Below are 72,089 nucleotides of genomic sequence, written 5' to 3'. Positions count from 1 at the left end.
GATTGATTTAGGGACCAAAAAACAGGCTTGAAGTGTCCCACTTGTCAGGAACATTTTTATAAAATTACATTCATAAAAGTGTTATCATGTTTAATATATTGCAAGTAGTGTTTCATTTTGTGTAGTTTTGTTTTAAGTTTTCACCGATTGTATTTGTTCTGTCATGTGTACAGCGCTTTGTAACTTTTGAAAAAGCGCTTAATAAGAAGTAATTATTATAAAGTGAGTGAGGGCCTGCTGGACATGACATAACAATTCAGTGGCTTATGAATTGTTGTAATTTCTTTGTGGATGCCATGATCGACATTGTGTTATTTTTTAAAGTATGTTTTATTCTACTCTGCAGCTCTGTCTGAGAAAATTAGTTTGACAATCGTTTGGGGGCTTAAAAGCTTTAGTTGAATATATTAAAATAATATATTTCAAATTTTAAAAAAGTAAAAAATGAGTAGTTGATCATAGTTTCTTGTCTTCCAAACAGGGCATGTGAAGGAGAAAAACGAGTCTGATCTTGAGGTAATTAGGAATGTGTACCAATGACACTTTTACTTTAATACTCAGCATTCAAATTGATAAACTTATATGACGACAATACAGCAATTCTAATACACAAATTTTGTGAATTGATACGTTTGTAGAAAGAACATCCTACCATTCAATCTAATTTCATTCAATTTAATATGGTTCGAATTTTATCATGCTGCGATGGCAGCATCAGGTCAAAAACATATCAAATGGAATAAAAATGTTTTTAAAGAAATATTAGTCTTCATGAATAATATTCATACAGGTAAAATGTTAAACAATGTTGGGGAAATGTGCACCAATTCTATTGCTCCATACTCTTTCTTGAACAACCACCTTTTACACAACTGTCCTATTTACTTCAGCCTGGATGATGTACCTTGAAGTTTTAGCAGTCACTCTACACCACCATTGTGACTATTTTTAACTCACTTGAAGAACAATATCCCAGGCAAAGTCTTTCAGAAATAAGGTAAATATTGGGCTTTCTTTCATTCTACTTTTTTTGTAAAGGTAACTGAGCAAACTAGTTCACCCCCTGATCGAGTTTGTAAGGACATACAAACAAAGTGGGACTGGTCTACTCCTGACAGAAGAGGGAGCAATTGTCAACAAATACCAAAATCAGGATTGAAGACATCTGAAGTGAAAGAAATAAATAAAAGGGGCTCTATAATTTCAAATGACAATTTCTTCCTTCGTGAGTGCTACAAATTGCTCATGACTTCTGGAATTTCAAGTAAGCTTCTTCATTATTATTTCTCATAGTAAATATAAATAAAGATTCTGGGTAAACAGCTTTTGTGCTTCATAGCTAGAAATGTTTAACAGATTATTATCATATCTTAAAGAATAAAGATATTTCTTGATTGTTAATTCAAGTATTTGTTTTGTTTATTTGCTTGTATTCATCCTGATTATATCACCATCAGTAATAGTTCATCAAAACTGAATTCCAATTTAAATACTTTTCAGGTTTTATTCTGTCAACCCAGATAAAAATGAGGGGACTTTTTCCACAATGAAGAATGAACTGTGGCAGAGTTCAGAAATATGAACAGCGCCATCTCTTGGCAACATATATTAGAACTAACTTTCAGCCAATGAGATCAAACAGTCCTCCCTTCATTCTTTTTTTCCCCCTCTCATTCCTCCCTCTCTTCCTCTCTACCCCCTGCCCCTTCTCTGTTCCTGTCTGATCATAAACATATAATGTTCTTACTCTCTTGTCTCTTGCTTTTTGAATAAGTGTTCCTAGTACAAAAGCTTGCACATACTACAATCGGTCATTTTGATCATCATCTTCTGTTAAAGTCAGGGTCAAAATTTCATTGTAAACATCATAATATAATTTTTTTTTAAAGAAGAGCAAATATATCTGCAGTACACTTATAAAAACTTGCATAGTTGAAAACTTTACATAAAGATATAATTACTTTTGAAGAAATAAATGCACATTTGATGAGAAAAAAATTGTATAATTGATTATTCCCCTCCAATTCCTGAAATTTGACCCTGAACCAATAAAATATCACAGTGAACTACCGCATTAGACTGTCCTATAATATTATTTCCTCACTATTTTGGTATCCAAACAAATACTGGAAGGCAGTTTAACTGCGCACTGAACGGGTTGACCAAATTGTCCAGAGCCTTACCATCAGGTCACTTCATCTAATTAATACACAAGGGATGAATAAAAAATCAGAGGAGATCTCTGGACTTCATCAAACATTCTGGTCACTTTACCCCCAAAGAGAGAAGACGATCTGGGCCCTGTCTTACAAAGAGTTATGATTGTTCCAATCAACCACATCTATGGAAAGCCAGCAACTCTAACTTCTAAAATGCATGTTTGTTTATAATATTTTCTAGATTATGTATGCATTCATTGTTTTCTTAAAAATTCAGTTTCCACTTCTTTGTGTACAAAGGACATTGGGCAAATTCCCTTCAGGAAAAAATATGACATTGCCGGATTTCCATATAGTTGAGTTTGATCTGGGGAGCGTTTCGTGAAGGACTTGTCGGACGTTTTATCCGACAAATCTTGTTTTATCCGACAGTTACCATGGTAACAGTACCTCTCAGCCAATCAAGGAAAGTTGTCAGATCTGACAACTCGTCAGACAAAAATGTTGATGAAACGGTCCCCATCAGATCAAAGTCTTTGTAAGACAGCGTCCAGGAATGCAGGAGGTTGATAGTACATGTAAGTCTCCAGTTTTCTATAGTCTTAAAGGGGAGTTCATCAGGTAATGAAAAGCTTGTCAATAAAAATACCAGACAATAAAATGAATAATATTGATGAATGTTTGAGGAAAATCCATCACAGTTTAAGAAAGTTATTGGGATCTCTATTTTCTGATCTGTAATGTCAAATACGAGCAGCTGCACCATATTTGTAATATAAAAGGGATGCATGAATTTAAATTTATAAATGGTTCATGATGAATCAAGTTTTGTTTCCTTCAGGAGCGGGTGTGAAATGATTTGTCTGTTGATATACTGAAGGTACAATAACAAAACAATAACAATTTTTTTGTGAGAAAATGACATTTCATTGATTTCCTCAATTCACGATACATGAAGAGCTGATGTCACAAATCTAAAAATTGAATTCCACTAAATTTTTAGTCTTTGATGGGTTTGCCTCAAACCTTCACCAATATTTTTTCTGCTATATTTACAATCAACTTTTGTAAGGGTGAACTTCCCCTTTAAATGCAAAAGTCTGTGTTCTTAGGTTTCAAGTCCAAAACATTATCCTCAAGCTATTGTAAAAAGCGAAAATCCAAGAAAAACACAGAATCTCATAAAATACAAACACAGTTTTCACAGATTGTGCAGGATAAAAATCTCTGAAAAAGTTTATGCCACAAGATTGGAATTCCGTCTCTTCTACCAATAATCTGAACACAGAGCTCGTGTGAGCAGACTCTAGTCTGCAAGCACAGACCCCGATTTAAGCTTTGAACAATGGGTGGGTCTTCATGCAAAGACTAGCACTTACAAAACTTGCTGTTTCAATTCAATTCTGAGGGAGAAGGCCTTCAATATTAAACAAGGCATTATAGGCTGCACATTCAGACCCTTAACTCGAGTGAAAGGTTTGCACTGCATACTCTAGGAAGCTTTTCATTCCTTGTCTAAACTATACAAACAAAACCCTTCAAAAACCACTTCAGAAGGAGTCCATGTTATCTTTCTCATCTCGCTGTTACAACAACCAAATTCCATTAGAGGTTTAGTATAGAAACTAAAATACATGAAGACAATACTGATGCTCATTGAAAAAACTAAATTGCAGGGCTGTATAATCGAACATGTCAATTATTTCTTTACATATATTGGTGGATTCTAAAATAAATCCTATATTAACACTATAGGGTGTGCATAGATGTGTAATTTTCTAAACCTGTACATGTAGATCTACATGCAAGCCATACATGTTTTATGATACAAACTATAAACAGGGCTCCACACTAACCCTGTGTTTCTACTGGTCCGACCTGATCGTGTTAGACCAGTAGATACCAAGTTTTTCCACTTTTTACTGGTCTGAACCTGTAATTTACTGGTCATAAAAGGTAAAGAAAAACACAAAAAAGACTCCTTGTTTTGCTGTTTTTTATTGCTTATTGTTACCCCCCAAAAAAAAATGAACAGTACACACACACACACAACATAATCCATTAGTGCAGTGTGCTGCACTCGACCCAGGTGAGGTAAATGGGTACCGGCAGGAAGTAATTCCTCAAAAAGCTGTGTGCACCGCATAGGTAGCCTTGCTTAGCTGGGTAATAATAGCAGGGCCCGCTGGGAGAACAGTTTTCGGAACTGAAGTGGCTACCCTGGGTAAATATACCTATATTATTATTATATTATTATTAGAGCCATTTCTCAATTTCAATGAGCCATTTTTGAGACACCAGAGCCATTTATATATTACACAAAAGAGAGAAAATATCATTTGTATCGGTTTGATATATATTTTACTGGTCATGTCGGACCAGTAAATCTGGCTATTTCTGAAAACAGTTAATGGCCCGACAGCAATTTCTACTGGTCTGGGACCGTCGGACCAGTTGGTGCCAGAGTCGCGTGCTGCTATAAATAGTAATGTACACAATATGACTCGATGTACACTAGTTCTGCAATCTCGGTTAACAGAATAGAATCAATGTCATCTGGTAGCCAAAATGGCACATGACAAACATGACCTAATTTTTTATTTTGTCACAATCCTTTCCTTACAGTTAGCCTGGCGTGCACTTCACGATCTCTTGCAATTTGATTTTTGAAGAAATTCAATAAACGGTATTATGTCAAGTCCACCCCAGAAAAATGATGATTTGAATAAATAGAGAAAAATCAAACTAGCATGATGATGAAAATGTCATCATAACCGGATGTGAAATAAGAAAGTTATGACATTTTAATGTTTTGCTTATTTTTCACAAAACAGTTATATGCACAACTCAGTGACAGGCAAATTAGACAGTCGATGATGTCCCCCACTCACTTTTTCTTTTGTTTTCTATTGTTTGAATTATACAATATTTCATTTTTTTACAGATTTGACGACGGCTAACTTGACTGAACCAAATAGTATTAACATAATGCTAATTCCACATGTTCAGGGAGCAATTTATCTTTGTTCCACTTGACAATGAGGAGAAAATTAGAATATTTCATATAGTAAAATACAAAAGAAATAGTGAGTGGATGACGTCATCAGTCTCCTCATTTGTTTTGTGAAATTAAGCAAAACTTAAAAATGTCATAACTTTCTTATTTTACATCCGATTTTGATTAAATTTTCAGTGTTATGCTCCATGGAGTTTTCTCTTTTTATTCAAACTAACTTTTGTTGGGGGTAGACTTGTACTTTAATTCAAGCCCCTTGTAGAAATAACATAAATTAAATTCCAATTGTAATATCACCATCGCTGTGATTTGAAGCCAATTTGGACTTTACTCAGACTACAACCCTTGCAGTAAAGTAGAATTATATTTTTAGTATCCCAAGCAAAATGCCAAGCTTCGAATATGATCATTTTACTTCTTTGAACTTTCCTATTTTATGCAAAATGCAATTTGTTCAAATATCTATCATAGTCGCATTTTAAATGTGCAGCATGCTTTAGTCAAGGTTCATTGCAGCTTTGTCCCTCTTTTTTCTCACTTTCCCCCTTTCTTTATTTCTGGTATATTATCATATCCCCACTGTTTCCTTCTTATTTTTTATATTGTAAATATGTTAGTATACAAAGCCCATTAAAAGCTGTTTCTTATATTAGATGTAGTCTATGACTCTTCTTCATTTCATGTTAATCTGATCGTTCCCAGTTTTCACTTTAGTTTGTAGAAAATCATATAAACACTCAATATAAAATATTAAAAAACATACACCTCTAAACTTCAGAGCAGAGCCCTATATACTCCTTTTGAAAATCACCTGAATAATCATTTTGGCATATTTTGGTATGAAACTAATAAAAATCACTGAGATAAGTCACACAATAAAGAAAAGAAAATCGGCAAAACTCTGGCGACAAGTACATTTAAGGGGAGAAACGAGACCCTTGGTCTTGAAAAGATAAGGCAAGTTATACAAACAGCTTGAGGACATGTCATCTATAAAGTGCTAATTTATATCACAAAGTTTTTGACAAGTCAGTTAAGTAAGGCATGTGTTGTTTGATCAAAATAAAACCTCCTTAATCAAATGGAATTACAAGTACTCTTGAGAATTTTGAGTTTTGGGGATTTGAAAAGAATGAGGAATTTATTTCACCCCTGTAGTTGGGATATCAAAGATGAGTTAGATATATGCTAAGAATCAAATTCATCAAAGAAAAGAATCATTTGAACTTTGAATAATAAACAAATGAGTTGAATTTAGTAAAAGAAAAGAATTGAATGTCGTAAAACAAACTAAAATAAATTTAAAAAGTAGAAAAGAAAAAATATTATATCAAAAGAGGACACAATATAAGGAGAATATAATTTTAGCAAAATCTAAGCAACCTTTAACAGGAAAGAATGGACATTCCACTCCTTGTCAATCTTCAATATCGTTCTTGACAAAGGTGATCATTTGAAATGACACTGTCTTTGAGTTTCAGTACAGGGGCATATGCCCTTCTCCCTTCAGGTTAACAAAAATGCATTCAAGTGAAACTTACCTCATGGTATTGCACTGCTGAGCCAAGGAGAGATGAATGGGATCCTTGGAGTCTGAAGAGAGATCCGCATTGCCCTCTGGCCTTCTCTTTGCTTCTATCTTCTGGAATGACCGGTAGTTCATTGACCACGCCAACCCATGACGATCTTTCACCTTTGGCCAACTTCAGCATGGAGGTACTGAGGGGGTTAGGTCTACCGGCCCAGGAATGCCGCAGGAGATCCTTCCGTTTGGTTCCACTCCGTCTACCACTCTGTAGTCTCTTTGGTGTCCCAAGTCCTTCGGTAGGTCTAAAGCTCCTCTGGTGGTGGTGGTGGCTCTGATGATGGTGCAGAGAAGTAAGGGAAGTGTTTCTGAGAAATTGGGAATGGATCACACTTTCTAGACTAGGTGATGAGAAAGACCAATCAGTTGAGACTGGACCAGACCCGTTGATGAATGGTGTTGACATTGACAATGTTTCAGGTGTCTTTGGTACTAAGTGGTCAAGCAACAAGGTACTGGGTCTTTGAGGTGTCCTGTGCTCTTTGGCTGCATCTATTCTAATGGCTGGAATTGCATCTTTGGAATTGGAGTGATTGGAGTTCCCTGAGCGTGCATCCATTTCCTCTTGCAATGCCTGATACGGCAAAAGGATTGCTCTTGAGGCATGGTCTTCACCATCAGTTTCGGTGTCTTCTTCTGATCCGGAAACCGCGCCCATCAGGTCTTCCAGATCGGCAAGGTTGGTTGACTGCCTTCTCTTGCCCTTCGCTGAGACCTCGTATGAACTGTGGCCTTTCCTGAGGACTACTTTCTGACCACTGGAATGGGAACGGAATGTGAAACGTTGAGAACGGACAGGAAATGGAGATTCCTCCCACCAAGCCGCTAGTCTTGCAGACTCTAATTTATCTACTTGAGTTGAGGGATATGAGAGGTTAGGAGTTGACTTAGAAACATGTTTAAGCTCTTTCTTGGCCCTGAACCATCCTCCGTTATCGCTCAAAGTCCATTGACTGCTTGCTTTACGTCTTGGAGATTCAGGTTTTATTGCATTAATACTGGTTCTGGAAGCACCTACAACAGTTTGATTTATTGCTTGATCACTGACTGAACGAGGTCCATATGGTGACAGATCATTCTCATCTTGGCCCCAAGATTTACGAACATTGTCTTTGAGGTTGGAACTTTGCCTTTTGAGCACCTTGTCTGACCACCAGTCGAGTGCCGTTGGAAGACTTCTCCTTCTTGAAGACTTCTCATCAAACGAAACTCTGTTGAGATTAGGGTTCTTTCTTGGTCTTCGAACAACTCTTGTGACAGCTTCTTCAATGCTTGGCTCTGATTGTCCAGTATCCCTGGTGACAAGACCTTGAGAACTTCCAAACTCACCACTTGGTTTCGCATCCTGGACCACTTCCGTATTGGTGGCAACATCCTTCATAGCCTGACCACAGTTCTGGCACTGTCCATTCTGCGGAAACTGTTGGATCTTGATAAACGGACTGGCTTGGAGGCACTCCTCACTGTCGCACCATATTCTTCGGGTCACTGGTGGAGGATCCGGTGTCCCCTCTGGTGCTTTCCTCCTGCTTCTCCGGGTTGACGCTCTAAGAAAGTCTTGGAGAAGACTCTGCGGCCACTTGGACCTACCATTACCACCAGGGGACAGGTTAGGTAAGCTAGTTCGACTGGAAGGATAAGACTTGAGCCCGGACCCGCCTTCAGGACTATCCATCAGATGTTCCAGCAGCACCAGAGAGGGCGTGCTTGCAGCTGTTTCCATGTTTCCACTTGACCCTGATAAAAAAAGGAAATAAAAACAAAGTTTTATCATTTTTCATATGAAACGAAAAAAAATCTAACTTCTTGCTTTCTGGGAAAGGGAAATAAAAAAACCTGATATTTATATGCTGACAATCTATTTCTCTATCTTGCTATATATTTTATTATCATTTGTTTTGTAAATACCATGTATGAATGTTTTTGTGAAAGAAAGAAATAAATGAACTATGAACATCATCATCTAAAAAGCATGTTTGTTCAACATATTTTTATACACATGTCCATTCACAAATTCCTAATTCTCTTGAAAATTCAGTGTGCTTATCTTTGTTTAAAAAGGACATTGTGCAAATTTCCTGAGGAAAACATTATGACATTGATGGATTTCCATAAACCGGTACTTGAGGTTGATCAGATCAATCGTAGCTCTTTGTATGACCGAGGCCCAGGTATTCTCTTTTTTTCGAGTGCATTTGAAAGCAGCTGTTATTAAATTAGCTAATCATTATGATCATCATCCATGTTCTCGATGATATATCAGAAGTATAATTTTTCATAGACCACCTTTAACAGGGTAATATATATGACTGATCCTTAGTTTCACAAGGCCATACATTTTAGGTTAAAGACAGTAGTTGCAGTAAACAAATGAGAGTCTTTAAAATCAAGGTTAATTGTCAAAATATTATCATAGATCTAGATCTGGTACATTAATGTAAACTTATCTTTGTGAAATCATAAAATCTTAGCTCGAAACCGATAATTCTGATGATCACTAACACAGAAAGGCATATGTGGGACAGTGTATCAATATTGCTCGGAAAAATATCAGACATTTGATGGAATTCAGCGCTTATTTTGCTCATTTCTCAGCACTTAAGCATTTCCTTCCAGAGCCATTTGGCACATTTTTTCATTTATATAAACAAACACTTGGGTGGTAATTTTATTGGATTCTGTTCGAACTCATTTTGAGGTTGGTACCACAATTGGTATTTATCTTTAACGGGGAGATATATAGGACTGATCCATAGTTTCACAAGGCCATATGGTTACTCGTCAAACCTTGGAGACGAGATGATATATCGTATTTAGAGTTTCAGTCTGTCAAGTCCGTGTATAACATGTCTATATCATCATTGCATACAGGAGCATGTTCACACTGTATTCTGTCTTCTTCCAGCCCCATAAGTGCCCCTGTAAATAAACCAGTGTCCACGTCTGAAGTCAACTGAATTCAACCATCCTATGATTCACAATGTCAACACTAAACAGGGTAGCCCAACATCTTTTATAAAACATGAGAAAAGTATAAAAGGTCTAAAAGGTTAAAGATTTCAACCATGCAATTAAAAGTTTTGTACAAATTAGTTACATATGAATATATACATATGAACAGAGTATACAGGGCGGTAAGGGGTGACCTCCCCAGTACCTTCCCCCCCCCCCCCCCCAATGATTTTTTTTCAAGTAGTGGGGGGAGAAGAGGGAAAAAGGTGGATGGAATTAGAAGAACGATGTAAAAAAAAAAAAGTTGTGGGTAGTGTAACATATAGGGCTATATTACCAGTCATTTCACTGAGACAACGATAGGCATCATCCTTTATCTTGCCCCCTCCCCAAATCAAATATCAGGTGCTGCACATGATTAGTCTGCAAGCACAGACTCATATTTGACACTTTAACCAATTATTCCAGGTCTAGAGTGAAGACTAGACACCAAAGGCTCTGTCAATGTCAACGAGTCGGCCACGGTACATGATAGTGGATCTAGTCTCACTACTTCAGACTCTGCATTGTGCACTATGCAAATTGTGAAAACCAAGGGTCTGTGCCTGCAGACTAGCACATAATGGTACTGAATAAAATATGATTAGTGAGAACAGAGCCAATCACACAGGTCATGAAAGTCAACTTTGAGAACAACACAGCCACTCCAGCTAGGGCTTAGTTTCATCTCATGGGGTTCAAACATTGGGAAACATTCTCAAGAACACCCTTTCACTTGTAGCAGTTTTATTCCATGAATAATCTGATAATACGCATTTCTTTCTTACAACATATTAAGATGCTAACATTCTAATTATATATGATGCTGCAAAGAAAATAGGATATCATGAAATCTTCAGGCCTCTTTTACATTTGAAATATTTGCTTTCCAGTTTTCATTTCAACATTATAACTTCTCCTAAACTTCCTTTCTCCCTGCATCCCCCCCCCCCACAACAGTTGCAGCCTTTTTCCATGATCATCCGCTCCCCTTTTTCATCACCTGCTTAATATCCTTCCACCCCCCTGCAATTAGTCTGCAGGCACAGACCCTGATTGTAATATTTGATCAACAAGTGGGTCTATACACAAGACTAGCACAAATACAACTTGCTATTGAACAAGAGAGACCTTCTGTACACACATCATTGGCAGGGACCATAGTCTGCAAATTCAGAGTACTTTACTCAAGCAAAAGGTTTGCACAGAAGACTACCATGCAATCCCCTCTTCCATCCCCTTCCCCTCCATCTTTTTTTTTGTCTCCTTCTGAAGTTCTTCTCTTCACCTTTCTTTTTTCCTCTGCCCTCCCTCCTTCAATATCGAAACCCCCTCTCCTGTTTAGAGTCTCTTCCATTTTCATCCATCCGCATCCCATGCATCCAATCTTCCTCCCCCTTCTCCTTCTCTTCCCCATCTCCTTTCCCCATTCCATTCTCCCATCTCTCTGTATCTATCTATATATCCATCCATCCTCCAATCTATCTTTCCACCTTTCTTTCTTTCTATTTAACCATCTCTCTCTATCTCTCTCTCTCTCTCTCACACACACAAACACCCACCCTCCCACACACACTCCCTCCCATCTGCAATAATGTTGTTGACATGGTAACAGCAGGGATGACCCTGTGTCCTGCCAGGTCATCAGCTCTCAGCTATCCAGAGCTCTGGCTAGGGTATCATAAGGATTTATCCTCAGGCATTGTTTTCCCACTCTAATCCTACATCCTGTGTCCTCCAAGGTGTTACCATGGCAACCCCAGTGTTACCTTCATTAGAGGTCATCCACCTGAAGAGATGGTGAGATGAAGCCATACCATACCAGGGAGCGTGTCATGAAGTAATATGCACTGATTAATTCCTAAATCGCCGAACAGATGCAAGAATTTCAGTAGCTTATAACATCATTCAATAACTTTTTGTCTCATGAAATTCTCCCCTAAACAGAGATGACGAGATTGAGCGATACCAGGGCTGGGAAGTTTTTTAAGAAGTACCATAGTCACTGACTGATTTATAAAGAGCAAATCAGATGCAAGGATTTCAGTAGCTTATAACATCATTCAATGACATTTTGTCTCATGAAATTCTCCCTTAAAGAGATGACGAGATGGAACGATACCAGAGTTGGGAAGTTTTTTTATGAAGTACCATAGTCACTGATAGATTTATAAAGAGCCAATCAGATGCAAGGATTTCAGTAGCTTACAACATCATTCAATGACTTTTTGTCTCATGAAATTCTCCCTCAAAGAGATGAAATGGAGCAATACCAGGGCTGGGAATTTTGGGAATTTGGCTGGTATGCAAATGAGTAGACTATGACGTCATCCACTCACTATTTCTTTTGTATTTTATTATATGAAATATGAAATATTATAATTTTCTCCTCATTGTCAAGTGCTACAACGATTAATTCCTCAATGCACAATGCGCCTAATACATTCAAAACATCACTATGCTTTTCTGTGGACTATTACTAGCCTTTTGTTGAATCATATTATATTTCATAAACAATGAAATGTCAAAGGAAGTCCACAGTAACATACTTTTCTAGTTTTATTACCTTCCTTTAGTAAACAATTACAAGTTTAGCTTTTATCGGTCTAAATGGATCTCTTTACATATAAAGAAACATTTTACATTTTACATTGATGCACAAACATGAACTGTTCATTAAAAGTTTATTTCATGGTAAAAGATGGTATTTGAGTGACTTTTTTAGGGATTCAACTGTATGATTCTTAATTCTTAACACATTTTATTACACATACTGGTACGTTTCTTTACATACATGTATGTATCACATAAGTTTTCTCCAGTCTGAATGGGGTTAGGAGATGGATCAAGAAGAGGAGACACAGATAAAAACAGAGACAGGTGGAAGCATTCCAAGAGATGATCCCTCGAGGATAAACTGCAAGGTACATCTCCATTAGCAAAAATCAGACAATGAACTTGAGTTAAGGTGCATTAGGGCTAGTCTGCTGTGCAAACCCTTCACTCGAGTTAAGGGTCTGAATGTGCAGCCTACTCATGCCTTGTGAAACAGCAAGTTTTGTATGTGCTAGTCTTTGTGTGGAGACACACTTGCTGATCAAAGTTTCAATCAAGGTCTGTGCCTGCAGACTACAAAAGGGCTACAGTTTTCAAGGAGGAATGAGCGTTTCAGTATACTGAATTCAAAACCCTATTTTATGTAATGGCAGAAACTGAAAGAAAAATATATGAATTTTTCTTCCATTCTGAAGAGGTTTTCTTTTTATTTTCTGATTCCCTCAATCAAATTTCTTTATAGGTGAGAATAACAAATAAAATCATATTACAATTGCAGTATAATTTCTCAGGAATGTTCCTGCTTTTACCTTCTTTTTATGCCTGCCTACCAGGCTATCTCTTATACCTCTGTCACATTTGCACTACGGCTGCCATACGCCGAGTCGAAAACAGCCGTTTTATCATTTTTGTACCAGCTACATATAAATGGTTTGAATAAATATGAATAAAACAGCTATTTTTGACTGGCCGTACGGCCGCCGTAGGGGAAACGTGACTGATGTATGAGTTAAACTTTATTTTATTCACTTTTTTTTCATTGCTAAATCATTTTTTTTTTTTGGGGGGGAATGAACAAAGACAAACCTACATATTGCAGTCTCTTCAGAAGCCTAACCCCATTTTCACACATACATGTATAACATTAATGTACATTAATATTATAGCATATGAAACAATGATCATTCAGAGCCAACAGCCTATTTTGCAATACAGAAATCATATTATATTATAGGCACACTTATTATATGGCATATAAAACAATGACCATTCAGCGTCAACAGCCTATTTTGCAACAATCATATTACAGGCATACATGTATTTAGACACAACGGATAGGCCTACATCGAAATAATGTATCGATAATCGATGTAAGAGCATTCACACACAAAAAGACTTCCTATATACGCATACATCCTGTATCCATAAAACGTACAAAAATCCTCTCGTCTGAATGAACGATAAGACCGATATAAACAGGGCTTGTAAGTCTCAATGCATATAATGATTCCCAAGTGTGATGTATCACCAGGACAAAGGACAGAAACATATTCATATTTATGACTCTTCGTGAAAACGTCTGAACTCCATACAGCGATGTAGGTTTACAAAGTAAAAGGCAGCCCCAATGGGACTCGCAATGCTTTCTTGTGGAAGGGTGTCTATCTCGTATGAACTAAAAAGTATTTTTTCAAGTGAAGAGGGCCTTATTCATGGATGAACGAATAAAAGCTTTACTTCGATGCGTTCTACATGTACTGTACAATGAATATCCTCCATTTCCAGAATCAAATATGTTTTAAATTACAATCAGCATTTTTTTTTTTGGTTAACTTTTGTTTTTCTCAGCCACATAACCCCCAAGAAAATCTTGGTTATAAATTTCATGTTTTCAAGATGTAGGCCTAGACCTATATCAAGAATCAGTGCATGAAAAGTTAATGTTTCACTGATAATGGTTCTTATACTGCTGAAATCACTTGAAATAATATCAATATTCCAATATTTAAACTGGGACAAAGTCTATGTAAGCTTTACAGATTCTTAATACTTTTTCTTATCCCAGTCATTGGATCCTAGCTTGCCAGCACACAATGTATCCACATTTTCCACTCCCTGGTAAAGCAATCCAACAAGTTTCAAAATTCAATTGCTAGGCAGAGTACTTCACAGTTCGCAGGCTTTCGCATCCTACTTAAAACCAATTTAGCACCTGGGTGGAGAGTGGCAAAGTGTGGATTATTGCCTTGCCAAAGGACGCTAGGCCATGGTGGGATTCGCACACACGACCCTCTGATTACAAGCAAGAGTCAGCTCTCATTGCTTCCAAATACCAAAATGGAAACTTGAATGCACACCTTTCTCACTATACTTTCTAAAACTATACAGTTTGGAAGATCGCTTTGCTAGCGTTCCCATTTGACCACTAGAAAGTGATTTTCAAAACCACTTCACGTAAAGCGGTCTTGTTGCTCCGGTGTGACATGTTTCGCGCAAAATTTGAAACCGCAGCGTAAACATTCTACACACAGTCTGTAGAGTAGTGCGCACAAAATGTGCAAAGATCGCTTCTTGAACAACGGTCGTGTCCTCACACTAAAACCAGTTTAATGAGGCAAAGTGATCTTGAATACTACATCACGAGGTGGTTTTCAAAACCCGTTTGGGAGATCGCTTCGAGTGCTCTCTAAAATAGTTTCCAGTATACTAGTTTTAGTACGGTAATGAGAACGGGTCTTTGAGAACATCAATAAAAGGTACATCACATTGCACTCTATTGGAAGAACACGATCAATCCAATGAGTATCTAATGCTTTTAATGGTAGATACATGATACAGAATGGCTTTTTCACTCAACGCTGATCAAATAGGAAGTCAATATCACAATCTTCAAAGTCCAACGTTCCCCTTCAACATGAAAGTGAAGTTCTGATAAACGGACCAATATCAAAAAGCTGTCACCCAAAAGATATGTGACCTGATTGTTTCACCTGAGGGTTTGGCTTTGGGAATTGTGGGGGGGTTTTTATTTGTCATCACATTATAATCAATATTGAGTATTTGAAGATTAATTTATCAGCAATGTGATTTTGTCAATTTTTGTCTTTTCTACATGTATAATACAAAACAAAAATAAAGGGTACTCCTAGCTGATTATGCAAAACTTTGTTATTCCTTGACCATTTGATGAAATTTTCAGTGTTTTGCTTGTGTGACTTTTTACCTTTATCAATACAAATCATATTATATTCAGCCTGAAGTAACCCTTTAAGCTCCCAAAGAATTATTAAACTTTCCCTTATGTACTGGTTCATGTACATGTATACCATACAATTTACATGGCTTGTAATTTCTCACATTTCATTCGTTCAAGTAAACCCAAATGCTCAAGATTCCATTTTTCATATCCTATCCATTTTTCTGCTTACACACCTCCTATGTACCAATGAAGGTTGGTTTTAATGAGGTTGGGTACCTCATCTCTTCCTGGCTACTGTGAGCATCAGATGGCACTCTGGACACTTTACACCATCATGTGTCACATATAACACTGATTCCTATACTGAGGGGGGGGCATGGGTGGACCTGGAGGCTTTAGAGGGCTGGGGTGGGAGTTTAGAGAGGGACTGGGAGCAGGGGCTATAAGGAAGGGAAAAGGGAGGGGCTGGGGCTGAGAGAGGGACTGAGTTGGGGGTTGGGGGCAGGGGGTGGTCGCGAAGAGAGGGGCTGATTGCGAAGAGAGGGACTGGGTTGGGGGCTAAGAGAGGGGCTGTTTACTGAGAGGGGGACTAGTTGGGTGCTGGGGGCTAAAAGTAGGGGTTAGTTGTGAAGAGAGGGGCTGTTGGTGGTGAGAGGGAGTGGGGTGAGGGCAGGGTAGGGGCTGAGAGAGGGACTGGGGTGGGAGCTGGGGGTTAATGCTAATAGAGAGGCTGGTGGCTGACAGAGGGACTGGGGTGGGGGCGCGGTGGGGGCAGGGTGGGGGCTGATCGCAAAGAGAGGGACTGGGTTGGGGACTGAGACAGGAGCTGCAGGAGGAGCTGGGCATGGATGCTGAGAGTGGCTCAGGGTATAAACTTTATAGTCTGGTCTGTTAGCGAAATTATGTGGACACGGTGGACAAAAGCATGATTTTTTCTCCAGACCTTTGTTTATGTATAAGAATTAAGAATGGGGTATGCTCCAAAAAATCTGGCCGCAGGAACAGTGAAAAAATGGGTGAAAATGTCCAAATTTATGAGTCTAGATTTGTCTGATATATAGACTAGCGCTAGTGCAAAACTCAATAGCAGTGCATTATTTTGCATTGGATTAGTTCTTGAATTCAGACCCTTTTTGAACAACTCTTCTGTCTGTCCTCGCATCTCAATGCACCAAATATTTGAATGCAGATGCTTACCAAGCCGAAGGGTGACGGTGGAGGGGGTTGAATGTTGGTGTGGATGTACATGCACACCAACCCCATGTCATGGGGTAAAGATGTGCAAGATACATTTTTCGCATGTGTTGGAAATTGTGTTGCCATGGTAACAGTGTATTATGGCAAAATAAGGTAAAAATCTTGGAGATTGAAAATACTTCCTCTGTTTTTAACCGATTCTCATGAAATTTGGCGCACACATTGGTCTTGAGGTGAAGATGTCTAAGACACATTTTTGTGTGTCTTTCAGAAATCTTGTTGCCATGGTAACAACATATTATATGGTGAAAATTGGGATAAAAACTTACAATTCAAACTGCTTCATCAGTTTTCAATCAATTGTCATGAAATTTGGCACACACATTGGTATTGAAGTAAAGATGTACAAGGCACTTTTTGTGTGTGTTTCAGAAATTTTGTTGCCATGGTAACAACATATTATATGGCAAAATTTAGGTTTTGAACCAATTTTCGTGAAATTTGGCCCACACATTGGCCTTGGGGTATAGATGAGCAAGAACCTTTTTTTTTTTGCATTTGTCAGACTAGTGCATTGCCAGGGTAGCCACATATGATAGCCAGAAATGCAGGAAAACTCATTGTGGATCAAACTACTTCGATCATCCCCTGTTTTTAGTCAGTGCTCATAAAAGTTGGAAGAAATATTCATCTTGGGGTAAAGATTTATTTTAAATTCTAAATGTTTTCTGTGCATTAAAATGTTCACGCCAGAGTGTGGGGGTATTAATCACCTACATTAATATTTCTAGGTTTTGGAGGGAGGGGCGGGATTGGTCCTTAAAATCTGACATCAAAATAAAGAAGGTAAAAGGCGGTGGCCATTAGAAACATAAAAATGATAAACACTCTTAAAAAACGCATCCCCTCAAGGCATAGGCTGGAAGTACACTGGGTGAATGTGAAACCTTCCGCTGAGGCAGAACACTGGCAAGCAAAACGAAATGTGCACCCCTTCTACTTTCAACAGCTGATTTTCCAAACCTTAGTTCTACCTCCCCAAGATGTTCACCCCTCCCCATACCACTTGTAGTTCTACCTCCCCATGCTCAAACCAGTCTACACCTTTGCCCCTCAGGGGTCTTTGCACTTTTAGAGCTAAACATTACTCTTATTTTTTGTGCGGGGGGGGGGGGGGTCTTTAGAAAATGACCTCATAAAAGTTAAAGGATTATGACTAGGAACTTAATCCCCCCGAAAAAATAGGGGGCTGATTATATTTTTAGCAGAAAATGCCCCCCCCCCTAAAAGTTAAGAAGAGTCCTTTGCACTTCAGACCATTTATTTGAAGTTCAATGCATTCTGATTTAATTAAAAATTGTTTACAGTACCCAATTAACCATTGTTTATTTATATTCTCCTACTCAGTTATTTATTCATATTCCATTCCTACTCTTTTTTTAACTTTCAAATCGCTCTTGATTTTGAGCTTCACCATACCATCTCCTTTTGTTTCCTCTCTCTCTCCAAGTATATTTTTTCTGACATATTTTAAAGTGTACCTTTAATCATGCAACTAATTATAGAAATATAAGTATATACAAAAATCTCTGCACTTGTTTTAGAAATTCACTTGCAAATCCATGACTCAATAACATACCATATCAAAAATATACCTTATGTGCACAATAGATTTTAGCCTTATATTTTCTTTCACTTCATTTTTCCAGTATATTTCTGTCACAGCCCCTGCTTTATCCATCCTACATCTCCCATTGTCAAAAATGAATATGTTTCAGTAGCAAAATTGTTGGATGCAAACTCTGACTGTCATAAAAAAGTGCAAATAATTTTCCATTGGAGTAAAGACAAACTTATAAGGGATATGACTACAATATAATTATATGTAGATAAACTTTTATTTCTCTACATATATAATTATATTCTAGTCATATCCCTTTCAGATGGTGGTAACCGCAGGAATAGGAAAACTCAGTGATAAGACTAAAATTTTCACAGAGGATTTTCGGAAAATAACTACATCCATTTTTGTCAAGCAACAGTTATTCCATTCTGAATGCTGCAACCTTGTTAATATGAATTTGAATTTGATGTACCTTTACCAAAATATAATATCATGACAGTCATTTCTTCAAAACTAGACATTGAATATTGCTAATAGTATCGACAGAGTGTAGCCAAAAATGATTATGAAGGAAAACAAATGTCATGGTATTATATTTAGGTGTAGGTGTAAGCATTCAGAATGGAATAATTGTTGTTAGATAATAATGAATCAAAATAGCAAAGAAAAATGTACTGAGAAAGGGAGGCAAAGAGGAGGGGGGGGGAACAAAACAAGAAGGCATGGTAAAGCTCAAGAGTGCAAAAGGTGATGAAAGACAGTCAGAGTAGGAACTGAAATGAACAAAGACTGAGTAGAAGAAGCTAAATAACCCATTGATTAATTGGACACCGGAAACATTTTTTTTTTCAAAGTAGAATGTTTTAGGCTTTAAATTGATATGCTGAAGTGTAAAGGATTTTTCACCCCCTTTTTTTTTGGGGGGGGGGGTAAGTTCCTAGTCGTAATAATTTCCTTTTACTCTTTTATGTGGCAATTTTCTAAAGCCGCCCCCCAAAAAAATGGAAGGGGTGTTTTTTTAAGAGTGTTTAAGTTCCTAATAGTCATGGACTTTAACCTTCTATATTTTTATGTTGTCAGTTTTTAAGGACCTTCTCCGCTCCCCCCCCCCCCCTCCCCCAATTGAAGGTGATTAATACGCTTCGCTATTATATGACGTTATAAAGGGGAATCCAACCCAAATAAACATTTTTTTTTTAGAGGAAAATTAAAAATCAGACAAGTTTTTATGTCAAAGTCTGAACAATATCGGACAAACCATAAGAATATATAAAAGTTGTAAACATTGGTAATCACTATACCCATGAAGACTTCAAATTGACCGCATATGTGATGTCATAGTGATGTAAGGCAAGGACCACTCTTCCATGTACTGGAATAATTAATTGGCTAAAATTTCTTTTTTCAAAAGTTTTACTTCAAATTATATCTTTCTTTCATGAGGACATAAAACATTATACTACCGGGTTTATATTACAGCCCCAATGGAATAGGAATTTAGGAGAAAACAAAAAATCCTAATAATTAAGTACAAGTACGTCTTATGGGAAAGTTTTCCTTGCGGCTTCATCCCTTGTCATAATTTATACTTACCCAGTTGCCAATTTGAATTCTACATACTAATAGCCTTAGGGATCTTAATTTTAAAGCAGCCATAACTTTATTTTGCTTGTCCGATTTCTTTCAAACTTTCACCATTCTTATTTTTCTCCTTTTCCATGCACATAACATTATGACCAAGGCTGAATTCCCTTTTAACACTAAATATGAATCTTTACCCAAAATGAATATTTGTGTCAACTTTTATCAGCACAGGCTGAAAACTGAGAAGTAGATTGATCCACAATGAGTTATCCCCATTTTTCTGGCTATATGTGGTTACCAAGGCAATGTACTCTCTGACAAATGCAAAAAAGATTCTTGCACATCTTTACCTCAAGGCCAATGTGTGAGCCATAATTATTTCATAAGAATTGGTTCAAAACTGAAAACTGATGAAGTAGTTCAAATTGCAAGGTTTTTACCTAAATTTTGTCATATAATATGTTGTTTCCATGGCAACACAATTTCTGAAACACACACAAAAAGTGCCTTGTACATCTTTACTTCAATACCAATGTGTGTGCCAAATTTCATGACAATTGATTGAAAACTGATGAAGCAGTTTGAATTGTAAGTTTTTTCCCAATTTTCACCATATGATATGTTGTTACCATGGCAACAAGATTTCTGAAAGACACACAAATATGTGTCTTAGATATCTTCACCTCAAGACCAATGTGTGTGCCAAATTTCATGAGAATCGGATGAAAACAGAGGAAGTAGTTCTAACAGCAAGATTTTTACCTTATTTTTGCAATGATACACTGTTACCATGGCAACACAATTTCCAACACATGCAAAAAATATGTATCGCACATCTTTACCCCGAGACCAAAATATGTACATACACACCAACATTCAACCCCCTCCACCGTCACCCTTCGGCTTGGTAAGCATCTGCATTCAAATATTTGGTGCATTGAGATGTGAGGACAAACAGAAGATCTGTTCAAAAAGGGTCTGAATTCAAGAACTAATCCAATGCAAAATAATGCACTGCTATTGAGTTTTGCACTAGCGCTAGTCTATATATCAGACAAATCTAGACTCATAAATTTGGACATTTTCACCCATTTTTTTCACTGTTCCTGCAGCCAGATTTTTTGGAGCATACCCCATTCTTAATTCTTATACATAAACAAAGGTCTGGAGAAAAAATCATGCTTTTGTCCACCGTGTCCACAAGTAGGGCATTTTTGACGCTAACAGACCGGACTATTAGGTCTTTGGGAAGGGTGGGGGCTGCGGGCTGAAATAGGGGCTGGGGTCAGGCCTGGCTGGGGTGTGGATTGTAGATTGGGATTGATGTTCATATCAAAATGCCTTTCGAATGAAAAAAGACTATTAAATAGCGAAAGGCTGGGTGAATGCAAGCTCAAAGAGCCTGCCTTGAACTTCTTATTCAAACCATTGATTCTAACTCCTGATTACTACCTGAGAGGTACCGGCCAATCAGCAAGCATCAATAAACCCAGTACCACAAGGAAACATACCTGGTCCCATGGCATGATCAGCAGTGCAGGCTAGATTGGCGCATTGGCACGCTCATGAATAATTCATACCTTCACTTCTCCAACACGACCCTAAAGGGCACGCGACTGAAGTCACACGACTGAAGTCACTCGACCGCGCTTTCCACCTACAATGTAGATATCGCCAATTCGCTTCATCAACCGCTTGTCTCATCTCAGCCACTTCTTGAAGAGGAATATAGCCAAGTTGGAAAGTCAACAATGACACAACATTGGCAACGTTGGAAACTAGTTATACAGGTACTGGCAAAAACATGTACATATATCCTACATATACGGAACAGCTGAGCAATCATATAGTATTTTGCATTGTTTACACGAAACCATCCTCAGAGTCCCACTATATTTTGCATGAACCATACTAGGCCTACATGACTGTATTTTCAGCTGTAGAAGTAAAATGATTCTCACTTCATTCCAAATAACTTAGAGCTTTCAAGATCGCTTTGCCTCATTAAACTGGTTTACTTTTAGAGTATAAACAAGGCAAAAGCGAATTTGTGTCTCTCCCACTGATGAATATAACCAGAAATATCGTGATTTGCAAGGGCACACAACAGAATTGTATCGAAACTTCTTTGTGAAATGACTGGGATGGAATAACACTTGTCATAAGAGCCGTGCACGTAAACTTTAATGTTGACCTGAAAATTACCTTTGACCTTACCATGTGACCTCCGACTGCAGCATAACATGCAGGTTAAGTAAGTACATCTACCATCCAAGTTTTGTTGAAAAGTGACTTACGGTTGCGGAGTTACATGTAGGTGTCATAAGAGAGTCTTGCATGTAAACTTTAACATTGAATTGAAAATGACCTTTGACCTAACCATGTGACCTCCGACTGCAGCATAACATGCAGGTCTCCCAAGTCGATCCACCATCCAAGTTTGGTTGAAAAGTGACTTACGGTTGCGGAGTTAGGTGTCAGAAGAGAGTCTTGCATGTAAACTTTAACGTTGACCTGAAAATGACCTTTGACCTTAACATGTGACCTCCGACTGCAGCATAATATGCAGGTCCCCCAAGTCCATCTACCATCTAAGTTTGGTTGAAAAGTGACTTACGGTTGCGGAGTTAGGTGTCATAAGAGAGTCTTGCATGTAAACTTTAACGTTGACCTGAAAATGACCTTTGACCTTACCATGTGACCTCCGACTGCAGCATAATATACAGGTCCCATAAGTCCATTTACCATCCAAGTTTGGTTGAAAAGCGACTTACGGATGCGGAGTTAGGTGTCATAAGAGTCTTGCATGTAAACTTTAACGTTGACCTGATGACCTTTGACCTTAACATGTGACCTCCGACTGCAGCATTACATGCAGGTCCCCCAAGTCCATCTACCATCCAAGTTTCGTTGAAAAGTGACTTACAGTTGCGGAGTTAGGTGTCATAAGAGAGTCTTGCATGTAAACTTTAACGTTGACCTGAAAATGACCTTTGACCTTACCATGTGACCTCCGACTGCAGCAGTACATGCAGGTCCCCAAAGTCCATCTACCATCCAAGTTTGGTTGAAAAGCGACTTACGGTTGTCGAGTTATGTGTCATTAGGTTTGTGACGGACGGACGATGGATGGACGCCGGACGGACGGACGACATTTGGATCCTTAAGTCTCACCTTCACCTCTGGTGGGCGAGACAAAAAGTGAGGACACAACTGTTCTTCAAGAGGCGATCCTCCCACATTTTGAGCGCACTACCCGGCAACGTGTGTAGAATGTCTAGCGGTTTCAAATTTGGCACGAAACAAGTCACCCCACTGAATACGTTCCTGTACAGCAACAAGATCGCATTACGTGAAGTGGTTTTGAAAACCACTTTTGGCTGATCAGGGGCCCGTAACACAAAGCTTAGCAATGATCGTAGAACATTTTTCTATGATTGATTACATTGGCTACAATGTACAATCAAACGTAAAAATCAAGCATACAATTAATTGCTAACCTTTGGGTTACGGGACCCAGATAAGATTGTTAGCAAAGTGATCTTCCAAACTGGTTTCTTGAACCGGTTTCCAGTAAACTTCATAACTAGTTTTCGAAAGTATGAGAATGGGGTCCTATTCTATCTTAGCAAGGTATCATCGATAACGGTGCTCACACACAGCATTTTGAGGAATGACTTTCTGCCAGTGCCCATTTACCTCACCTGGGTTGAGAGCAGCATTGTGCATTGTATATCAATTTCTTGCTGAAGGAAACTATAGTGTTAAGATGTAAACCCACTGTACGCATGAATATGCATCATAATTCCACCACTTGTTGGCCTGTATACACAAGTAGGCTGATACCAGATCACTCAAGGAATGAGAATGAACTAATATAGCACAGCGGGTTGGCTGCTGGGTAGCAACCATAAGGCCATGACAAGAGGGTCATTCACATTATGATTAAAAACAAAGAAGGTCATGCACACAACTGTAGAACAGAACAAGGTTAAAGGTCAAGTCAACCACAGAAAAAAACGCTGATTTGAATCAGTAGGAAAATCAAACCAGCGTAATGCCCAAAATTTCATCAAAATCTGATGTAAATTTAAGAAAGTTATGTTATTTTAAAGTTTTGTTTATTTTTCACAAAAGAGTTACATGCACAACTCAGTGATATTATGAGAGTCGATTATGTCCATCACTCACTATTTCTTTTGGGTTTTTTTAATTATGAAATAATTCACTTTTTACATATTTGACAATAAGAACACTCTTGAACCACAAAATGTTAAACCAGTGGATATTCCACATGTTCAGGAGGAAAAAAGTTTATTTCACATGACAATCAGGAAAAATGAAAATATTTCATATTTCAAACAAGAAAAAATAAAAGAAAGAGTGAGTGATGTCATTGAAGAAAAGAAAATCTATTATGTGAATGGGGCAGTTAACCTAATGTTTAGAATGCACAGTGGGATGCACGAGTCAAAGAACTCAAATGGCATCTAAGTTTAAAGGCATTATAATCCCTGTGGAGCCGTGATATGTGCAAACGCCGGGATATGTGCAAACAACGGTATATGTGCAAAATTTCGCCGGGATTTGTACAAACAACGGAATTTGTGCAAACGCCACGCCGGGAAATGTGCAAATCTGTCAAAATTTATCAACGGCATCTGTGCAAACGTGACGACGGGATATGTGCAAATGAACAATTTTCACGGGAAAAGTGCAAACCTCCGGGATATGTGCAAATCACTGCATTTATCCATATAAAGGCTATTTCTCATGAAATGTTTCAGTCATAAAATTACTGTTGAAAATGAGAAACATGTCTGCATAAGGGAGAAGCTACAATGACATCGGCAATGAAACGCTTTTCAGAGAGGTGGCGGGGAGGGGGGGGGCACCAACCTTAAATTGAAGACCCACTATCTTTTGGAATAACATGGATGTAGAGTGTAGTCTTTTAATGCTCCAGACCCGGTCATTTAATCATTTGAAGATCCTTCTGAACTAAGATCCTGTACTAAAGCATACATAAGGAGCATAGCCATTCAAAAATAATTTAAAAAAAATGCAACACCTCACCATCTACCAAATTAAGACCTTGTAGAAATGAATATAGAATGTAATCTTTACCCTAGACCTTGTTGTATCAATTAAAAAAAAAATCAAATTTAATACCTCACCGTCTAATTCCTATCGAATAAGTTGTTGTTGTTGTTGTTTTAGCTTATACGGCGCGTGTCATTCAGTAGTGAATATTTGCGCCAAAAAAAACCCACATCCACCGAGCCGGATTCGAACCAGCGACATAAGGTTAATCATCAATCATCTACAGTCCTCCGCTCTACCAACTGAGCTATCGGTGGTTACTAGTACTGGGTTTAAAGTGTAGTTTTTGCTCCAGACCGGGTGATTAAACAAATTCAAAACTATTTAAGCCCCGCCATCTTCCACTACTAAGACTCTGTTATAAAGAACGTGTATATAACGTATTCTCAATTCTCCAGACCCGTTTATTTAAACAAATTTTCAAGACCCCACAGTCTCATTCCTGTGAAAAAGATGGATATAAAGCGTTGTCTTTTCTCCAGACCCTTGATTAAAAAACCTTCAAAATTAAGACCCAAGACTAAGACTCCGTTATAAAGCAAGGGTACATATCGTAGTCTTTACTCCAGACCCGTTAAAAAAAATTATGTTATAATCTTCAAAAATAAGACCCTGTAAGAAAGCATGGATATAAGAGCACAGTCTTTACCCCAGACGCTGTTATTAAAAAAATTAGCAGATCTTCAATTTGACGACCCCACCGTCTCATATCTGTGGGCAAAAATGGATATAGAGTATAGTCTTTACTCCAAACCTGGTGATTAAAAAAAACTTAAATAGTAAGACCCCATCATCTTCCAAACTAATAGTCTATAAGTATACATGTAACAAAGCACGGGTACCTATAGCATAGCCTTTACTCCATATCCATTTATTAAAAAAACTACACTGTACACTGTATAATTACGCTGTATACCCATGTGCTACATTACAGGTTCTTAGTATTGAAGATGACGGGATTGAAGTTTCGAAGATTCTTGATTTTTTTTTCAAATGACTGGGTCTGGAGAAAATAATAACTCTATATCCATATGCTTGATGACATAGCAATGGTTTAGAAGATGGTGAGGTTTAAATTGTAAAGTTTATTTCTCTTTTTAACCACCGGGTTTTGAGTAAAGACTAGGCTTAGCTAGTCTAGGTATAGCGTTATTCCTGTTGTTTGGAAGAATATATGGCCAAGATTGAGTATTAAAAAGTAGACTAATAACCTTCATCTTGTAGGGTAAAGTCGCATTGGGTCTGGAAAAGGAGACTACCAGCATGGGTCGGCAGAGCAAAATTGATAGGGGAGGGGAGGGCACAGCGAAAAAGGGCACTTCCTCTTTTGAAACAAAAAACTTTTTAAAAACAAAATAGCATAATGTACCCTAGTAGGGTAATAAGCAAATTGATTGAGTGGGGCAAAAATGGCGTGTGGGGCAAAAATTCTTTAAAGCTGCGAGCGAGCGAGCAAAATTTTGAAACTTTTAATGAAAAAAAAAAAAATTGATATATATTTTGACATAGAGAACACTATCATATTTCACCACTTTTCTTTCCTTTTCTTCTTTTCTTTTTATTGGTATTGAAAACTTTTGGGGTCCATGGAACGAGGTACATTTCTTAAGGGGGCAAGTGCCCCCCCCCCTCTCCCTCTGCTCAGATGCCCCTGCATAAAAGAAAGGACGCTAATTGCAAATACATATACCTTATATTAGCAAATTGGACATTTGAACAAACCAGAAGAGAAGGGGCATTTATCAGAATATTCATATGGGGCACTTGATCAAAGATGAAAATGTACACACTACAGAAGAATTTCACTCTGAAAAGGGGCAACTTAACCCTATCTAGGTCGGGGTATTTTTGGAATTCATATGGCCGGGGGAGGGGGGCCTCCCAGGCCCCCCCCCCCCTTGAGATCTCGGCCGTCGACCGCGCGATCGCACCGAAAATTGGCACGCATGTTGTCTGGGATATAATCTACAAAATTGTATAGTAATTTATTTCATGCAAATCGTTATTACGTAATTATGCTTATTTATGCGTAATTAGTATGCAAAATCATACTTTTTCCTCTAACTCCGTAAATAAAGCTCCAAATGTTCTAATATTTGGCATTGAAACCCTTTGTGATGTTCTTAGCAAGTGTACATGAAAAAATTGTGATATCAGATCAATTTCTTATGTATGATATTGTTTTTTTGCAATTTCTTGTATGTATTTCTTTGTTTTTTGGACCTTTTGTTTTTTCATTGTTTTTTTCAATGAAATTCGTTGGGGACTCTTCTAAGATCATAAACAGCATAAAATACATACATTTAGGCGTGCAAAACTAAAAATAATCATACATTTATGATTTTTGGTTGAAAACACAATTTACATTGACTTTGTACACGAAATCACGTTTTTGAGCAATTTTTGGTCTGACATGCACTTACGTAACATTGCATAACTTCGGAACCGCGTACCCGGGTGACGCAATATTGGTCTCAAAAGGTGCGGAAGACTTGAAAGTAAAAAGTCCGCGAGCAGCGCGGTCAAAAAAAATTGCGCGACGAAAATATCGCGCGACTCGTTGAGGGGGGAGGGGGGCCTCCGACGCCCCCCCCCCCCGGTCTAGATAGGGTTAAAGGGGCGAGAGGAACATTTTAAAAGGATTTTTATTATTTAAATATGCACTTTTAGAAGGGATAAGAACGCGAAATAAGGAAAACGGGCAATGACAGGGCATGAAAAGAGCGGTTTTAAGGAATGGAAACTTATCTGATACGAGAATGGGCACTTATATTTATAAAAAGGTAAAGGGGCACACTTTAACACATAAAACAGGTTCTTCTAAGATGAAAGGGGCAAAGTTCTTGGGTTAAAAGGGAAAACTGTTTAGTGCTTCAAAAATTGGGGGCACTGTGAACCCCCTGCCCCCCCCCCCCCCGGATCGCAGCCCCTGCATTCATATCATATGGAACATTCGTTGTAAAATCGAGGTGTATGAATTGCAACCTAAAAATATTTTATTTAGAGAGTAAAGTGCATTGCATTTGTGGGTATATAGTTCAAAATTAATGCCTCTTGTTGGTAAAGTGCGCTAGTATGACATGATTGTGTGGGAAATATTTGTATATACGTTAGTGGGTACAGTGTTTTTACACATGTGGCTGATATTACACAAGCTGGCGTCACTTTGGGTGTGTTAAAAGAGATTGGAAACAATGTCTTGTTTGAATGTTCATAGATTCATAAAAAATTAATATCAAATGGCATAGTAATCAAGACATTTTGGGTTTATAATTAAATTTTAAAGAAATTCGACAACTTCTGATGAAATCTGGAAATGAAATCAACAGATCAAGTTCAATGTGTGTATCAGTGGAAATCATGCTTGCCTCTCCCACCCGCTTTAATAATTGCCCCATGCAGTGTTCGAAACAGTACTAAATCTCCCTTTAAGGTGACACGACATATACTCCCGCGAAAATTGCGACAATTAATATCTCAGAAGGCATAGGATTAGTGTTAGGATTGTGATAGAGTTTTTGGTTCAGAATATTGTCATGATTACGATTAGGGTGTATTTAGTTTTGGAGGTTAGCTTTTATGTTTCGCTTAATGTTTAGAATTTCCATCGTCGCCAGAGCAAATGTCCATTAAGCCTGGTACCCCCCCCCCCACTGCCTCTCTGAAAAGCGTTTCATTGCCGATGAAACTAGCTGTAGCTTCTTCCTTATGCAGGCATGTTTCTCATTTTAACAGTAATGTTATGAAACATTTCATGAGAAATATCCTTAATATGGATAAAAACAGTAATTTGCACATATCCCGGAGGTTTGCACTTTTCCCGTGAAAATTGTTCATTTGCACATATCACGTCGTCACGTTTGAACAGATGCCGTTGATATATTTTGACAGATTTGCACATTTCCCGGCGTGGCGTTTGCACAAATTCCGTTGTTTGCACAAATCCCGGCGAAATGTTGCACATATACCGTTGTTTGCACATATCCCGGCGTTTGCACATATCACGGCTCCACAATCCCCCAAAATATTCCTTGAGAAATTGCCAATTCAGTTTCACTTTCCATTTGTTTTTTATAATTCTCTCCAAGCAAATATCCCCTCTTATATTACAGAGTAGAACAAGATGAATAATTATATAGGATTTTGGGTCACATAGCCAACACTATATAAAAACTTAAGTTGAATAAACACTTGAAATACCGGTATATATTATTCAGATGTAGGAGTTCAGACTTTAGAGGCAGTTTTTCAACATAAGGGCCAATGAATTAATATCTTAGACTGCGGGGAAGTTCATCATTGGCAATTAAAGATCATGTGATTGTGCGTCATTTCACCCAAGCCCTTGGTATATCTTATAAAGGTTGTGCTTGATACTGTCTTGTGTGTTTGTGTACTCTGTCATAGCGATGCCAGAAAACAGCAAACTCTGTGTGGAATCACAATTAAATGTAGCTTGAGTAATAACACTCAGTCACTCATCTGACCTGCAAAAAGTTTCAAATTCAATCTACAGTATAGGCATACTCAGTTTAGCTATCAATTTCATAATCAGGCTTCAGGAATTATGTGTTTATAGTCATGTTAAAAAGCCCTTGGTGGAGACATCATTCTCTGCCTCGATGGAATGACAACACACATGATTTCCAAAGTAACTAGGACACCGTTCTCACTACCTTCCTAAAACTAGTTTACTGGAAACTAGTTTAACGTGTAGTGAGAACTGTCGAAGCGGTCTTGGAAGCTATCTTCCAAACCGGTTCAGAAAACCACCTTACGATGTAGTTTTCAAGATCGCTTTGCCTCGTTAAACTGGTTTTAGCGTAAAGGAGGACACAACCGTTCTTCGGGAAGCGATCTTCGTACGTTTTGAGCGTGCTACACCAAATTAGGCCTACAGGTGTAGAATGCCTACGCTGCAGTTTCGAATTTCGCGCGAAACGTGTCACCCCACTGAGAGCGTTTCCATAGTGAAGTGATTTTGAAAACCACTTTCGAGTGATCAAGTGGGAACGCTAGCAAAGCAATCTTCCAAACTGATTTCCTGAATCGGTTTCAAGGAAACTAGTTTTAGAAAGCGTAATGAGAACGGCCTTCTAAAAGCAAAAGTTCATTAACCTCTATCACAAAATGAATCCTAATAGATTCTGTAAGAAGATTTGTGTGCTTAGATTATTTTGTCAGCTAATCTTGGCAGAGAATACAGGGAGGACAATACATGTACATCCAGGCGTTAAATAAAGTTCACAAAAGGCCTTGATGTTCATCATGGCCATAAACTTTGAAGACTCTTTTTGACAGATTAGTCATGAATGAACTGTTAAAAAACTGGAGATCATGCTTCAAATCATAATATTTCTGAGGTGAAGCCAATCCCCATTTCAGGCATTACAATTGCCCATAAACCACGATAGTGCTTTTTAAATCAATGCGAGGAGCATGATTATTGAATTAAAGTCCTGTCTTGTATATAATTTACCAATGGGTCGAATGATAGCCAAATAATCTAAAATAAACAATAGGCTTTCCCAATTGTAAATTGGCATAGCCTAGAAGTCTTTCCACCCGAGCCCCGCTGCATAAAAAAGTTAATGTTTATGGTAACTTTGCCATCCAATTGAACTTGCATGGAATCCTTGATTCTGATAGGCTGTTGATCATCGTTACCATGGTACAGTAGTTACCATTGGATGGCAAAGTAACCATAATGGTAACTTTTATGCAACGGGGCCCTGATACATGAAGTGCGGTTCCTTTATACAGCTAAATATTGCAGATTGGCCTATACCAGGCAAGTTTCCACAACATCTTTTGAAAAAAAAATTAATTAGGTATTGAGTACCTCTGATTCAAATGGAAAAAAGAAAGGTCATTTGAGAAGTTTCCCACCAAGTGCTAATTAAGAAATGGCTTTTAGGTCAACATTTGAAATGTGAAAATTTGTTTTAAAAAAAAAACAAAAACCTGGCACCATAAAATTTGTATGATAGATTGTGATAGGACTCCCCAGTTTATTAATGTGACATTACTGTGTATTGTGCAATCGATTGTAGAAATACATTTTAACATCAATCACTTGGCTTGATGTCAATTGGCCCTGGTGGCTGAATGATTACTTTCAGGAGAAAAAAATCTTCACGGAGTCATCACAGAGAGAAATTTAGACATTCTCGCAACTTTAAATTCAATTCACGCTTCCCGCTGGCTTCTTCACATACTTCCACAGAATACCCCAAACACTACAAACAAGATGTCATTCTGAATGGTGTATTTGTTGAAAATTTGCTCAAATAAGCCAATTTCCGCAAACATGCAGGAATGCTGTTCCCCGGTATGCCAAATAAACTCTTTTGTAGACCAAGACCAAACATTTGTGACATGTTCTTCTGATTTTATTTCATAATGCACATGATCAGGAATGAAAGTCACAAATAGATAACAATTTGAAGGATGACAACAGCTATTCTTTCACTCGAATATCAAAGGCCAAGTTCACCCCCAAAACAGAGTCAGTCTGAGTGTTCAAAAAATCAAGCATATTACTTAACTTTTAACAAGTTCTGAAATTTTCAAAGTTTTGCTAGTTTTTCAAAACAGTGATACACACAGGCAGAATTTGGTGGATTCACAATAAGGCGCGCCATCTATCGGCTGGAGCGGACAGGCCGAAATTCGCAATGCATCATAGGGGGGGAAAAAGGTCAACATCTGTTACGCGTGCTATTACATGTACCAAAGTGAATGCATGCATGCGATTATTCAGCGCTGGCCAACACAGCTGCCTGCGCGCGATGTCGACTCCAAAGTTCGAAATTTGGCCTGTTCGCTGCAACCGATAGATGGCGCACCATTATTGTGAATCCACTGAATTCTACAAGTAAAGCCGTAGCCCATAGGCAGAGGCTGCAGCTTTTTGTCTTTGCCAATTTAGAGTCTGATGCTGTTACACAAAACATCAGCAATACTTCTGATACAAAATATGAATCGTGGCTGCATTGCCTATTCACTATACTGTCTTGTGTTAATACTCGTTTTCTTTTTTCTACCAGTATTCGGTAGTGTGGGGCTATTTTTGTTTTTCGTTTATGAAAAACTGCTCCTGGACACTCAGCAATAAAAATTAAAACAAATAATGCAACCAACCAAAGGGTGTATTCTTCCCAATCTCCCTCAAGTATTTCCTTTGTTGACCCAGTTCCAGTAAATAATGGGTTGATGTTAGAAAATAACATAATATGGCATATTTAATAATGATGAAATTAATTTATTTATTTGAATTCAAATAAAATATAAATTTTATTTATTTCATTCTCTAAGTATTATTTATACAGGTAGCTCCGTCAGCAGTTAAATACTGTTGTACTTGGGAGCCCTGTATAAAGATAGGGTTACACCAAAACCGAATTCTCCCGAATAAATTTGGACCGATTCTGCCCGAATACGGCCTGATCCGGATGGTTTCGGTGGATTTGAATGTTCCCAAATCGCTCCCGAATTTTATCACAATGGCGGAGGGAGAACAGAATACTCCCGAAACCACCCAAATACCTGTATTCCGGTGAATTCACAGCTGATTCGGTTCCGGTGTAACCCTAGCTTTACATAAAACAAAACAAAATAAAAGCATACAATACAAATGGAAAATACTAATCCTAAATTAACTCCCAAAATATGATCAATACTTACCAACCATTCCTGGCCACTCTTATGCGCAACTCTCTCTTTTATCCCAGACAATTTCAATCGTCATCTATTACAACAGAAAAAAAAACAATATTTTTAAAGATAAATCTGAGTAGATATGATACTCTGATTTCCAAATCCTGAAGCAAACTTATCACAAGTATATCCTGGCTGAAGATACATGTATGTCTTGCTTCTTGACTTCAGCATACAAATAATGATCTTCAATAAAATCCAAAATCCATTCGCAGGAGTATTCCAATCATATTCCTATCAGTGCACAGTGGATAGCAATAAATAACACATGGGCGTTTATAGAGGCAGGGCATTGGCAGGTAGATCAAAGCATGTAATAGCAATTAATATATCACCTCTTTAGGTCATGATGTACTTGTATCCAATACAAACATTTCATATGAGATTGCATGGACTTTGAGCATGATCTAAATGGGAGTTTGTTTGATAAGGAATGCTCTTACCCCTTTCCCCCATATGTTAGGCCTACATGTATGTACTCAATAGATTACAAGCCATGTGTACAGGTGTGTTGTTGAGTAGTCTTGGGAATTATAATTTCCAGACCTTAAAATACGAATCAGTGATTTGAATCAGCGATTTTTTTCTTCAAATTTCTATATTTTTTTCAATATATACACTTTTTTTCACCTTCTATTCCTCTTGTAATTTTAATAGCGTTACATGAATTAAATCTGACAGAGCATAATGAATGGAAGATGCATTTACAAGTCCATTCGTGCTTAAAGGTAAATGCTAGTTTTGGTAACGATATAAAAATGAGTTCATACAGAATCCAATTAAATGACCACCAAAGTGTCTGTTTGTATAACTAAAACGCATGTGCCAAAGGATTCTGGAAGAAATTGTGTAATTGCTGAGAAATCAGCAAATAAGCACAGGATTCGGGTAGAGCGTCGGGCCCGACGCTCAAAGCAATAATTATACACTGTCCCACGTGCGCTTATCTGTGTTGGGGAAGTTCAGTCTGAACATTTTTCAGCGTAGATTTCAAGATTTCACAAAGTTCAGTTTATGTAACTGTACCAGATCTAGATCCTCGATGATATACTGACAATTAAGCCTGGTTTTACAGACTTTCTCATGAAATCAGGGTTTACTGCAACTACTGGAATTTATCTTTAACATCAAAGTTCTACTGTAAAATATATTAAAGATCAAGTCCACCCCAGAAAATGTTGATTTGAATAAATAGAGAAAAATCAAACTAGCATAACACTGAAAATTTCATCAAAATCGGATGTGAAATAAGAAAGTTATGGCATTTTAAAATTTCGCTCATTTTTCACAAAACAGTGATATGCACAACTCAGTGACATGCAAATGAGTCAGTCGATGATGTCCATCACTCACTATTTCTTTTGTTTTTCATTGTTTGGATATTTCATTTTTTACAGATATGACCATAGGGACCGACTTGACTGAATCATATAGTATTAAGCAATGCTAATATCACATGTTCATGGAGGAATTATTCACTGTTTCACTTGACAATGAGGAGAAAATTAGAATATTTCATATAATAAAATACAAAAGAAATAGTGAGTGGATGACGTCATCAGTCTCATCATTTGCATACCAACCAGGATGTGCATATAACTGTTTTGTGAAATTAAGCGAAACTTTAAAATGTCATAACTTTCTTATTTTACATCCGATTTTGATGAAATTTTCAGTGTTATGCATGCTTGTTGGATTTTTCTCTTTTTAATCAAATCAATTTTTTGTTGGGGTGGACTTGTCCTTTAAGGAGCACATTGAAACATAAGCCTACATTATATACAGAGAGATTGAAGGAGTAATCCCCCTCCACCACCAATATGCTGTCAAACACTGTAGACCTGTAGGCAATGACATTATAGTTACACCAACAAAAAAGGGGGAAAAACAAGCAGTTTGTTACCCCCTCCTCCTCCCCCATTCCCCCCTTTATTAAGAAAAGGGTCTGATCCTGTACACTACATTATAGGGAGGGATACAGGTGGGGTTGTACAGGGGTGGGGTCATATGACAGTGAGCCTGAGAAAGGTCAGTTTGTGGTTCTCAAAAACGTTGTTCTGCTGTAGGTCCCATTGATTATACTGACCACATCAAGCTTACCAATGGTCAATCTAATAGTTTCCTAATCCAAGATAACAGAGTAATACAGGTGAGTATTGAAAGAAAATATTGTATTTTACGATAAATTTTAAAGTTAATGACCTTCACCAGTACTGATAACAGACTCTAGAAAGCAATTGGCATCAGGGAAGCATTTGATGGAACAAACGGTCTTTGATATTCACTGACAACTATTAAAAGCTACTGAAACCTGGGGGGGGGGGGCAGGCAAATATATTGCTGTACACATTCGTGACAAAAAAAAACGTGTTTAAAGGGGTGCTTTTTCAATTTTGGACGCCGACCACACGTGTACTCGTTAAGGGTATCAAAAACACAGACTTTCAAGAAAAAGGGTGGTTTTGAAATACTGGTCAATGGTCAATCGTGGGGTCAAACGTATTTAGGGTATTTTTTTTCCAAAGCTTTTTATTTTTTATTAAACTAGCCAAACGTGTTTAGGGTATGTTTTTCCCCAAGCTTTTTCCCCGGGGTCATCTGACGACAACTTGTCTAGGGGCCAAAATGTGTAAATAAAGCACGCAAAAAACTTGTTTAGGGGGTTTATTTGCACGCGGAGAAAAACTTGTTTAGGGGGTGTTTGGAAATAATTTGGTCACGCGTGTACAGCAATACATTTGACTGCACCCCCCCCCCCCCCATCTATGATTACAAGGCAGAACCGCAACATCATGATACTTCCATAATTAAAGTAAAAGTTACCATAATATAATACATGTAGCTCTTTATAAAACAGGCCATGTATAAATCCGTATTATACATGATGACATATACATGTACATGGAGGTTCCCAGGAAACAAATATCAACGCTTTGACAATTATTACAGCAAAGACCCTTCCTGGTAATGAATAATTCAATTCATTCAAGTGTATTTAACTGATAAGAAAGTGTACAAAAATATAACAATATTTTCATTGGAGTAGGGGCAGTCCAAAGTCTAAATTCCAATAAAGAAGTCACATGATTATATTACGTGCGATTTCCCATGCACAGGTATTAATGATTTCAATCTTGACAGGCAACTGACGTTGGTGGAGATATTTTAATATTTTGTTTTGGTTCATGTTTTTAAATAGAGTACTCTCAATTTTAGTGCTGCAGAGGTAAAGGTTGAATATGAGGTAATATCAAAACTACTTGAAATGAAATATGGATCTGAAGTGTCAGTGTTCATGCACTTTGACCGTGTTCGTCTGCTCATGTCATTTTATAGCAAAGTAGATAATTCTATTACGAGGAACATTAGTTCTGTAGTCAATAGGTGGTGCTGCACCAGCCCAAGTTTGCTCAATCTTGAGATTTTAGCCCTATCGGCCCTCTTCGCGATTACTCTCGAGATTCAAGAAACCCCGTCTCTACCATCGCAAGAGCGATTCCTGCTCGAGCGAGGCATCGATGCATTATGGTCTGACACCATGAATAAATAATCCCGAGTGTGTCTGCACCTGCAAATTAGCAGGATAATTGCAATCTCGAGATTAATCCAGCGAAGTAGTGTGATAATTGCGTCTCCATTACAAATAATCTCGGATCAGAAATAGCGCGCCAATTTGAAAACTCAGGCTGGTGCAGACGGCCCTAAATGGGACTTTTTGGAAATGAACTTTATTGGCATCAGATCTTAGATTATTACTATAAATACTACATTGCTTTATGTGAATGAGATCACACATCACAGGTACATGTGTGAGGGCAGGGTGCTACAATACGGTAAGCACTTGCCCGATTGCCCGGGTAAGTAAAAGTTAGAATCGGGCGAGTGTTTTGAAGTAAAGACCAAAACTACTTGCCCGAATTGGGAAAGCAAAATTCTCATAGTAGAATGACCAAAATTAGGGTCAATATACAATATATATGATATAATATTGACCCTAATTTTGGTCATGGCAGGCAAGATAAAATCACTTTGGAAAAAGAATTGCAATAACAAGGTACATGTAGATCAGTTCATGTCAAAAGAGAGAAATAGGTCAATGGTTTAAATAACTGCAAAACTTTCCTTTGAAGAGGTAAAACTTTTTTTTTCAAGGATCTTTTCGGGCAAGTGAAATTGATTTTGGGGCAAGTATATTCCAACTATTTAAAAATTTACTTGCCCGACAGGGAAAGTGCTTCTAAAAAGTTATGTAGCACCCTGTACGAGGGTGACCACTGATCCTACTAAAGGTGCAATAAAACCCATTTTCAATTTTTTGACGAAATTACATTTCATTTATTTCTTTAATTCACCATACATTTTGAAGCTGCTCGTATGTGACGTCACTAATAAAAAAAAATGTGAATAACTTTCTTAATCTTTAAAGGGATTGTTTAACTTTGTGAGCAGCTGATTTAAAAAATTCTCAAACTGAGTTGAAACGTGCGTATGATTGCCTGTATTTGTCCTCAAAAACCCTGAAACAGACCACAATATAGGAAGAAAATCTCTAATTTAGATACAAGTAGCAATTTATTAGCCCGATTTTGAGAACCGTCTAGTAGACGGGTTCAGCTTATGACCAGTTTTCTCCAATTCAAAAAGTCCGTTGGCTATTTTGACTGCCTTCTGTTGTGTGTATCTCCTATACACACGCTATAAGCTGCACTGTAAATTCAGTGTATACCTTGTACACACTGTATGTAGGTCATGCTGTGTTCATCTAGAAATAAGTTGTGGTGCACAGATTCCCTGTATACACATAGTCATTGAAATCAACTCCCAATTATTTTCAAACTGGTTTATACATCTCCAAGGTTTTAAAAGTGATCCTGTAAATATAATACTATGAAACTTTTGGGATGGTATTTTTACACTATAAGCCTAATGTTTAGCCCATTTTCAGGAACAAAAAGGAGAATTTTTTAAATCAGAACAAAGTGAAATGATCACTTTAATTAAGGATTTTCCTCAAGCCTTCACCGAGAGATTTTTCTTGTAATTTAACAGCAAACTTTTCATTAGGGTGAACTTCCCCTTTAAGTGTAGACCTACAATGTATTCTGATGACCATGGGAGTGTTTCATCAATATTTTTGTTCTGACAACTTTCCTTAAATTTGATTGGCCGAGAGGCACTGTAACTATGGTAACTGTCGGATAAAACGGGACTTGTCGGATAAAACTGGACTTGTCGGATAAAACGTCCAACAAGGCCTTTCATGAAATTCTCCCCAGAACTACCACATCTCCTGATACCAGTAAGGACGATTGTAGGGTTCTTCTAGAATGGTGTTAACCCACTTAACTGCATGATCAATAATGCACATCATCACAGACCCAGATGTTACCCATGACAACTACGGGTACTTGCTTAAAATCCTTGGTCTGAGGCTGTGTTCACATTCCACTGTTTACCCTCCAAACATGGTTTTTAAAGATGTGTTCAATTCATTTTGTGTTAGCCATAAAAACAGATGTATAATTTGAAATACATACAAGAAATGGTCAGATAAAGATGTGTTTTGAAAGCCAATGATAATCTGCAAACAGTAAACTTGGCTGATCATATTGGATATCACAGTTGTTGTTTTTTTAGCAAATTCAAAACATTTAACAGCCTTTAAAACGATCAATAAAAGCATAAATGTTTTGTGATTTTGTCAACCGTTTGACCATTAAATTTATAAAATAAAACATATCTTTGGATAAAACCATCCAATGCATCATTGAAATGCCCATTAATCGTCCAAATTACATTGAAAGAATAGAATATTCCTCATTTCATTGGCACTATGGCTTAAGTTCCTACGATAATCATGTGTAGAACGATAATTCGCATGACAGAAACACCCTCATCCTCGAAGAATGAAACATTTTCCTCCAACAAAATTACAAATAAACAACAAACATAGATGGAAAGATGTTCTTTCTAACATTGGTGTACAGGCCTACCTGAAATCATGGATCACCTCATGTAGGTCCCCCCGGGGGGCCACTTCCATTGACGAGTGGATACCATGCGCGACCATAAGGTATCGAAAAGCACCCTAAACACGTATTTTCCATATTCTGAAAATGCACCCCTTAGCAAGTTTTGGCGTGTGAAACCCCACCCTTAACAAGTAGTGGGAAAAAAACTATACTACAGGCAAGTATTCCCTGAAATGAACCCCTAAACAAGTACAGCGATATTTCAATGGCTCGGACGTTGGTCGTCAGTTTTACCTTTACCTACATGATACATCATTGGGTTTAGTACAGCCCCACCTCCCACACCTCGCGAAAACCGTACTCTAAAAACGTAGTGTTGACTGTTCGGGCAAAAAGTACATCCTTTATAAAACATTTTAGTCTTAATTTTTTAGACCCTCGCATATTGACCCTAAACACGTAGCTTTCCTAGCGAAAATAGATACCCTTTTTTCATTATTTTACTGTTTTTGACACCCTTATTACGTAACGTACGTAACGTGCCCTATCTTGAAAAGGACATTCTTTTTACGTGTTTTTTGGGTCGCGCATGGTATTCACTCACCAATGTAAAGTGGCCCCCCCCCCCCCTGGACCTCATGTAGGTCCATGGTCAAAAGTAACTTATTTTTGCCTCCAATATTCCTATGGGGATCTATTTATTCTTCTGCATATAAGTCTACATATGTATGCAGACAAGCCAAGGCGTGAGGCACAAGACTCCTGCTTTTTCGGACGTGTGCTCTTCCCTGAAATCTCTTTCTCATGACCATATCACTGCCTATTCTCATATACATGTACACAATGCCTGGTCATCTCACACTGACTTAATACTTAAAGGACAAGTCCACCCCAACAAAAAGATGATTTGAACAAATAGAGAAAAATCCAAGAAGCAAAACACTGAAAATTTCATCAAAATCGGATGTAAAATAGGAAAGTTATGACATTTTAAAGTTTTGCTAAATTTCACAAAAAAGTTATATGCACATCGTGGTCGGTATGCAAATGAGGAGACTGATGTCGTCATGCACTCACTATTTCTTTTGTATTCTATTATATGAAATATGTAAATTTTCTCCCCATTGGAAGGTAAAATAAGTTTTCTTCCTTCATGAACATGGGGAATTACAATTGTTCTAACATTTTATTGTTCAGTAAATCTGGTCCTTATTGTCAAATCTGTAAAAATTGAAATATTGTATAATTCAAACAATAAAAAACAAAAGAAATAGTGAGTGAGGGACATCATCGACTCTCTCATTTGCGTGTTGCCAAGTTGTGCATATAACTGTTTTGTGAAAAATAAGCGAAAATTCAAAATGTCATAACTTTCTTATTTTACATCTGATTTTTATGAAATTTTCAACGTTATTCTTGTTTGATTTTTCTCTATTGATTCAAATCAACATTTTTCTGGGGTGGACTTGACCTTTAATATAGTTCACTGCCTAAGAAAATCACACCTCACTGGTCTTTGAACTTGATATCTCTGTATGTATGTAATTCGGTACATAACAAATGTCTTACCTGAAAACTTTTCCAGAAAGGTCCCCCATTGTACAGTATGTAAGCCTACATATACATTTTGTATTTTCAACCATTATCCTCAACAAACTTCAAGTGCAATAGTGACAATACGATAGTGAATCAGATAGGCCTATGACCTAACAAGTCCACAAACTTACCACTAGCAGTAATGGTCTATGAATGACCATGATAATGAATGGACCAAGATGACCATAGTTGACCAGTTGTTTGGCTTCCTAGCTCTCCTGTCCTGACTCATCTGGAAGACAAACGAAAAAAAAACAAGCGCTCAAATAGATTAGACATGTATGAATAGAGCGGGGCTTTCATACATCCCCAATCACAAAAAAATACCTTGTGGGTGTTTCATAGGTAAATTGCCAATTCGTCTACTGCCAACTCGTCCACTCACCAAACGGTCTACTTTCATTTCGTCTAATGCCATTCCGTCCATCAACATTTGGCCCAATAACCATTTGGTGCAATCATCACTTTGTCTACCGGTAATCACCATTTCGTCTATGACCATTTCGTTTCATATCCATTTCATTTTTATTCATTTGCACAAGTAACACTAAGTCCAATTAGACCAAATGTATGGACTAAATGGCTAATGGACCAACCACTTAGTAGATGAAATGGTGATTGGACGAAATGGCAATTAGACCATGTGGATAGTGGACGAACTGATGGTAGACCAAATGATAGTAGACAAGTTGGCAATTGGATGAATTGGCATTAGACGAATCGGAAATAAACCGTTTCATAAAGCTGTTCATAAATTACAAGCAACTTTACAAGCCATCTTGTGGTGAGACCCACTTGTTGGTCAAAGTTTCAATCAGGGTCTGTGCCCGCAGACTAGTTTTCCAGTATGCATACAAGAGTTCTACAGCAGAAGCATCACATTAGTCTGCAAGCGCAGACTCATATTTGACACTTTAACCAATAATAGGTCTAGAGAAGAGATTAGACGCCAAAGGCTCTGTCTGTGTCGGCCACAGTACATTCATGTAGTGAATCTAGTCTCACTACTTCAGACTCTGTATTATGCACTACCGTAATAATGCGAATTGCAAAAAACAAGGGTCTGTGCCTGCAGAATAGCATCACAGTGTTGTGGTACTGACCCTTGTCATTCACACAGAGGGTTGTGGGTTCAAATTCTACTTCAAAAAGATACCTGACAAAATGAAAAAGAGCCCCAGAAGAAAAAAAAAACATTCACTGCAATGTTAAAGCTTGTCCAATGGTGCATAATTTAGGCAGTAGGTTGTGTAAAGTAGCCCCCCCCCCCAAAAAAAAAAAAATGAATAAAAATAAAATAAATAAATAGATAAACAAATGAATAAGTAAATAAGTAAGTAAATAAATAAATAAATAAATAATAAATAATTAAATAAATTAATAAATATAAATTAATTAATTTAATTAATTATTAGATTTAAAAAAATAAAAAAACTGATTTACAGTAGGGCCTATGTATGAATGCTTGAAATACATAAAATTACCAGGGAATTTAAAGGAGAATGAAACTCTTGGAGCAAGTTAGCTTTTGTGAAAGCAGAAAAATCAAAGAATAAGATCAACAAAAGTTTGAGTAAAATAGGACTAGCAATAGAAGAGTTATGAGCATTTGAATGTCGAGATCACTAATGCTATGGAGATCCTCCCATTGGCAATGCGACCAAGATCTATGATGTCACAGATGAACAACTCTCCCCTTTTGGACACTGAAAATATACCACAAAACATCTCTTTTTGCTCATTCTAATCATATGACAAACGATTCATCAATGATATAATGTTGTGAAACCTCTGTACTTGTCCTCTCATAAAGAGAACACCTCACCTTGTGTGATAGACTCTATAAAAGTGAGAATATAAGTGAAATAAGTACTAAAGTAATGAGGGAGTTGTACGTGTGTGACATCACAGATCTTGGTCGCATTGCCAATAGGAGGATCTACATGGCATTAGTGATCTCGACATTCAAGTGCTCATAACTTTCTTATTATTCATTCAATCTTCCTCAAACTTTCAACAATATGTTTCTTTGATTTTTCTCTTTGATATGGATTCAGCTGGTTTCAAGGGTTTCCTTCTCCTTTAAGGTCTGAAATCTCTGAAGAGGTTTTTGTAATTCATGGATGTTTACAGGATTTGTCCGGTGTGAGTATGACCATAGCTAACAGCATGACGTGTTTGGTTTAGTTCTAGGAAAGGACAGCACCATAAAGTGTATAATAAAGGGAATGCGCCACATGCAGTACACTACAAGAGCCTAGAGCAAGTTACACTCCCAAGTTCAAAGCTGAATCCGCTCCTTTTGTTTTCTAAAATTCCCAACCTCAGTGTTTATACCATCTGAAATGGATCCCATGATACAGATAACCCATAGACAGGCCACAGACCTACCACAACTTCTTATGTGACAGATCTAACAGAAAATCTGTCTGGTTTATATAGTAGGATTTTTTACAAAATTGTGCTCTAGCTGAAGTTTCCATGAAACTAGACACATGTATTGTAATTTAGAAGTTTAGACCAAGGAGGTAAAAACGATGAAGTGGCCCAACAAACTCCAAATGGATCCATGAAGCCTCTAATTTCTTAAGTACAGAAGTACAAAGGAATATTCAATTGTACATGTAGTAGTCGTTGGTGGCTGGAATGATATGCCACCAGTTTCATGGGAAGACTGAAAGTGGTTTGAGTTGAAAATAGATAATTGGGAATAATTTCTATACTTACATGTACATGTATGCATATAAGTTGTAGCAAACAATAAGTTAAATGTATAAAAATCAGTTGTCAATGCATTTTTTTTTTCATTCTTGGTGGATAAAATTTGAATGAATATAATTTCATATGTTGAATAAAATACCAAATAATGAGTGAGGATATGACATCATCAGATAATACTCATAAGATATTCATGGAGTTTCACCAGAATCAAAGCAAATTTTTGAGATGTTCAGAATTTGTTGTTCCTTTATACAGTGATTTTCATCTAATTTTCAATGTTGTTTTGTCTGATTTTTATTTATCTGTTTAAATCATATTATTTCAGCATGAAAGTATCCCTTTTTAAAAGGTAAAAGATAGTAGCTGCAGCAATCAATTATTTCATGAGAAATTAAATCAAATCAAAATTGTCACCATATTATCATATATCCTAAAATAAATGCATTAATGTAAATTATCTACATGTACATGTATGTGTAATCATGAAATCTTAGATCAAAACCGATAATTCTGATGATCACTCACACTGAAAAGCATATGTGGGACAGTGTATTAATATTTCTTTGAAAAATACCCGACATTTGATGAAATTCCATGCTTATTTTGCTCATTTCTCAGCAATTCCACATTTTCTTCCAGAGCCATGTGGCACATATTTTTTATTCATATATAAAATAAAAGAGTTTTCAGAAGAATTTTCATGGGATTAATTTCACTTGGGCAACAATTGCTTCCTCTTTTTTTTAAACCATTTTTATAACTCTGACCTCTCCTTCATTACACTCAGTACATAAGAATGCATTGATGCCCACTGATTAGTGCTATAAATTCATATATAAAATAAAAGAGTTTTCAGAAGAATTTTCATGGGATTAATTTAACTTGGGCAACAATTGCTTCCCCTTTTTTTTTAAACCATTTTTATAACTCTGACCTCTCCTTCGTTACACTCACTACATAAGAATGCATTGATGCCCACTGATTACTGCTATAAACTGACCACAAAGTGGACGAATCATTATCTTTTTTGTTCAATGACTTAACTGCATATTTTTATAAATGAAATCTATGTCCATGCAATTTTCTCTTTAGGCCAGCTCAACAGAATTTTTTTATTCTAGTGCTAAAATGGCCTTCCTCTAGATAGTGGGATACCCAAATAAAAGATTTTTTAATTAAATCTAAATAGACAGGGATGAATGAAGAAGGAGGGAGCAATCCAAACTACAGCAAGAAAGGAAAAGCAAAAGAGAAAAAGGAAAGGAACAGGAGCAAAAATCTATGCACTCCTTCCTCTCCCCCAAAAAAGCATAACAAAATAACATTTTCCTGGCATGTAGGCCCATGTCAAAAATGAAAACAAAATTCAAAAAGTTTATCAACACACCCCCCCCCCCTTTACCCTGAATATAATAGTCAATCTGCATTCTCACATATTGGTAGTTACACCAAATATAATATTTCAATAATTTAATAAGATAACAAAAGATGACATTGTTCTCACAAGTACAGAACCCATGGAAAAAAGAGAGGATTATTTACTGTCCAACAACAGCAAAGTCACAAGTATTATGGACCTACACATGTTTGTACAAAACCAAAGTGATTACCAGAGGCAGTCCGGGTAACACTTTTGGTTTCGTGAACTGAGAGTTTAAAGGTATTGATTTTCTATTAACCTGCCTTTGAATGGGAATTTGAGGGCATAATGCCGGCTCAGTTAAGCGTGTAATGGAGATTGATACTTTGGTGCCTTCAGCGATCTATAAACACTCCATAAACACCTTTCTTTTGCATCAAAATCACACCAATCATAAGGGGTCATTCACACTATGTGGGGATTTTTCGTCAACTTGCAACTTCGGGTTTTACATAATGTACTTTAACCGTCTGATACATACATGTACAACTGTAGTAGACCCTACGGCCTGTATTCTGAAGTCAGGTTCAACTGAATAGACCACGGTCTAACTCTGTGCTAAAATTGTGGGGAGCCAAAAGTTCAAAATTCTGTTTATATTGTATATTTCTTATGTTTACTATTTTGTTTCCTTTTGCTTTCATACATGTAATGAAGAAAAATGCTTCAGTAATCATTCCCAGACAATTATGAACGATTTGGGTGTCATACAAGTTAATAAACTGAATGTGTACTGTTAGGGATTTGTGCTCCGATTGGCTCTCCATAGTTAAACCACAACTTTAAACCAGGGTTTAATTTAAACCCGAGTTCAGGCTACGGGCCTACGTGGACAAGTACCTGGGTTAATTTAAACACAAATATGGGTCCTGCATAAAATAGAACATCAAATTCCCCCCCCCCTTTTTTATCTATTCATTTGCATGAACCATATATCTATAGGTGTGTCTTAAGCACTATGTAAACTTGCAAATTTCCCAATTGGATATTTTGCAGTGTAAATGACTATAAAATATAATTACCAACTATTTCACAATACTCCAGTAAGTGAGGGTTATGTTATAGTCAACTGATTCCAAACACTGGTATCATTGTGCGTGGAATATCCAGGTAAGAGATTAGGTATTTCAAGAATTTAAAGGGGGAACATACAAATTATAAATAATGAAGATTCAACCCTTTATGTACATGTACTGCTTATTACTTTGTTACTGCAAATCTAGGTAGCACATAGTAAAAAGACACATCATCAGTTCCCCATTTTAATTTAAAATCGTTTGTTAATTCCCCCTGTGAGGAACCTTTTTCCTAGAAAGGTGACTTGAAGGCAATGAATGATGCATTTCAAATTCCAATTTAAAAAAACATGGGAATAAATGCATGACTTTTTTACATACATGTACAGGCTAACCATAAAATGAGGAGGTACCAAAACTATAGATACCGGTAATAAAAAGCTGGGCCCTTTTCACCAAATCATTATGTCTAAAAGTAAGTTAAAATGGGACTTAAATCAATCAAACGATGCTACATGTACAGCGGTATATAAAAAAAAGGTTATCCTATTTTGGAAAGGAATAATATTCAGAGATTAGTATACATGTACATGTATATTAATACATTTTTTTTATTTACCATCATATGAAAGAGCTCCTCTTCAGCTTTTTATTGAGACACCCTACTGGCCTGGATTTTTTTTGGTGCCCTTGATAATTTTTTCCGTTTGTGCTAAAAGAAATTGCGAGTTTTCGCAGTTGCAACAGGGACGGATTCAAGAACATAGTATACATGTAAAATGCACTGAAAATGCCCGTCAAATCAAAATGAACAGCTGAGAGGTCTCTGCCGAAAATTGGTGGAATGGGGACAGCAGATCGTCCGAAGAATCGGAGCTGACAAAAAATTGCGAGTATTTCATTTGTCCAAAGTCACATTTTGAGACTGCTTTGCCATGATGTGCTTTTGACAATAGATTTGCTGCATTTCAGAAAGCGTCTGCCTAGTGGTTGCGAAAACTACTATAATACTATCAGGTTTTATGAAACGGGACCCCAGGAATCCTAAAAAAGTTAGAGGATTACATCTCCTAATTCTTTTCAGCTCCGTACTGATGACAAAATGACTCCGTGGCAGATCTTATTTTGGTCTGCGGTTGAGCATACCAGTAAGAATGGTTTCCCTTCGTAATAATAACTCCCTTTAAGAAAGCGTCTGCCTAGTGGTTGCGAAAAAAAAGTATTAAATACTATCAGGTTTTATGAAACGGGAGGAATCCGAAAAAAGTTAGAGGATTACATCTCCTAATTCTTTTCAGCTCCGTACTGATGACAAAATGACTCCTTGGCAGATCTTATTTTGGTCTGCGGTTGAGCATACCAGCATGAATGCTTTCCCTTCACGATGAAAACTCCCTTTAGAAATCAGCTTGAAACTTGATATGAATGAAATCGTTTATGAAAATACCTGTACCGTACCGTGGTATCAAGAGGCATTCAGAGTTTGAACAGCATTTTGTTCGAGGTTTCTATCCACTATCACATTCTCAGATCGTCAAATACCATCATGTCTATCGAACTTTAATAGTATATGAAATCAAATTGGTATATATATAAAACCATCACTTAAAGGGATATTTCAGGGGGCGCGGAAGCGGGGGTGGGGTGCACCACTTTTTTCCAAAACCGTGTACAAAAACGTAAAAATGACCATATGATTGTAATTTTTTGCATGCTCAGCCCCCCCCCCCCCCCACTTTGAAAACCGTTCCGGGGCCCCTGTATTTAGCACTCCAGGCTGAAAGTAAATAGAGAAAAATTCAGAGCAAAATGCTGAAAGTTTCATCAAAATCTGATAACAAATAGCGAAATTATTGAATTTTAAAGTTTATCAATATAATGTGAAAAAAATGTATATGCACATCGTCATGAATATTTATTAGATGGGCTGATAACATAACATCCCCAGAGCTGCCAAGTTGTATTTTGCATTTTCAGTATTCTTATCCACCAAAATCAGTATTTTGACAAACAAAAAAAATATTTTTACCGTGTTAGATAAATACTTTGTATTTTTCCCAAAAAAAGTGTATTTCATAATAAAATTCTTGGCGCACTCGCCACTCGCCCATCACGGCGCTCAAGCTGCATGCAAGCTAAAATGCGCACTGCTCTTGCAGATGAAAAAAAAAACCATTGAAACTTGTGTATATCTCACACTGGTTTTTACAAAATGATTGAAAAAAAAAACAAGTTACCTGAAATTACATTGATCTAATAACCATATTTGTGTACGTTTTATGAAATAGAGACATATAGAGATGATTTTTCTCAATAAATCACGATTTTGTATAAAAAAAAACGTACTGCCGTATTTTGGTTGCAAAAACGTACTAAATACGGCTAAAACGTACTGGTTGGCAGGTCTGCATCCCCACTTTCTTTTTTAATATGTTATTACATGAAATCATAATTGTTTCATTTTTCATACTAAGAGCCCTGGAAATTAACCAAAAATAAGGGCCCAAGAAAATCATCTATCTTTTCTTTTAAAGCTTCATTAAAAAAATTCTTCTTTTATCGAAGTATTCTTAAATATCACACCTGCACGTTCACCCACTTGCACACACACGCACACTTCATTTCTTCATTTTTCTTCTTTCTCCTTTTCTGATGATTTGTGACGTAAGATTTTCTTCCAGACCTAGAACTATTGAAAAATTGGTTTCCATGTAGACCCTTTCCCCCTTTGGCTGCTATTACTCAAGCATTTATTTTGCTTATATAGTTTGCCACTGCATTTGTTTTTCACTACTTTGTCTTAAAATCCTTAAATTGTATTCATGTCTAAATTTTGTTATGACACTACTATAAATTTGTCACATTACAATGTACTTTCATGTCATACTATGATTATGTTTATGGATTGTAAATTTATTTTGACTTTACAATAAATGCAGAAACTCCTGCAAAAAAAAAAAAAAATCCCCAAACACTGCAGTGTTAGAGTTTCAAAAGACAGTACAGTGAAAAGTAGCCTCAGACAAAAAAAAATTAATGCCTTCTGTGTAGTCTGTCTATCCATGGAGCTACATGTAGGTCCATGGTATGTATTGTCAATGTTCTCTCAAGCCTATATTCATGTTTCAGAGGAATAAAGCAGATTACTGTAGATCTGTACACTACATATGAAGAGGTGCACTCATAGCGATTCTTTTCATTGCATCAAATTTCACACATCCTCCAAAACTTTGCTAAATTGCTGAACATTGTTCAAAATATCAAAAAGTTATTTATCACACAGGATGAAAAACTATGAGCATCAAAAATATTGTTTGGTTGTGGGAGGGGTATTACACTTTTGTATTAAACTGGCATGGAAGTTTCACGGAATTTTGACAAGATGGAACAACTTTTAATCAGTTTTATGGCAAATATCCTTTCTCATCATACCCTTAACAAAAAATACAACAAATATTGCATCACAGTCACTGGAAATAAATACCTTGCCAGACTGCTAAATGGAAGATATAGATCAAATGAAAATAAATACAAAAGCTGACAAAAGAGGATTTATCCAAGTCATTTGAGCATCCTATTGTTGGTTAACCAGTTGAATGAAAATATTTCATGCTCAACGGAGCTCATCCTACAAGGAAGTTGTATTAATTCAATCAGGCTTGGGAGTGATAGATTATAATACAAGAGATCACTGACAGGTTAAATGTAGTTCTAATACCACGGTAACATTTGCTCTACGGCGGCCGTACGGCGAGTCGAAAACAGCCGTTTTATTCATTTTTACTAAAACCACCTATATGTAGCTGGTACAAACAAATGTTAAAACGGCTGTTTTCAACACGCCGTACGGCCGCCGTAGAACAAATGTGACCAAGGTATTACTCTAATAATTTCAAACATAAATTTATAATGTGGTAATAATAATACTGATCACACAACCAAATCACAGAATCAATTAAAATGGCCAGCAAACTTGGTATCACTTGATGTTTATTCATTACTAGTATGTTGCTTTTGCTTTTAAAAATAAAATGCAAGACTAGAATTCTTTTGAACTCCTTCAAAACTTTTGTGACTAAAACCTATCAAGGAGAATGGTTAGATCTATACATACTACGTGGACTGTAATTAGGAACCAATCAAGTTCTGATCATTTCGTTTGAATCTTAAAGATTTATTTTTCAATCTTGAGGGATTTAAGGGGATTCAAATCCTTTGAGATTAAAACACGAATCTGTAGGATTGAATACTCAATTGAGAATCTGAATGGTCACTAAAAAACAGTCGTTCTGGATGTAATACCTGTGCAATTGGCATGTACATGTAGAGAGAAATATATGTATAATACGTGTAATGACTTACCAAGGAATAAACCTTGCAATAATTAATAGCCTATTATATTCCAATGAAAGTGATGGAGGCCGTCAGTCTCTCAAGATTAAAAAGAGCTGCATACATTGTACATCCAAGACGCAATCATCATGTACACTCACTGTATGATGACTGTTGCTTTCCTTTATCGTTTTATTTATCAGTACCACTGCCCTTCTGCAACAAAATAAATAGGACAACTCCACTGGCAAATGGCAAAATCAAGTTGTGTCGAAGAACAAACACTTTGCTTGTCCATAAAAGTAATGCAGTTATGTGTATATTGTATTTCTATGGACCCTTGGCTAACAAAGAGTTGCCTGCGGCTTTTGACCAAAGAGCAGTGTGAGACCATGCCTTGATAAATAGCGTGGATGAATCAGGTTTAATCGGAGGCAAATAGCAAACACCAAACAGACACTCGGAGTCAGGGAGGCGAGCGATTCATATCATTGCTTTTTCGCGATCCCATTGTTGCCAAATATTTCCCAACTTTCAAATATGCAACAACAACAGTTTTGTGTTTCCCAGCACTTCATACAATTATAAGTTATAAAGATATATTGTACTATGGAACGTTACTTGGTGATCACATCGTGAGTGTATTGAGGGGTACAATGAGGCTTTTGTTGTAAAGCCTGATTGTGGTTTTCTGACTGCCTTTTTTATGAGAATTGATTTTCATTTTTTTTAAAGGCGACTTCCGTTCAACTTTTCTTGACATAAGTTATCCTGGGGCTTGATTTTGTTAATTATGCCAAATCGAGGACACAGGACACTAGTTGATTTTAAAGGGAAGTTTTATCTATTATCAGTCAACCAAGTTATATCTCAATTATGAACACATTTTTGTTTTCCTTTTTTAATTAAGTCAAATCAAACATACTTTCTGTAAAAATTCCTTTTAAAATTACAAGTATAAACAGTGATGTACAACATTTGTGGGCAGAGACAGAGACATATATATTTACATATAATTTAATCATCATATTCATAACACATTCTAATCATTAACAACCAAACCATATTTTTTCCAATATATCCATTTAATATCATCATTTTAACTAGCCATCATCAGTTCATTGAATAACATCATCATCAGTTCATCGCCACTGTTATCTCCAAAACCAACATCATTCAATTTCATCATCTTCATAGAAACTCTATGAATCATTGAATACCAATGATTGTGGTGATGATAATGAAGATGGGGATGAAATAATGAATGGATGTTGATGATGATGATTAATCATGGGGATGATGATGATGACAATGATGAAGATGACGATGATGATGGGGATGATGATGATGATGATGGTGATGATGATGATGATGGTCGTGGTGATGATGATGGTGATGATGGTGGTGGTGGTGATGGTGGTGGTGGTGATGATGATGATGATGGGGATGATGATGATGATGATGATGATGGGGATGATGATGACGATGGGAGTGATGTTCATGACGACAACGATGACGATGGGGATGATGATGATGGTCGTGGTGATGATGATATTGATAATGATGCTACGAATATGAGTTACATACTAATAAGACCATTATTATGAGGTTTGCTTTGTATAGCTAGTAACTTTTACATAAATCATAGGAAATGGTTTTTTTTTCATACCCCTCCAACAAACACACAAACCCTCTCTACTCTACTCTCTAGCACTCTCGACTGTGGCTGTGCTGCATCATCTATTTTAAAAATAGAATGGATCTTATTAAACTTACCCGTAGACCTGATGATGCAAGAGTAAATCCGAGTTAGGGATATTCCTTCAATTCAAGTTTAATCGCCGGAACACCAGGCTCGCGGCACGGGTCAGCGGAGATGGCAACACCGCGGCGCCGGCGGCCGGTACTTGTAGTATGTACGAAACTTCTAAGAGCAATCCCGGCAGCAAGGCAACTTCTTCAAACTCCATCAACTAAACAACCGATTATTGATTATTTGTCTAGCAAAGTCCGGATGTTATTGTTGTTATCAAACTATCATGAACTATTGACAAATTGCGATACACTTCTCAGTCTACCAAATGGAAAATGTAATAAGCACAAAAAAGTGTGTTCAGTCCGATCATGGTTAGTAAGTTAAGAAGGCTGCAAGCTCTGGAAGAAGCGATCGGTGGGCAGGATGAACCGTTTCGGAGACGGTAGCAGCTCTACTCCGACCGCCTGGACTTCTGGCCCACATTCATAGAACTTTACCGTACGCGATGGCTGCTTCGATTCAACAACAATTTACTCACGTGTGTCATTATGGTAAATAAACCCGTCAAACAGAGCTTTTGTTATAGCGCCATCTAGTGTAATAAACGTTATATCACCGTCGCATCATTCTCTTGGGGGCAAGTTTCTCTCACAGAGATGTATCCGGAGATACATCTCTGTGAGATGAAAAAAATTGTTTGCTAAACTAATTTTAGGTGATAGTAGGCTGTTTACTTCATTTACAAACCTTACAAGCATGACTTTAAAATTTCTTAATTATGCTGAAAGGGGTACTCGGGGCTGAAGATATTTATATAAATAGAGTAAAAATCACAAAGCAAAATGTTTAAAATTTCATCAAAAATCTGATAACAAATAACAAAGTTATTGAATTTTAAAATTTAGCAATATTTTGTGAAAACAGTTTTATGCACATCGTCATGAATATTCATTGTAGGTGGGCTGATGATGTCATATCCCCGCTTTCCTTTTTCTTATGTTATTACATGAAATAATATATAATTGTTTCGTTATTTCATGCATGTGTGAATGATATGTCTCCCTTACAATGAAATAAATTGAAGCAATGAATATTTAATGCACTAAATCAGTTGTCAATCCAACTTTTTTAGTTCTTGGAAGAAAAAATTGAAAAACCTAATTTCATATCATAAAATATAAGAGAACAAGTGGGGATATGACATTATCAGTTTGCTCATTTAATATTTATGAAGATAAGACTAGAACGGTTTCACTAGAACAATGCAAAACTTTAAAATGTCATAACTTTATTATTCTTTGTCTGATTTTTTCAGTGTCTTGTTTGTCTGATTTTTTTTATTTGTTCAGATCATATTATCTCCAGCCTGAGTTTTGATGAATACACTTCTAAGAACGTTTATTGGGGATTATTCAACTGCAATTTATGTCTTTATTATGCTTATAATTTTCAGTTTGAACTTATCTCCAATAAACCTCAAAAGAACTTAAATTCATTTCATTCTGACTGTTTGGATTTTCATAAGTTAGTTTTTGAAAAATGCCCAACATATTTACAAGTTTAACTGTCTTGAATACTATCTCATTGTCCTTTTTCCTTAAAAAAAATAAAAAATGATAAACATAACTGTCACTTTTATCACTTGCACATGAGTAAAGATGGGGGGGGGGGGCTCCGCTCGGGCCAATCAGAAGTTATAAAGATATGGAAATGGAGAAAAACAACAAAAAGAAAGGAAAATTGTGAAATGTGGGGACGAGGTCATTTTTGCCCCGGACTCCTACATGTTTTTTGTTTATTATTTCTTGTTTCCCCTATGCACACTCTATTTCTGTTTCTTGCCGAGGTGGCGCAGTGCTGTTTCGGCAATAACCTCTTTCTTCCTCTCATTTTCTGATTAAAACTTTTTCCTTGATTAAAAATTTATTTCCCTTCAACTTCTTTTCCTTCTCCCTTTTTAGGGGGGGGGGGGCTTCACCCACTCCTGGATCCATTTATGCAGAAAAGCAAGTTTATTTCTCTTCCCCTCTCCTTTCTTTTTGTTAATCTCTTTCTGTATTTCCCCTTCATTTCTCCTCTCTCTCTCTTTTCCCTCCCTCTCTCTCCATGTGCTTAATCCCGCTTTTCATATAGCCTTCCAGGTCATATTTATCCTACAAGTATATTTTAAGATACTGTAATCATGGTTTTGAACATTTGTTTTGTAATCATAATATGTAATTCATGAATTTGTAATTTGACTCCTTCAGCATGTGTTGGTGATCAATATTTATGTTTGCATTTATTTACAAATACAGATTAATAGATGAATCATTTGTTTCCTCTCTCTTCTTTTTCTACCCATTTCCTTATTTCTTCTCTCCGTATCTCTTCTGTTTCTTTTTTTAATCCCCTTTTTTAAATTCCCTTCTCGATCTGCCCTTCCTTTTTAATTTCTTTTCCTTCTTTCACTCTGTTCCCCTTCCTTTTTCGTTCCCCTGTCTCTTCCGCTTCTTTTCCATCTCTCTCTCTCCCCCTTCCCCTTTTCCTTCTTTTCTTTCACTATCACTCTCAGTCTATCCTTCCCCTTTTCTTTCTCCTCTTTCCTTCTTTTTCTTTCTCTCTCTCTCACACACACACAGTCACACTTTTCCCCTTTTCTTTCCTTCTTTCTCTCAATCCCCATTGATCCGCAACTGACTTTATTTGCGACACAATTCGTCTGTTTTGTTTTAAGTTTTTTTTTCTCCATGCACATGGCAGAAGGATCGGTCATTTCGCACAAAATTTTGCATAACAATATTTTAGCCAAGAGCTTCAAAATCGTGTCGCAAATAAAGCTGCCGAAAGACAATGACAAAGAAAAGCAAGTACATAATCCATAAGTTTATCAGTACATATACTGTACATTCTTCTTTTGAATATTTTAAAACTCTTCAAATTACATGAAAAATCTACATTAGACTGTGCTATCATACAAAGCAAAATACATCAAATCTAAAACAAATATTTCAAATTTTCATTCATGATTTAATAATGGGTTATCTTTGGTGGACATGAATAACTACTTTTAGGGGAAAATATGGCACAATAATATCAGGAGGATCGAGGGGGTGGAGGAAGATCCTTCATCTCTTTACATGCTACGAACATATGTCGGCCCTCCCCCGAAAAAGGACCCTAATGGCATTTTACACATAATACCAATAAGTGCAAACTTTTTTTTTACCTCCATGCTTGTTTTCCTGATTGACATATGTTACAAATCAAGTCCACCCTTAAAAATGTTGATTTGAATGAAGAGAACACTCAAAACATTAAACTGAAATTTTCATCAAAAGCGATGTAATATAAGCCCGTTTTGACATTTTAAAGTTTCACTCAATTTTACAAAACATGGTCGGTATGCAAATGAGGGAACTGATGATGTCATCCACTCATAATTTCTTTTGAATTTTATCATATGAAATATTTTTGTTTTCTCATTGTAATGTGAAACAAAGGTTGATTCCTTCCTGAACATGTGGTATTGTCATTACTGTAACCTATACGATTTGAGAAAATGTCTAAATTTTTTTCAAATCTGAAATAAAATTATTGTAGAAATCAAACAATAAAATACAATAAATACGAGCGACATCATAGAATCTCTTATTAGTATATAACTTTGTTGTGGCATATAACTGTTTTGGGTAAAACAGGCAAATATTTGAAAATGTCAAAACATTTTATTTCACATCGGATTTTGATGAAATTTTCTGTGTTGTGCTAGATTGATTTGCCGCTCTTTGTTTAAACAACTTTTTGTTGGGGTGGACTTGACCGTTAAACGATGTCCAATTGGATGGGGTTGGCAAGGAGGCACGTGTCATGGGCAAAATAAAAAATATATAACCATACCATTACACTGCATAAAAACTCTACCATAATCATTAATCAGTGAATCTGTCTAAAACCGTATTCAGTAACTCATGATTTTTTGCTCCACACCAAGCCCGCGCTAAAAATAATCCGTACCATTGCATTCAGTAGGTATAGCAGAGCCGGAGCTACTTTTACGATCACTATACTAACAAACTCGGGCTGGCGCCGGTCTGGTGCTGATAAAAGCAGCATCAAAATAGTCAAGGCCTGAAATAACCCAAGCCGTTCATAAACTAAATTTTTTGGACTCAGCCCGAGACTGGTCAGGATCATTGAGTCACTGAAAGCGGTATAAGTCAAATCTTTTATAACCACGATATCTGTCTGACAATGGAGAAACTCAATTTTAAGATATAAAATAACATACTGTATGTTTGCAAATATTCTATTTGGAGAAAATGGCCAGTATTCTGAAGTCAGGTTAACTTACACCATGGTCTAACTCTGCTAAAATTATGGGAAGCCAAAAGTGTCAAAATTTGTAATAAGTTGTATGTTTCTTATGTTTACTGTGCTCTTTCCTGATTCTTCAATGGTGAAGACAATCATATATTTATACCTCCTAGACAATTATGAATGATTTGAGAGCCAAATGAGCCGAAATATGATATCTCTACTGTTAGTGATTTATGTAACAATTGGCTATCCATACTCGAACCAGAACTTTAAACCTGAGTTTAAGTGAAACCCGACTTCCGAATACGGGCCAATGTCTTCAGTTACAAAACCATGTTAGAATATTATTATTAGCAGAGTCTACTAGACACGTAAGCCTATAACATAACAATACTAAAAATAAAATCCTGAATGCCATGATCTTGAGAGATAATCAAGACTTCATTGCTTCTGAGGGTGTGTTCAATCATGATTTTTTAATTCAAACAGCAACATGAATCATGATTGAAAACGCAATTACAAAACACGGATAAAATGAGAAACAAAGGGTGTGTACAATGTCCCCCATTCCTGGTTGTTAAAGTTAACGCCTTATTGCCAATAAGTTGCACTGAAAAACTTGATCAGCTCAGATTTTATGACCATGAGCATCGTGAACGCAGCAAAATGCGACATTGAACACGACCGAGTTTCTCTTGCAGAGGTAGCCTACACAAACACTTGCCAGAATTGCCTGTTTTTTTGTGACGGGTCAAACTGCGCCGTAAGCTGCGCTGCTAACGAGAACAAGAAATTTAAAGACGGTCGACTATAATCAGACTGATATTTTTGACACTGAACGGTGAACCCCTGGTCATGTTGTGTGTTTGTAATTGCGTTTTCAATCATGATTCATTTTGCTGTTTAACTGTGAAAATCAACATTGAACACACCCTAAGTGAATAATCAGAGATTATGAGACTAAGTTTTCTCACTTTAAAGGAACATTAAAAAAAAAAACATACAAAACATCATATCTAAATCTAATACTGTTCAGGATCCAAGGAACATACAAAAGAGTCTCTAAAAATGTAATACTGTCGAGGGAGAATGTCAAAAACATAAGCACACATACCGTAGACATGCAGGCAAATATAATACTTCAACAAGATTAAAAAGGAAATCGAGACCTCTAAAGTTACACCAAAAATGTGATATTTTGTTTAGTCTTTAGTACATAATGTATGATACAGATACTGAAAAGAAAGTACATTCTTTTTATATGACTGATTAAATTTTTTTAATATAAAAATAAGTGTTGTTAAATTTAAGCAGATCTCAAATTGGCAAGTGTGAACGCAGTTTTCCAGACAAAAAAAATACACATACATGTACTGGTGAAGTGCAGTTCCTCATTTGCATAACATGAATTTGCATATTTTTTCCCCAATAAACAACTTTTATGTTATATGGCAATATATCAAAATACATTAAGACATGATATATGACAGATAATATAAAAGGAAAAAAAAAACATCAGCTTAAATGAATTATTTACGAACTTAAGTAACTCTGCGTTTTGGAGGAAATGCGAGACTTGTCTTACAACCCCACCTACAAGTTTTTCTTAAACGTCTAGGGGCTCCTAATCCTATGTTTCTAAATCAGTAGGGGAAGGCGGGGTAAGTTGTGACACTTTTTGCTTTTTGCATGTTAGAATTGATATGATTAATAATCTTGTAGAAATAAGTACCTTGCCTTAAAATTCAATTCTTCTGTAATATTTTTCACCTGTATATAACTTTCTACCCCCACACTGAAAGTCATTGTGACCTTTGAAAAAAAAGAGTTGTCAAATGGCTCAACTTGCCCCATCTGTGGGGTAAGTTGAGCCACCTTCTGGGGGTAAGTTGAGCCACAAAAACTACGTACAAAATGTATGGGGAAAGAACCAGCATGTCAATTTTTTCACTCATTCATTATTGGCCTGGGGGTGGTGGCTCAACTTGCCCCTATGCTCAACTTACCCTGCCTTCCCCTAAATTTCTGTATTTTCTATGACTGATTTTTATCTGATCTAACTAATACACATAATGTACATCACTGGTCAGTGATGACCCATCCATGCCGATTAAAATTTTACAACTTTCAAATGAAATACTTTGTCCAATCTTTCAAAACTTATTCTCAGACTTCTCTGATTTTTTATTTTCTTTTAGAAAATAGAATCAAACTACAGTACAACTTCTATTTAGATACATCAATTACTAATTACTATTTACTGCATTGACTACAATTTTGAGAATCAAACATACAATTCAATTGATTGGCCCGTATTCTGAAGTTGGGTTTAACTTAAACCAGGGTCTAATTCTGTGCTAAAATTATGGAAAGCCAAAAGTGTCAAAAGTTTTATTAAGTTGTATGTTTCTTATGTTTACTGTGCTCTTTCCTGATCCATCGATGGTGAAGACAATCATTTATTTCTGCTTCCTAGACAATTATGAATGATTTGAGAGCAAAATGAGGTGAAATATTATATCTCTACTGTTAGTGATTTATGTAACAATTGGCTATCCATATTTAAACCACAACTTTTAACCTGAGTTTAAGTTAAACCTGACTTTAGAATACAGGCCATAGTCTTTGTGCATGACAGGATGAGGGCGACGTTCAATTTTTGCCCTAATCACAGCCAAAGTCTCCACTAAAATTTCTAAAAAGGAATGTAATGAGGAAGACCATTTTTCTGAGAGTTGCCCCAAGATCTATCACAAGATTCCTTCCTTCCTTCAGCAAGGAATTCATCCACAGTGTGCTGCACTCGACCCAGGTGAGGTAAATGGGTACCGGCAGGAAGTAATTCCTCAAAAAGCTGTGTGCACCTGAATAGGTAGCCTAGCTTAGCCGGGGTAATACTAATAGCAGGGCCCGCTGGGAGAACAGTTTTCGGAACTGAAGTGGCTACCCAGGGTAAATATGCCGTTATTATTATAAACAATATTCAAGAATGTAGAAAAAAAAAAAAAAATGAAATAAAAATAAAAATCGGTAAACACCCAAAAGTGAAAAAGTAGCCCCTACAAGTAAAAGAGAAAACTATTTTCTATCCTGATGCATGCTATATTCTAACATGCATCTCTAAATGAGCATACTTTACTATACAATGTATCTCAGTTTGTTTCTAAATGTCACTCACATTCTGTACAATATGCAGCTGCAGCATTGTTCAATTAACAAATTATCAATTTTTGAATATCGATATCAATTTTCGAACGGTTCATTTTTTTTAATTAAAGGACAAGTCCACCCCAACAAAAAAATGATTTAAATAAAAAGATAAAAATCCAACAAGCATAACACTGAAAATTTCATCAAAATCGGATGTAAAATAAGAAAGTTATGACATTTTAAAGTTTCGCTTAATTTCACAAAACAGTTAAATGCACATCCTGGTCGGTATGCAAATGAGGAGACTGATGACGTCATCCACTCACTATTTCTTTTGTATTTTATTATATGAAATATGAAATATTCTCATTTTCTCCTCATTGTCAAGTGAAACAGTGATTAATTCCTCCTTGAACATGTGGAATTAGCATTGTTTAATACTATATGTTTCAGTCAAGTCGGTCCCTATGGTCAAATCTGTAAAAAATGAAATATTGTATAATTCAAACAATAAAAAACTAAAGAAATAGTGAGTGGTGGACATCATCGACTGTCTAATTTACATGTCACTGAGTTGTGCATATCACTGTTTTGTGAAAAATAAGCGAAACTTTAAAATGCCATAACTTTCTTATTTTACATACGATTTTGATGAAATTTTCAGTGTTTTGCTTGTTGGATTTTTCTTTTTTTATTCAAATCAACTTTTTGTTTGGGTGGACTTGTCCTTTAAAAGAATCAAATGTCCTTAGATTGCACATGCAAGAGGAACAATACTTTATAATGGTAAGAATAGCACAAAATAGCAAATGAATTAACTTGACAACTACATGTACAATTTACACTATACAATAGTAAATTGTCTGCATAGCCATAGGTAGGGTGTTGTGCGGTGGTAGGGGAGGGGATATTGTTTGAGAGTGGAATACTTCATGATAACGTCCAAATTTTGGCTGATTTTTGTATAAAAAAATTACCAGTTGGAAGTTAACCACCACAACAAGTCTTTGAATATAAAAGTAAACAAATTCCCAAAAGAATATACACTGGAAAACCATCAAAGTCATGATATGAACTATTTGTTTTCCCCAAAATTGTCCAAATATGGGGCATGTACTAATAATAAAGCACACAAAAGCACAAGGTTCAAAGCACCGAGATGTAATGAAGGCTGGAGCTTCAGAGCCAAGAGGCCACTAGAGAAAAAATTTGTCCATAGACCTTGTAAATGTGACTCAGGCCGAGGCCACCAAAATGTGGCCATGAGGCCGGCCTCGACTTCATCCCTGCAAAGCACCATGAAAGAAGTCTGAGCCCTTATTCACCTCGTGCAATTATCCCATTCGGTTTATTTTCCCTTCTTAACAGCCATTTTCTACAAAACTGGAGGTCAAAAAAGAAAAAGAAAACCTGGATGCAGTAATTGCTCAAAGGTCAGATCTGCCAACCTTCTTCAACCAAAAAAAGTATTCTTATAAGGAAAAAAAAGTATTTTTTGACAAAAAGAGTATTTAAAAAAATTTATCTCAACAAACGATTGCCAGCCTGTTGTAGTGAGATCGGTGAAAAAACATGTGAAATTACATGTACTCTACTTGAAAACTTGATAATTCACCCTTTTAAACATGTGCTCGTAGGCAAGAATTTACTTGTTCTTTTCATGCAACAAGTTACTGGTCCGACAGTGACTTTTACCAGTCTGAGACTGTCTGACAGGCGCTGGTGTAACGTATAATACATACTCCATGATCGGAAAAATTTTTTAAGTAACAAATCATACAAAAAAGTATTGGTGTATTTATAGCAAAAAAGAGGAACAAATACTCTAAAAAGGGAACTGTTTGGCATGTCTGTAAGGTGATAGAAATAAATTTTGTTATCCTACATGTACCTTTATGAACATCTCCCTAGTAGAAAAACATCAAAAGAAATACAGTATTTAGATCTTCAGGACTATGAAAAAATCACACAAAGGCTCAAGTCAATATCGCCCCAAAATGCTTGAGAGACCTGAAATTTCCTACTGGCCACAATCTTAAAGCCTATCCAACGTTACAGATGTACATATAGGCAATCAATGCCCTGAAAATAAAAGATTATTTTTTACTCGTTTTGGATTCTCTTCTTTCCCGAAATGTATATTCATTGAGCACCATTCTGTTGGAGCTCTTCTACAGATCATTCAGGCAGTATACAGCAAGTAAAAAAATACACGGAGGATGTTTTCTAGCCATTGTTTATGAAGGAAACAAGACATCTACAAAAGAGCTTTAAAAAAGGGAGATGGGGGAGGGCGAACAGTTATAAAATGGCAAGTTGCTCACTTTGACCATGGCTATTCAACACATTCCCAATCATAGCATATCTTTTTCACACAGCTGTACCAATCCTACTGGCATCCTAAAAAAGGGGTTCTAATGTATCAAAAGACATGTTCGTCAGATCGCTTGGCCTCTGCACTTGTTTATATCCACCAATGGCCATAGCTGACCCACAGATGTCCTGGACTTGGACGACTTCCTCGTATGGTAGTGAGTGGCGCCAGCTCTGCATGACCTCTTTGGAGTTCTTCTGCATGCCAAAGGTTCTGTTTTGGTAATTATTCTGATTAGTATTGTTGCGCAGCCATTCCTGGATGACACGGGGCATGGTAAGTCCTACAAAATCATAGATCTCCTCTGAGACGGTGACAGGATTCAGCGCCAGGTCCTCGTAGCGAACAAACATGTAGCGATCCTCCAGCCACGAGGGTCGAGACCTGGCCAAGGGGATGTTCTCGCTGATCCACTTGCAGTACTTACTAATGGTGTTGATATGATACCGTGGGTTCTCCTCCAGCAGTCCTAGGGTTTTCAAAGACATCTTCGGAAGCACCTGGGGTTTGGACATGCCCTTTCTGGACATCTGTTGCTGTTTCGTCCGCCTGTCCCCGTAATATGACCGACGGGAATTAGCAGTTCCTCTGGGATCTCGTACCAGGTGAATGACCTTGAGATTGACCTTGTCCTTCTCGACAAGCGGTTTCAGCATATTCAAATCAGCCCTAATGGTCTTCATGCCGATGCGACCTCCAAACGCCCGGCACCTTTCTTCGATGAGAAAATGCGAGGCATGTCTACAACCATCGCTGGCTTTGCATATAGGCAGAAACCCACTGCTTTTAGCCTTTCCCAGCGGCCATTTTGATAAACTGTCAATAAATTCTGGAGTAAATTTACATTTGGTGATCATGCTAAGGAGAGAAATAGAGAGTCCCTGCCTCCGAAGTGCTGCTGCAGAATGGTGACGAATAAAGCTATCCACGGCATGGAGCGGCTCAAACATATAAAAAATTGACGGATTCTGATTAAAAATCTCTCCGACTAAAGACGACCCTGTCCTCATTTGAGCCAATACTACAACAACAATAGGTTTATTATCATTTTGCCTTTTAGTCGTTTCTTCATTTACCTCCTTCTGAATATTAGCAATATCTACGAATCCTTCATCAACGGAACTAGAAACATCAGACGAAGCCTCATCGATAAGTGCCTCAGCAGATGTGAGCGTTGGCTGCTTTGGAAAAGTTAAATTTGAGAGTAAGTCTTCCTGGTGTCTATATAGAAAGGATTCCTTGGTGCTACCGCTGCCGGTGGTTAGTGTCAGACCTCTTCGTATCAGTCCATCCTCCGAGAGCTTGCTGTACGCAACCAGTAAAAACAAGATGGCTGCCGAGCAGACGATCCCAAAGGCCACAACTCGCTTCATGTTGACCTCACTGCCTCCTTCCTAGGCAATGGTTCTCTGTATGACGATGCTCTTCGGTCTGGGAAGAAACGAGTCTGGTGTATCATCTGTCTTCGTAACATGTCATTCTTCCTAGCACAGCCATCTAGGGTGATGAAACAAAGAATGGGAAGGCTTTATTATGAAGTCATGTCAATATAACTCACATTTATTGTACATCATATGAAATTGATTTTCTGACAGTTCATCAGAGATGTAGAGAAAACATGAAAGTGGAGTATGAACACAGCTGTGCATCTTTTAACACTCATCATTATTCAGTAATGAATATTACACGCAAGTGGCATGCATGGAGGAAAAACATGGAAATACTTCACGTGTGTAAACATTGCTTCGATTCTCAGGTCATTTGTAATGCATACATGTACATGTACAGAAAACCTGTCAAGAACTCTCTAAACAATGGTAATGGTTTATTGAAAATCCATTTGCAGCCAAAGGCTGAAATGCAGAATATTTTACAAAACAAGTACAAGAAAATAGGATAAATGTCAATGAAGGAATTCACAAATACAGTTGTGCTCAAATGTTATTGAACTCCTGCACTCCTTCATGCCGAGTGTTGGATGTAGACAACAGCACAACGATGTTCGGCAAGCCCAGATAAACAAACTTTATACTTTATCACCTGATTTCACACTTCAATAAAACATGGCCGAATGTGAACAGTTTGAATAAAAATACATGTACATGTACATTTTTTAGTGGGATTCACTAGATTTTGAGCACCAATGTATATTAATTTCATATGTACAAGAAAACTTATGTTAATTCTGCTATGAATGTAATGAAAAGCACACATGTACAGTTTATCAACCACAAACATTGTGTATGAAATTAAAATTAAGCACAGAAAGCACATGGTAATGACAGAACCTTCATTCAGCCCACGTACAACTGATCTTCCCCATGGCCTCAACTTAAAGGGATGGTCCGGGCTGAAAATGCCAAAAATTTCATCAAAATCGGATAACAAATAATAAAGTTATTGAAGTTTAAAGTTTAGCAATATTTTGTGAAAACAGTTGTCATGAATATTCATTAGGTGGGCTGATGATGTCACATCTCCACTTTCCGTTTTCTTGTGTTATAACATAAAATCATAATTTTTTCATTATTTCATACTTGTGTGAATGATATGTCTCCTTATAATGAAATAAGTTGCAGCAATAAATATCTAATGCACTAAATCAGGGGAGCGTTTCATGAAAGGACTTGTCGGACGTTTTATCCGACAAGTCCCATTTTATCCGACAGTTACCATAGTAACAGTACCTCTCAGCCAATCAACATCAGAGAAAGATGTCAGATCTGACAACTTGTCGGATGAAAATGTTGATGAAACACTCCCCTGTTGTCAATCAAATTTTTCTAGTTCTTGGAGAAAAATTTTGAATAAACCTAATTTCATATAATAAAATACAAAAGAACAAGTGGGGATGTGACATCATCAGCCCACCTAATGAATATTCATGACTGTTTTCACAAAATATTGTTAAACTTTAAACTTCAATAACTTTATTATTTGTTATCCGATTTTGATGAAATTTTCGGCATTTTGCTCAGTGAATTCTACTCTATTTATTAAGCTACAGAATACTTTCAGCCCGGACCATCCCTTTAAGCACAGAAAGCACATGGTAATGATAGAATCTTCATTCAACCCACGTACTGCTGATCTTCACCATGGCTTCAAGGCAAAGCATCAAAACATGCACGATTGTTTTCAGACCAACACCATCATCAGAATACCCATAATCTGGTGGAATCACTGCGGCATTTTTCGGTGGCAGCGGACAGGCCGAACTTCGCGATGCCTCATGGGAAAATGTCGACATCTGTTGCGCGATAGTGCATGTACGCAATTATGCTGCGCTGGCCGACACGGCTCAACCAGCTTGCATATGCTGTTTGCTGGGGTCCAGGGGGTGGGAGAAGAAAATTTGCCCGTTATTTCTTTGCGAAATTTAGACCATTTTTTATAAATCCTTCATCCGATTTCGCCATATCTTGTGTAGCCCCCCCAAGCTCTGGAATATAGCTTACCCCTGGAAGTTAGGAAAGCACCATCCGTAAACAACTTTAAATCAAAGCTCAAAACACATCTATTTTTTTAATCAAGCATTTTAGGAGTCCCATAAAGTGCAGTAGAATATATACTTTATGGAATAGTTTCTGCGCCCTATAACTTTATATATTATTATATCGTTTTCATTTTTTAAGCATCACAGTCACAGTACAATACATGTACATTAGCACTGTGCGCTGCCTGCGTGTGATGTCGATCCCGAAGTTATAAATTTGGCCTATTCGCTGCAACCGATAGATTGCCACCATATTGTGAATCCATCGAATTACGAGAACTCCTTCAAACCTTAAAATACCCAACAATTATATTCTGCATTTACACCGCATCTGAAGCAGACCCTTTAGAGGTACGTTCTCTATTATGGTCAGAGCAGGCCAGGCCAAAGTGCTAGCACCCAACTGCTTGCTGCATGGGTTGAGAAAGTTCTTGTTATTTGCTTTCACACTGCCAAAATAACCAAGACCGTGGAAAAATCCCTGTGGATGTTCTCGTACTTTCAGCAAGTACCTTCTACATGCATTTAGCGATTATTTTCATTCTGGGATATTGCAAGTATTTTTCTTGTATATCAATTGGTAAATTACATGTATCTGGTATTTTCTAATCAGGACAGATCAGGGTAAATGTCCCAATCAGCAAATACCTGGGCCCCGTCTTACAAAGAGTTACGATAGATCCAATCAACCATAACTATGGAAAGCCAGCAACTTCATCACCTATAATGCATACTTCGCTCAAAATATTTTTTAGATATGCTGCAAATTTATATATATATAGTATTTTTATGTGTACATTCATTAATTTCTTAAAAAGTCAGTGTGCTTCTCATTGTTTACAAAGAACATTGTGCATTATTTTTGTTAAAAAAATTATGACATCTGTGGATTTATAGAGTTTAGATTGATTGGATCAATCGTAAATCTTTGTAAGACGGGGCCCTGGTATTCTCAAACTTGAAGGCGGTCTGAATACGCCTACAGAACGAGACTCCTATGATGACTCACCGCATTCATCTGTCAAGTAAGTCCGTCAGATGCAAGATGACTTCCTCCGCCGTTCAGTCATCCTACATAAATGAAAAAAATGAAATAGTATTCCATATAGTGTGTTACACGTAGTTATTGCTATGATTCATGTTCCCTCGATGAACATACTGTACTGTAAATTTAAATGCAACTACATGCAGTGAGGTCTCTCATCAAGTTCAATGGATAGCACTATCAGCTTTTAACAACAAGAAAAGAATTCTCTATGAGCAGTCTGGTTCATGGAAACCCTTCAACTCAGTTAAATTCAATGGCCCGTATTCTGAAGTCAGGTTTAACTTAAACTCAGGTTTAAAGTTGTGGTTTAAGTATGGACAGCCAAAAGTATCAACATTTTTTATTAAGTTGTACGTTTCTTGTTTGCTGTGCTCTTTCCTGATTCATCGATGGTGAAGACAATTATCTATATATACTTTCTAGACAATTATGAATGATTTGAGAGCCAAATGAGCTGAAATATTATATCCCTACTGTTAGTGATTTATGTAACAATTGGCTGTTCATACTTAAACCACAACTTTAAACCTGAGTTTAAGTTAAACCCGACTTTAGAATACGGGCCAATCATTATAAAAGAGAATGAAATGAAAGGAACAGACTGATGGAAGATTGAGAAAATTTGAATGAATGATACGAAAGCTATAAAGAACTTGAATATTGAGATCACAAGTGCTATGTACATGTAGATCCTCCTATTGGCAATGCTACCAGCCTACCACGATAGTAATGTAATGTCCTTGTCACAGTACACCTCCTCAATACTTGTAGGGGAGATCGGGGTTAGTTGGAACGTGGGGTAAGTTGAAACATTGTAATTTTCTTTAATGCCTGTAAAATTATGCAATACTGCCCTCAATTTATTGCTATTAATAATATGCCCTCAATTTATTGCTATTGATAATACAACACTGTTGTATTATTAAGGGCAATAAATTGAGGGCAGGGTTGCATAATTTTACAGGCATTAAAGAAAATTACAATGTTTCAACTTACCCCACGTTCCAACTAACCCCGATCTCCCCTACTTTGTTTTTTTAAGGTATTCCCGTCATTGGTCATTTTCCTTTATGAACTCAATAATATCCATCAATATCAATTATACTACTTAAATCACATTTTAATGGCTATTTTTAAATTGTTTGTATAGTATAATGAGTTTTTATTCTTAAGGTTGCCTCTTATTCTCTTTCCAGTTTCCACCTCTTGCTTCCCCTTTTCTTTTGACTTTATCTCTCTTCGTTTCCCTTTTCTCATCCTTTTCCTCTCCTCTTTCATCCTAAATCTTTCACTCCTCCTTTTCTTCATTTGTGACACCTTGAAGTAACTACATGTTATGGCTTTTGACATTTACTTATGATACATTTTTTTTATCTGTATGAATCTGCAGGGGCCGCAGAAGCGGGGGGGGGGGGGGGGGGGGCTGGGGGGGCTTCGGCCCCCCCACTTTTTTCCAAAACCATGTACAAAAACGTAAAAATGACCATACGATTGTGATTTTTTGCATGGTCAGCCCCCCCACTTTGAAAACCGTTCCGCGGCCCCTGATCTGTATTGTTTTTTTAATATTTATTTATAATGTTTACTTTATATCTTGTTATGTTTCTATTGGTACAGGTACATGTAAACAGTCACTCAATTCAGTCTTTGACTACTTGTGATTGTATTTTGATAGTTTTATCTCAATAAATCCAATATTATTTAATATTTACACTCTTATAGTTGTAACATACACTTGTCTATTAATTGCACAAACACTTCAAATCATAGCACTTGCCACACACATATGTCATGTAGCATATACAGTGAAAACATTATTACCGGTACTTTTCCATATGACCAACTGTTTGATTGATTTCTCACTTCTCAGTGCGAGTGCAAACAAAAAATTGCCAATGAATCATGCCACTTATAGTATCAAGTCGATCAAGCTCTCTCTGATCTGAAATACATGTACTTGTAGGGCCACTATTCACTCATTACTTCTAATTAGGCCTATCTACTTATACCCCTTTCATAAACCCAATAAAACACAATTATGCGGCTAATAGCAGCATAATTTGGTCGTAAAATCAGAGGAGGACAAGAGTTATCCGCATTATTCTGATGCTGCTATTATCTGCATAATAGCGGCATCGGGACAAGATTTTGAGTTTATGAACGTATTTCCAAATAATGCGGATAATTGCCATGGTGCGGTCACAAGGTCACCCTTTTCCAACACAACCGCATTGGAGGGGGCGTGTCCAGTTGTCATGACGATTATCCGCCTTTTTCAGGACGGGCGCTCGTAAAAATAATTTATGGAGTTTGTGAACGCAATTTTTATTGAATTATCCGCATTACTCTTAGGCGGCTAATTGGAGGATATGTTTTATTGGGTTTATGAAAGGGGTATAACATGTAGCACCTGGTTCTTGTTATCAATCATAAATAATGCATATGTATTTACATGTATGAGAGTGTTGTGCATCATATAGGATTGCAGCGCACTATTACCCTTTTTACACAGGATTTTCTTAGCCCCGGACTATCGCTAACCCCGTACTATCCTTAACCCCGTACTATTTTTTTTTCCTTTTCACACATGCCAAATTGTTATTGCTAACCCCGGATAAGGAATGCTTGCTTTTCACACACGAAACTCGCTAACCCCGGACTAGTGGTAGCTCATTCACTCGTACCCTTTTTACACACGCTAAAATTTCCTTAACCCCGTACTATAGGTGGGGCTAAATTGCCATTTAGCCCCACCTATAGTGCGGGGTTAAGCTTAGCCCACTTTCGTTTTACACAAGCGATCTTAACCCCGTACTATCGCTCTTAGCACCGCAATTGCTGGGATAACCCTGCTTTTTTGCAGGGCCAAATAATCCCGTACTAAAGGTGGGGTTAGCCCACTTTGCAAAAATGCTGTGTAAAAAGAAAGTGGGCTAAGCTTAACCCCGTACTATAGGTGGAGCTAAATGGCAATTTAGCCCCACCTATAGTACGGGGTTAAGGAAATTTCAGCGTGTGTAAAAAGGGTATTAATTTGCAAAATTTATGCAACAACCCATTTTATAAAAAACATATAGGCCTAAACATCAGTTCAATTACCTTACCCTGTATCAAAAGGCAAATATTAAAGTTTGTGAGAATTCTCTTTTTTTTTTTAATCTCATTTTTGAAAATTTTGAAAATGGTTATTCTGGTTTGAAAGTTTCAAAGCACTGTAGTATGGATACAAACCATTTTCAATTTGTCGCAGTTGAACTTGCCGAAAAATAAACTCATCCAGTGCCCAGACATGTGGAGTTATTTTTTTTTTTTGGGGGGGGGGAGGGGGTGTGGGGGTGATATGAAGCTACATGTATCTCCATGATATCATACATGTAGATCTTGAATTTCTTTAATTGTATGCTAGCATACACAAGCATATTAGCTGAAAAGGAGAAGTAAGAAACCTATTAGATTAGAAATTACTTTTGAATATAGGCACATCAGGGTTTTTTTTTTTTTTGGGGGGGGGTTCATTGTATAGCAGACTACAGCTGTCAGCTACTGTACATGTATGTACACATGAATGTATACATGTGCATACAAAGCTGTTTTCTTTGTGGGTTTTATATGACAACAAATATAGCCAAGGATTAACTAAACTCCTCAGATATTTCAGTAATGGATGATATTTGAGCTTGACTTGAAACATTAATAAACAAGCATGACTTATATTGATTTCTGAAGTTGATAGTGTACTTGGTGTGGTGCCAAACACTTCTTGAAGTAATAATAATAATAATAATCATAACGGTATATCTACACAGGGTAGCAGTTCCGAAACTGTTCTCCCAGCGGTCCTATTTTTATTACCCGGCTAAGCTAGGCTACCTTTTCAGGTGCACACAGCTTTTTTGAGGAATTACTTCCTGCCGTTATCCATTTTTACCTCACCTGGGTCGAGTGCAGCACACTGTGGATGAATTCCTTGCTAAAGGAAATTAACGCTATGGCTGGGATTTAAACCCACAACCATCTGTTTCAAAGTCTGGAGACTAATCCACTGGGCCACGACAGTACATGTATTTGCAATGCAGCTTTTATAATCATGGAATAATGCAGCACTTTTACACGCTCTACACTTTTAAGGTTTTGTGGTCCAGCGGACAAGTCTCTGGACTTTGAACCTCAAAGTACCGGGTTCAAATCCCTGCCAAAGCTCCGACATGCACGTGCATTATCATGGCATTAATTTAAAATTTCCATCAGTTTAACTTTTCTATGCTCACCCCATGTGAGGTGAATGGGAACCTGGCAGGAATCAATTCCTTGAAATGCTTACAAGTGCATTGTAACTGTACGAGGTAGCCTATGATCTAGACGGGGGGGGGGGGGGGGGGGGGGGGCTGCTGTATTTGCCGGTACGCTATTGTAAAGCAATAAGTCTACCGCCAATACACACCAATCTTGTGCTGGTTGTTGTTTTCATTTTATCAACCAGGTTGCGCTGCAGGTTTTTCGTAACAAAAAATTGCCACTGGACGTGCGTCGATAAAAAGAAAACAATGTAAGAAGGGAGTGAATAGGATGCTTTGCAGCGACCGTGCGTACATGTAGTCTTTCGCATTGGACGTTTTTGCTAATAGTAGCGTAAACGGCATCAGACTCGTAAAGGCAAAGACAAAAGCTGCAGCTAGATTATCTAATTAATCAACTGAAATAAAATATCGACCAGCACTGGGCTATGTACATGTACACGTATTGGGTTCAGCCCAAAGCAAGCAAGCAAGCCCCCACGTATCTTTTCCCCTGACGAGGCTGTTGGGCTGTCAGGCAAGGTTCACATGGAAGCATTCCTTTGGAAAGCACATACAGATACAGGCACACATGTATGTAATGTACATTGCAGAGAAGGTGATAAAGAAGAGATTGGACTATATATTTTCCAAGAATGGAATATAATTCAAAACAGCTTGTACCAATAAACCCTATTATATGTAGACATTGGTATCACATTGTGACAGCAAAATGAAAAAAAAATACATGAATGTGTATTGTATTAAAAAATACAAAAGAGAAACATTCTATAATGCCTAGTACTTACAAATATATACATGTAGTACAAACAATCCATTTTTTTTATGATTTAAATGTTCTCAATGATGTTACATGTAAACTATATTTTTTACTCACCGACACACAGTATGTGAATTCCATGTACTATTTTGATTTTTTGCACATGAAAGAGAATGATACAAACATTCTTTGTGATTGCCTCCCAGTTTCTTCCGAATGCATTTTTTGCTCTGAGATCACAGATATTTCAGATTTCAAACGTATCTCCCAACAACGAGTGCCATTGCCTGCACAGCACAATACACGTTCTTCTCAAATCCAGAATGTCTTCAAGTTCAGTTTCATCAAGTTACAAGACTTGACAGATCCTATACTATGTTTTAGTTTTGTTTGCCAGCCCACATCCTGTCTCAAAATTCTCCTTTTCCTGTCTGGCACATGAATAGTCAGCAACTCAAATATCAACATGATCGGTGGTATGAATTAAGCTTCCTTGAACCACTACACCACCCTATCCCCACCCATTCTAAAGGTTGTGTTCACACTGCAATATTATGAAGTTCTATCGAATGTAGCGGAGCTGCCAACCTTTAGAAGTTAAAAGTAGTAATCCAGAAGCTCAAAAGTCAAGATTTTTACATAAAAGTCATAATTTCATATGCGCCATGTACCTGTAGTATTATAAATTTCTATGAAGAGGTAAAGAACAGATTCCTTAAAAAGAAATGAATCCTCTTTCTTTTAAGGCTCAGGTTCAGAATCAACTCTGGTACTGGTGTGGAGCGTTGCGGCCCAGTGGATTAGTCTCAGGACTTTGAAACAGAGGGTCGTGGGTTCAAATCCCAGCCATGGCGTAGTTTCCTTCAGCAAGAAATTAATCCACATTGTGCTGCACTCAACCCAGGTGAGGTGAATGGGTACCTGGCAGGAATTTTTTCCTTGAAATGTCTAGCGCTGGAAAGCTGCTTGAGCTACAGCCGGGGTAATAATATCCAAGTCCTTTGGAAGCGCATAGAGACGTTATTCATGTGTTATGCGCTATACAAGAACTGACTATTATTATTATTATTAATCCAAGAGGTTAAGCCCACAAGATCGAGTCAGTATTTATAAAGCATATG

The 72,089-nt window shown here is 37.1% G+C and overlaps 1 protein-coding gene and 1 non-coding gene across 2 annotated transcripts; both read right to left on the bottom strand.

Annotated features, from left to right (window-relative positions):
- Nucleotides 1–25,185: 25,185 nt before the first annotated feature.
- Nucleotides 25,186–25,271, bottom strand: TRNAY-GUA (transfer RNA tyrosine (anticodon GUA)). The gene is given in 2 exon segments: nt 25,186–25,221; nt 25,235–25,271. It is a non-coding gene; the product is annotated as a tRNA-Tyr (tRNA).
- A 34,453-nt stretch (nt 25,272–59,724) lies between these two features.
- Nucleotides 59,725–65,946, bottom strand: LOC129279135 (carbohydrate sulfotransferase 1-like). The gene is made up of 2 exons (XM_054915240.2): nt 65,875–65,946; nt 59,725–62,866 (listed from the first exon to the last, which is right to left on the bottom strand). Exon 2 carries the CDS (start codon nt 62,740–62,742, stop codon nt 61,396–61,398), a length of 1,347 nt encoding a protein of 448 aa, XP_054771215.2. The 5' UTR covers nt 62,743–62,866; nt 65,875–65,946; the 3' UTR covers nt 59,725–61,395.
- Nucleotides 65,947–72,089: the final 6,143 nt, after the last annotated feature.

Source organism: Lytechinus pictus, chromosome 16, assembly GCF_037042905.1.
Source record: "Lytechinus pictus isolate F3 Inbred chromosome 16, Lp3.0, whole genome shotgun sequence".
Classification (NCBI taxonomy): domain Eukaryota; kingdom Metazoa; phylum Echinodermata; class Echinoidea; order Temnopleuroida; family Toxopneustidae; genus Lytechinus; species Lytechinus pictus.
Note: the sequence above shows the minus strand (reverse complement) of the source record. Positions and strands in the feature narration are given on the sequence as shown.

Excerpts from the sequence above, each read along its gene's own strand:
- LOC129279135 (XM_054915240.2), bottom strand. The coding sequence starts at position 62,742 with ATGAAGCGAGTTGTGGCCTTTGGGATCGTCTGCTCGGCAGCCATCTTG.